A 51,061-nucleotide genomic window follows, 5' to 3' on the forward strand; every position below is an offset into this window, starting at 1 on the left:
AATATCAGAAATTAAAAGATACGCGGCTCCAAGTATTAGATGTGTCCGTTGAGCGGAATAATGAACGGAGATCTGTTTCCAATGGCAGTGGAATCGTTAAAATGGGAATTCACAGGTAAAAACCCAGCTATTGTAAGTCGGGGGCATCGGAGTAGCGTTGCATACTTATATGAGACGGTGCGTTCGAGACTTACTATCAGAACACAAACAAAAACACAACCAATAGTCAAGAGAGACTGGTCAACAAAAACTACAAGGACAAGTGCAGCTTGCTGGCAGCGCTTATGAAAACTACGTAAAATAAAAAAATGAAATGAAAAGGCTACTACAAATTGAATGCGATACACGCCGCTACAAGTTGGCACAAATTTTGGTGTTCGTTTGGCGTAACCCATCAGACAACAAAAATCGCGTGATCTGATGTATTGAACAAAAGCATTCCGTACGATGCACGTTTGGCTAGCACTTGATGTTATCCTAAGACAGCTTTTATCACTTTATCAGGAGAACAAATCCAAGTCTGCACCACTCAAACTCGTGGCGAAGTATTGTTATCTAGTGTCCGACAAGCTTCCTATCTTTTTATCCGGGGTGTACGTTTGGCCAACGAATACTGAACAAAACAAATTGCCTAAATTCTTTTTTGTCCCTTGACTTTCTTGATTTCGTGACGTTAGATCTTTCTTGCCTTAAAGGAGCACACGATAGCCTTTTCTGCTAAACACAAGCCGACACAAGCTGTCAACTTCATCTTTTTGTTGTAATAGGAAAAGAGAGAGCACCACAACACCCAGGGATTGTGTTTGCAAGTTTAATCTGATTGGGCTGAAAGTTTTTGCCCCATTTCGAAATTTAAAGCAGTAGGCAAACAGGTAGTAGGAGTCACTTTTCAAACAACTTTGGTTTTCCAGACATCCTCACTGTTTCAGACATTTCCTAAATAGGACGAAACAAGCCACAAATTCACAACACCGACCCACGAGCTCCTACCCAACAACACATGACTGGAAATTTTTGCAACACTGCAATCAGATACAACAGCAGTAACAACCAACATTCTACATTTCATAAACGTTTTCTCTGCAAACTTTTAACAACTGTATATCAACCATGTGCTTTTTGGATGAGTACTCTCTGCAGAGGCAACAACAGGCCTTCAATTGACAGCACTGACCCGTACATTGCTCCTCGACAAGAGACAGACACCACAACAGCAGTGGTGGGGGCGGAAAGGACAGTACGTAAAAACCTGCTTCCAGGCGTTTTTTTTTTTTTTTGCATTAGAGAACCTTTTCTTTCTGGCAATTCTCATGTGCGTGCAAGTTCTTGCGTACCTTGGTCACAGCAGTGTCATTAAAAGCTATGATCTATGAATTTATGCAATCGTACTCAACGTGGCTAATGTCATAACAACACCAAGAAGAGTGGCAATGCAGAGAACAAACGTTTCAGAACCCGAACGGGGGGTCTTAGACCGCATGGTTCCGTACAGTGAGCAACCCACATGCGCGAACATACATTGTAAAAGCCTACACAGTTACAAGCCTGGGCAAGTGAACCTAGACTGCAGTTCCTAGCTTGCATGGTTCCCCTAGACTATACAGTTCCATACAGTAAGGAACCTGCATGATTCTTAGCTTTTACAAGTAAACATGCACTGTACAGTTCCCTCCGATTAGGAACATGCACAGGTTCTTATAGATAAACCATCCTGTATAGATAAACTGAGACTGTGCAGTCTTACTGCACGCAAAGGCTCCTAGCCTTTGTGGATGGGTGAACTTACGACTGCACAATTACATATGTTTACAAATATCTAGGCATGTTCCCTATCAGTACGGGTAAGCTTAGACCATACAAGTTCCATACAGATAGGAACACATACAGGTTCCTAACCCTTGTGCTTGAACTTATACCACATGGCTCCGTAAATTTACAAACATTTAAAAGTATTTCCAATCTTTTGCAAATGAACTTTATCCGTACATGTTGGAGACACATACAGGTTCCTAGCCCTTGTACTTGAACTTAGACCGCATGGTTCCGTAAATTTACAAACATGTACAAGTATTGTGAACTTCGTGAATGAACTTCAACCGTACATGTTGGGAACACGTACACAGGTTTGCAGTCCTTACAAGTGAATTTGCGCTAAACAGTTCCATACGGTCAGAACCCAGCCCAGGTTCTGAAACTTCCTCCCCGTTTTGATCCAATCTGTGACAATGCTTTATTCTTTCACTGCCACCGATTCAAACCAACTATTTCATACGGGAGATACGGGGACAGTGGCGGCACCACACGCGACGACGTCTAATAGGTGAAGCACCGCTTGGGGCTGAGGAACTCGCACAAGTTCCCAGCTCTTGTGCTTGAACTTAGACCACATGGTTCCGAAAATTCAGAAACATGTACAAGTATTGTAAATTTCGTGAATGAACTTTAACCATACATGTCGGGAACACGTGCACAGGTTTCCAGCCCTTACATGTGAACTTACGCTATACAGTTCCATACGGTCAAAACCCAGCACGGGTTCTGAAACTTCCTCCACGTTTCGATCTGGTCTGCGATGATGCTTTATTCTTTTACTGCCACGATTCTAATCAACTCCTTCATACGGGATACGTCTAGTAGGTGAAGCACCGCTTGGGGCTGTACATCAGCTTCTCCAGGTTGGGCTTGCATGCGAAGTTGATCATGGGCGGAGGGCCGCACATGAGGATGATAGAAGAGGACGACGGCGGTGGGAGGTTCTGCTCAATCATGTCGGCGCTGACGAAGCCGACGCCCTGCGTCCAGCCGTCCTTTGGCCGGTCCACCGTGAGGAAGAGGCGGAAGCGGTCCGGATTCTGCTGCAGCACTTCCTCCAGCTCCGGACGGAGCAGGATGTCGTCTTCCGTCTGGTTGGCGAAGATGAGCGAGCAGCGCGTCTTGTCCGCAGGGTCGCTGAACACCTGGCGGATGATCTGCGGCGGCAAAAAAGAACAAGGATGAAGGCAAAACTTGAGCACGCACACACAACAGCAATGGTTAACGTTTGTAGAACTTCACACTTTTTTTGTATAACAGATATATTGACGTGCTGTGTTTCCAATACATTTCCTCGGTAATGTGCGAATTATGGAATACATGATGCAACACTTCACCAAATATGGCTTTATCCCCACCAAATTTTTCGGAGGGGGGGGGGGGGGGGGGGGTTAGGGGCAGGGAGCTCAGATTGATTCCAACTACCTAGGTATCTTTAACGTGCGGCGAAATCTCAACACTCAAGAGCAGCCATCACGGCTGTAATCGAACCCACGTAGTTGGGCTCAAGAAGCGCAACACCTTAGCCACTGTGGCAGGTTCATTTCCTTAGAAATGTGTGTGTGAACTTAGGAATACACGATGCAGCGCTTGACCAAATATGATTTCATTCCTACAGGCTTAGCCATGTGTACGTGTTTCAAAGAGGTGACCTCCTTGTCATTTACTCTTTATTTTCGGCTTTATGTGTCCCAACTTGGTTCATGAAGGTAGCCAGAAGTCTCGGAATTTGGCACTTCTCCTTCTTTCCTATGTTGTTGTAGAACCTAGGGCTGCTACCTGTTTACTTAAAATGAATTTTGCATTGTTGCAAAGCCAGTAAATTTCAACACTATGCAAGCGGTCTTCCTGGCCTTTAACTTAGTTCAATGCACTTTTCAGACAAGTTATGTGGACCAAACTGCATTTAAAATCAAGTATGCCCTCAAGAATGCTCAGCTGTGGCAGCTACTGTTCATACCTTGTGCTTTGCCATTTACTGCACGTAACTTCTTGAAGGCAACGATACACCTCTTAAAACTTACATTTAAACACACAGCTTTATCTAAAAGTGGCGAGCCTTCCCGACCTCAGGTTCACTGATGTCTGAGGTGATCGCCGTCCGTATTGCTAGGGCAGTGACCTGTCGATGTGGGAACACTAGTTCACTTGGAATCCAACCAAAAACTGGATAATACCATTTCCAGACTGGACGCGGGTTCGATTCCCAGCCGCAACGGCTGCTTTTCTGATGGAGGCGAAAAGCAAAAACGCCCGTGTGTGTGAGATTTCGGCGCACGTTAAAGATCCCCAGGTGGTCCGAATTAATCCGGAGCCCTCTACTACGGCACGCCTCATCACGTGCATTGCATCGGACGCATTAAACCGTACAATCAAATCAATGAAATCAACTATTTGCAGAATACTCTAATACACATGATAGCGTATCAAAGGCCGAAACAGCTAGCCAGAAGCTGTGACCTCTCAAATCCCTACAGTTTGCTTTGTATCAAGAATAAGGACAGAATTGTAACTGATATAAGCATTTTTGTTGCTCGTGAACTAACTTGCAGCTGATCTGACCATTTATGTTGTCAGCCACGTTTCAGTCCAATACTGTACTTCCACGATGTGTTTACTGGAATGTAGGTCAACCGGAGCACATGACAAACTGAGAACTTATAAAAAAACTCTGACACATTTCCTTTCAGACTCACTGATATCTTACAGCTATCCCATAGTATAGAGTAGCACTTTATCACACATAAGTATTTTACATGTATTCATCATCATCATCATCATCAGTCTGTCTACGCCCACTGCAGGGCAAAGGCCTCTCCCATGGATTTCCAATTACCCCGGTCCTGTGCTAACTGCGACCAATTCATCCCCGCAAACTTCTTGATCCCATCTGCCCATCTAACTTCCTGCCGTCCCCTGCAACGCTTGCCTTCTCTAGGGATTTGATTGATTGATTGGGGCGTTTAACGCGCCGACGCAACGCAGGCGATGAGGCGCGCCGTAGTGGAGGGCTCCGGATTAATTTTGACCACCTGGGGATCTTTATCGTGCGCCGAAATCTCGTACACACGGGCGTTTTTGCTTTTCGCCTCCATCAGAAAAGCGGCCGCCGCGGCCGGGAATCGAACCCGCGACCTCGTGCTCAGCAGCGCAACGCCTTAGCCTTGCCTTCTCTAGGAATCCACTCTGTTACCCTTAATGACCAACAGTTATCTTGCCTTCGCATTACATGCCCTGCCCACGCCCATTTCCTCTTCTTAATTTCTACTAGTATGTCCTTAACACGCGTTTGTTCCCTGATTACACATGTTCCATGTATTACGCAGCATTCCATGTATTACACAGTGCTAAAGAACTTTGCTACGGATAGTGTTTATGGCAGAAAAGAAAATGACGAAAATCAGTAGGATGTAATTTTGTACACCACACACGGATTTACGAACTCAGTGACCTTAGGGGGGTCGTTCATGCAGCATTCCATGTCCCCACATGGGAGTTTTTCTGAGTGGAAACGGTATCCATAAATACCGGAATGCACAGCTCAGCTTTCTCATAAATAGCCTGATAAAAAAGCTACGGTTTGACACAGCGAATCTGGCCAACGTGCACACAGCTGGCCTGATGTGCTTCCCAAGCACTGTCACAGCTGTTAGTAGTGCCGCGAAAAAGTATCATGATCATACAGGATTCAAAGCAAAAATCTATTGCCCCAACTGTAATGTAGGGCAGTTTATAGTGCGACGTGCAGGAAGGCACGTACGCAAGGTGAAAGCAATGACAAACATAAATGACGGATCAAGTGGTTTATTGTGTCAAAAGTTTAGTGAATGTTTATTTATTTCGGTGACCGAGTTTGCACGACTGCTTGAGCAGTGAACAAAGGCAATAACAGCCACCTTGATTAGAACCATAGTATAATACCCCTGCTACACTTGCCTCCGAAGGTCATTTGACTCAAATGAGGGGCTTCGAATGCCATTCAGAATCCGCCGTTCTCCACTACAATGGACCTTTTTCCAGTACCGGTCCTTCTAGCGGCCACCATGGCGAACTCAAAATGGCAATAAGGCACGGCCCCCAAAAAGTCGGGCTTCCGGAGAATTCGTGCACAAAATATCCTAGTCCTGCAGTCCCTCCCGCCCTCACCCGTCAATGTTACGGTAGCAGGCACACGTTCCCGTGACTAATCTGCAGTGGTCAAAGGGTACCTCCTTTACTTTTTTATATTTTTGTTACTCCCTCACTGGCAGCCACTAGTCGCAGCGTGGTCAGCCTCAAATGTCTTTGCCACTTTACTTAGAAAGCCTTTTTTGCGTGCCCGAAGGCACCCACCACGAGCCGTCAAAAGAGAAAAACGCGCTGCGGTAGAAAGCATAACCGGTACCCAAGCAGCAAGCTGAGGGGCGCGCCCTTTTTTTTATTTTGCTGGAGGTGCCTGCCAAGAATGGCGGAGCGGCAGCCCATGCATGAGCAGGTCGCTACTGGAAAAAAGTCCATTTCGATGGCGTTTGAAAGCTTTATCGCTCGACTTGCAGCATGGCGCTGCTGCTGTCGAGTTCGGTTTTTACACAATAATTCAACAATCAGACTTAGAAGCAGTCCTTGGTATTAAAATGATATCAAATTATAAATGATAAATTAAGCATGATAAGGTCTAGCGCAGTGGTCAGGCTCATAGAAGTACTGTATGGATCAAATAAACCACGACTGCTTCAAAGTTACGCGGATGAGCGCACATTACTAGCCTGTCATTTGTCTCTGACAAGCAATGTCAGCCAGTAAACGTGAGTGACAGCCAGATATGCGTTAAAAGAATATTGCATTTTATCCGACAATGGAGCACAGGCTGCAAGAACTGCAAAAGACGCAATACGAACTGGGACACTAAAGAAGAAGGGAGTTTACGAGCATGCTAATGATTGTTTTATTTTAATGAAATACTTGATAGAAGTTACATTAAGAGGCGCTTGGCACCACATTTGGATAGACTGTTTTGTTCCCAATTGTTTGTGGAATCAATTCTTCTGCAAGCACGTGACGGCGGCTCAAGAGAATTCAATTTTGACCGAAACCGAGAAAGTAATGGATCGAAGATGTATGTAATGCAACCAAAAATTGCGCCAGAAAAGTGCCAGACTTGCGAACGCTGCTTTGTCAGATTATACTAAGTACGGTTGTTCACACCCGATTTTTACACCCCGAACGTGTGTCAGGAGAATCGGATTAAACCTGATTTCTCCTCAAACAGACCTTTTTAAATTAGCGATCTGCACAATCATGCGTTTATGTTCCGCTGTTCTCAACCAGTACTTGCTGGAAGCAAGCTCCACAAACACATGCTTTCGAACTCACTGAGTATTGGCATGACTCTGCCGCTCACTACTCCAGGCTGCAAATGCTGCACTGACATTGTTGTGCCTAGGAAATAGAAGCTGTGATGTCGAGAAAACTTTCTCCCGGCTGAGACACCCGTTCAACGATTGAACTGGTCTCAAATGGAGACCCACATATTGTGCATGCAGATGATGATGTATGTAAACAAGGATGTGCAAAAAATTAATGACTAGTTTTTGGTGAATAAAATGTTCCCTGTCTTAGAAGTTATCAATGCTCTTTACTGTCATCATTTGGTGTTTCATTAAAAAAAAAAAACACCAAATTTTGGGGGAGTATTTGCTAGAAAACACTGATGTCCCGCAGATTACCAGCTTGAAACAAACACCGATTTTAACATGTTAGCGTTAATTAAGAAGCTTGCGATACCTTCTGGTAAAACAAATTGAGTGTGTGACATAGCACATCGATAGATTTACCCCGAAAAACCCCGAATTTCGGAATTGTTTTACAAAACAACCCAATTTCTCAACGATTATCAGGTTGAAAAAATAGCACCCGATTTTCTACCCCACGATTTTAAAAAACCATCAAACCCGAAAATGAACAACCCTAATTATAAGCCGTATTCTAATTGAAAACACTATGGGCTTGAGAATTGCTCTTCACTAAAGACCTATTTCCCCGTGCAGTGCACACCAAAGCTGAAGGAAAAGGCATTCATCCCGGTTTTCCTACCTGACAAACAAACAGAACATCCCACCCCAATGAAAGGTGTAACGTCATTAAAAACTGCTTTCATCTATGAGCTCTACTATTTCTCAAGCACAATTGTGCAAACCAAAAACTGATAATCTCACACTGTCCCAATGAACCTGGCATGGCATGAGTACTGTGCCTTGACCTGTACAGCCAAGGGACATCACAAACTCAGCCAGTGAGTTCCGATACAAACTTTTCTGGGAAAGCCGAGTTTCCAAGACTTCGTACGCAGAGCTGTCAGTACCGCACCATGAACATTTAATCCCATTAGTACAGTAAAAACACGCCAAACAAAACCCGACGAATACTGTTCCTTTTATTTGGAGTACTATTTTGTATCTGAAACACCTAACAACTCAAGCAGGCGTGGTTGAGTTCCAGTGTGAACATTTAAGTGGTTCTCATTTGATGTGGGTGCATATACCGTACACTACACAAACCACTCGAGAACCAAAAAGAAGCTGCTTTACCCATTATTTTCAACCTGACTCCCCCACACCAGACTTCATTCTTTTCAAAACGACCTTACTTCCCCGACAAAAGAGTTCATTCTTCTCAAAACTGAAGATTAGAGACTAGCTGACAACCCCACCCCAATCGCCGCCAAAAGTACAGCTCTTCAGGGTAAACGCAACACAGCTGGTAGAGTGCCCGTTGCAGTCTTTTAAAACTACCGTTTGCACTTAGCCGTTCTCTTTCCTGGTGCCAGCATTTCCTTCACGCCGCGGCCTCGGTTTTTACATCCGGGTCAGAGACCAAAGCGGCGCCCTTGTCGAGCTGCACGGGCGTTGCTGCTGTTATCTGGAGTGTCAGACACGACATGTAACGTAAGCCACATTCCAGAATCGATGCGGGCAACACCGAGCAGCCGTCTGCTCTGAACTGCAGGAAAGTCAGCTTTTACCCACGCCAGCTGGAATACGACATCCTCGACGCTAACTAAAAAGAGAGCAGCTTGTTAAAATAGCTGGGAAAGTCGAAATGCGTGTGCGGCGGCGCGAACGAGGTTGAGAATCGGGCGGGATCAACCTCGTATTGTTTGTAAACACAACGCTAAACGCAACAACAGACACGACGCCACTTTCGACGATACGCTCTTACCTGTAGCATAGGCGTTATGCCCGTGCCCCCAGCGATCATGCCGATCTCGGACGCGAGGTGAATCTGCGGCGGCGACTTCTTGTCCGGTTGGATAAGGAACTTGCCTCTTCCTTCGTAGCGGATCAAGCCCGACGGACCGCGGACCTGAATCGTGTCGCCGATGGACATGCCTTCAAGATGCTGCGACATCTTCCCACCCTCGGGAAACTTTGGGTGGACATTTCGGAAGTAAACCTTCACGACGAGGTCGAAGTAGCCGTGGTGGCGGTCGCTGGTGACGGGCGTGTACGGGCGAAGCACGATCTGGCCGTTGACGGTCGCGATGAGGTAAATGTGCTGGCCGGTGGGTAGTCCGAGCGTGTGCTCGGCAGTGGGCAGAGCGAAGCGAAAGCGACGGGTGTCGTGGCTGATCTCCTCGCGTTCGATCAGCTTGACGTTGTACTTGACGTCGGGGTCTTGCAGCAGCACGGGCGTCCGGTACCGGGAGGTTAGGTACCGGTACAGGAGGGCTGCGGCCACGGCCGCGCCGAGACCACTGAGCACGACGAGCAGCGACATGGATTTGACCTGGGAGCCGTATCGCCGCATGGATGGATGCGTCGAGTTATCGCTTTGCCTTATTTTTTGTTTCTTTCCTTCTCTCGCCCGGAGAGAGTGAAGGCGAGGAGTGGTAGCTTTTTTTCCTTTTCCTCCTTTGTGGGCACCTGTTTGAATGAGCGTGACGTCCGAGCAGAGCGAGCGGAGAGAGATTTACGATATTTTCTTTTTTGCTTTCCGGACACACTCGAGGTAGACGTACTGCTGATTCTACTCGCTACGCCATGCTTCAGTACACGCAAGAAATAAGAAATGGGCGGTTGCTTGACGACATAGAGCCTTGACCAGAATGAGGCAACGAGCACGGCGTTTAAAGGTTTAAATGCCTAGATATGTCCTCACGCCTGAAACACTGACGATTGCTGACGACTTTGCGCCTTTGCCTTGTGGATTTTCTTGTCTTCGGTTTTGTTCTCTGAGCTAGGCGACATAGGCGACCGAGGCGACTCGCGACTCCATCGATTCCGCGACAGCCTTGACCAACGCAATGCCTGGGCGCGAGAACGAAAGTCAGAAAGGGGCAGCGTTATTAGATAGACGGCCTTGGGCCACATTTTCGTTTCGGGTGTTTTTTTTTTTTTTTTTTTTTTTGTCAGCTCTGGTCTGCAGCCTTGGCGTTATCTTGCTTCACACATGCGGGCGTTCCAATGCGGCCTGCTGAAATTAAACTTTTAGCCAACTGTACGACAGTTTGTGATCATCAAAAATGAATGTGGTATCATAAAGTTTTGTAGTGTCCAGCCAAAAATTATTTTCAAATATAGCGAGTTCCCGCCAGTTTGTAGCAGTGGATACAGCATCTTGCTCTACATCAAATTTTCACTATTTTTGGCAATGGTGTTCGGCTGTTTCGGCTGCTCGCTTAGTACAGTGATCCCAATAAAACCGTAGCGACTTAATTAATAATCGAAGCAAACATAGCATGATCACTAGCAAAAAACGACCGTAGATCCAACATGTAAAAGTTTAGCCGCCGTGTTGAAACTCTAGAAAGAGTCTTGAAACTCTTCCATAATTTATAAAAAACTGGTTGCAAAGAAAACAGCAAACAATCGCAGTTTCCTGCAAAATGTACCGGCTGTCGGATCAAATTTATCGCGTCATCTGTGCGATGTTGCGCTTCATCACCGCAAGGGGGACTTTGTCGCCCTGCTGGACCCGCAATCATGGAGGTCGTGGGACTTCGCAAGTGTCCAAATCGGATCAGCCTAGACGACATGCCGAGCGAAATCCTGATAAACATATGCTCATATCTCGACTACCACGACCTAATCCGGTACGAACGTTCGCATAATCGCTTGGCCGCCCGAGTCTCAGTCACCGTTAACGAATGCCTACGAGGCGTCTGCTATCGTGTCCGTTTTGAAGCATCTTTTCGCATTCAAATGTATGGGCCCTGTGACTAGACGAGCGGTTTCGGCATTGATTTAAGCATCCCGTTACAACACTGGCTCTTCGCCAGTCTGCGCTGTGGTTAAATGGTCTTAATTTAAAACTTTTTTCTAGCTAGCTACCGCGAAATGCGTACACCGAGGCTGTGTTTTGTTGGTAAACATGGCACGAAAACGTTTGCCGTTGCTTGAGAACACGTCCGTCTAGGGGTAGTTAATGCGTTTCTTGGGAAATGTGACCTTAAGCTTACGGTGACTCTGTAATGCTTGTCTTTATGATTTATAGATTAGTACTTAAAGCACAAATTTGAGCATCGCCAGGCGATAGCGCGCCAGGCTCGGCGACTGATCGGGGAATTAATTTTTTGAGAACGTATTAAAAATGAATGCGTCGCACCTGCACGCTAGCTAAGAACTCTTGTTTGGTCGAAGTGTTACCTGCGTGAAACAAAAGCGCATTGTAAATTTTCTTTTTCAGCAAAAAATAGCGCTGTTTAGTTTAATGTTGTTACTTTCTCTGAAAGTTTGAATCTAAATTATATAAAATCCCGCTGCTTTTGAACGAAAAAAGAAAATTTGATACAGTCCAAAATCGGCTGACATGTTTGCTGACACAAGCATGTACTCTAATAATATGTGTTGAGGTTTATGGCAAATAATGAGTTCAAGCATTTTGTTAATTAAGGGCCAAGAGCAGATTGCCATCTACTTAGTAATGATGCTTGTTGCTAGACTTGCATCGGCAGAACTCCTGTAACGAATTCTATTGCATATCTATTGTTGAGGTTAAATTGTACAAGGAATGCAGCTTTCTTTTTTGTAATGTGCAGCAGTAATGTGTAATGTTATCAAAAAAAAAAGTTTAGGCTTTAATATCGCTGATTGGGTGCAGAAGCTTGGCATTGTCTAGTTGATTCGCAAACTATAACTTGATCAATTGTATACGAATAGCAAATTCTATCTTTTTGTTGAAGATATGCTATGTGTAGTTGTTAAGCCACTATCATGGAATGAAATCGCTGCTTTAGCAAAGACAACGAAAAGCTGTAGCCTTAAAACAATGTTGTTGTGACCGAGATTAGTGAAACTGCGCTACACTAAAGTGAGCTTTCTTGTAAATGAAAAAAAAAAACTGTTTTTAAGATACCTCTTGGCACATTTAAATACATTCTCAATATTTTCAACAAATTTTACTTTGTCAGTAAGCTTCTGTACATTTTTCATCTATTTTTTATACCGTAATACGTGCTTTAATGTAATTAATGCTTGATATAGTCTCAAAGAGCCGAGTTATGTCTGGCTGTACCTTTTCACGTATGAATCTCCTTAAGCCATTCACATTTATGCTTCGTTTAGTGTACCCCACTTTTAGCAACAAAGCTCTGAGAACACAAGAAAGGCCGTTTGAGAGAACATCATGAAAAAAACAAAACGTCACATTTCCTGGCAAAAAATAGGACAGAGTACTCTTGCCAACAATCACACTATCACAGGGCTTGTTGACAGACATGGCAGGTGCTGATAACGGATACGTAAGAAAGTAGTATTATCAGCACTTGTGGGTGGTAAAGCAAAATAAAACGTTATCTCTGCCGTTGTAGCTTAATTTCTGTAATAGCAATAACTACGTAGCATTTACTTCCGAGATTGACCTGTGAGAGGTCTTCCAACGGGCAGGTTAAAAACCTTGCACAGGAGGCACGCAGGGTTTTAATCACCGCAACTTGCAATTCTCAGTTCTGCCACTCAAGTTTGGTTATCGTGCAGCTTTTTGCGAGCACAGTAAAGCCATTGCATGTTGATGCGGTAAGATAGGCTGGCTTATCGGGGCAGTGAAGCCTTAGAGGCATCGCTTGTTAAAAGTGATCGCCAGGTGTTAGCTTCCTTCCGAACTGTATGTGCAGCACCAGATTCATTAAACACGGTTTAACAAGGGAGACATTTTTCAGTGTACTGGAAGATGCTTTCTTCATCTCTCAATGCAGACCTAAGTAAGTAACGCACAGAAGACAGTGCAGTCTAGGGAAGTGATCAGTACAATTTGAACGGCGGCAATGTCCTCTGCATTAGGCATTCCCCGAACAGTGTATTCTGTTTTATTATTTTTTTTTTATTGTGTTTATTTAGTATTTATTTATTTATTTATTTATTTATTTTAGTTTCATTTTTCCGTGAGAGCAGTTGTAAGGAGGCCTGCTAGAACCTGGGAAAAGTGTGAAACTGTGGTTCACTTGGGGTTATTATGCCTAAGTCGTAGTTCTTGCGCGCTTACATAAGCCTGTAAAAGGTTCGAGACCTCTCTGAACCGTCTGCGCTTGCAAAATACACAGCCTGTTCCTGTTTATAAGGGATCTGTAGATTAAAGAGATTATGATGACGGGTGATTGGTGCGTTAATAGGTGTTTAAACGCTCACTTGCCTCCTGAGTCCACTCTTTGCGGACGGTGCCATTGTCCCTTTCGGAGGGAGGGAGATAATCTTTCCATTTCGTTGTACAAGTTCGTAAGAGAAATGGGGCATGCTATTATTAGTCTACAGCCCGCTTGCCCGTTATTCGTTGTGACGTATTATTTGCAGGTGACATGTTTTTCCAGACGTTGCGCCTTACGGTAAAATGTTGGAACATTTTAGAAAGTAAGGAGCGAACTCTTCTGATACTGTCTGAGGACTGTTCGGAGGCATTTGTGGGCCAGTATGAAAGTTGCCTGTTTACAGGACGTACTTGTACTTGAAAAAAAAAGTCACGCTGCTGGCGAGGTTGAATGTAGGATACATGCAGGGTGGTGTGGAAACAGAGACAGGTACCCGCCGCGGTGGCTCAGTGGCTAAGGCGTTGCGCTACTGAGCACGAGGTCGCGGGTTCGATTCCCGGCTGCGGCGGCCGCTTTTCTGATGGAGGCAAAAAGGAAAAACGCCCGTGTGTTTGAGATTTCGGCGCACGTTAAAGATCCCCAGGTGGTCAAAATTGATCCGGAGCCCTCCACTACGGTGCGCCTCATTGCCTGCGTTGCGTTGTCGCGTTAAACCCTAAAATCAATCAATCAATCCTTCAAGTAAAGAAGAACGCAAGCCTGTTTTGCCGAATTAACTTTGTTCTGTTGTAATTTCATTATCTAATGTTCCAGTCTGTTTAGTTTGAAATGCCACAAGGAGATGGGTAATGATTAGCTCGCTTATAGTGGGTTTAAAGCCTAGAAAAATGCGTTTTTTATCTAGGATTGTTGCACGAGCCGATGTATTAGAGCCAATTTTTACCCCTACGGTTACATCAAATGTCGGATATAACGAACTAATCTATTGCCCCAATACTACTTTGTTATATTGAAGTTCGACTGCAATTGAATTGACGTTTGTGTCCTGAAAGTGTTGTTCCTTTGTATTCTTTTTGCCCATTCAGATGCAGCCGTGTGAGCCGACGGCTGCGGGACGTCTGTGCCCACGACCCCCACTGGCGCGGCCTCTGCTGGAAGTACTGGGTGGAGACCGAGTGAGAGCGCTCTTTTGTTGTGGATCTGTTTCTTTTTCTTTTGTTTTGTTCTAGAGGCTGCCATTATAGACCTACTCAACTCAAGAAGAGAACAGCCTGTTTAGTGTCAGAAGCAAGCACAGTGTGTTGTCTTCAGTGAAGCTACACAAAGCACTCCAGACACTTGTTATTGATGCTTGACACTACATATTTCATTTTGCTTCACGACAGAAAAGTGTTTTCTTTTTCATGTTTTCTTTTCTGCCAAATGTGCGTAATTATGCAGTGTGTGTTCAGCGAGTCTGTACCAGTGTGGAGTTCTTCTTTTGACCATTTGTTCGTATGTTTGATCCAGTGGTTTAATTGCATGTCTATGTGTGCCTTTTCTGACGGCTGGTGACACTAACAACATTGTTGTGATGACAAAAACACGGGAAAAGGGTGCCACCAGTACACGAGAAGATACAGTATGCCACGTGCCCGCTGTGCAGGCTTCCGGAGGGAGCGACGTGGCGCAGCCACTTCCAGGCGCTGTACCGCGACCTGCAACGCTACGTGCACTGCTACGCAGCCATGAAGCTGGCCTGGCAGAAGATACGTGCCTTCATGCAGCAGCACTGCCCCGTCATCGCACAGTCCATCAAGCGTACGTGGCTCGTTTATGGCGTAGTTTAGGATTACGGGTAAAATGTTCTGTTGGATCAATTCTATGCATTCTTTTCACAAATGAGGGCGGTTTCGTATCTTTTAGGTTAGTTTCATTAACGTTCCTTATTGCATCGCAAGTGCCCGCCCTGTGCCTGTCTCGGAATGGAATATCGCACTTTGACTCACCTGTTCAAATTTGTAAAATGTTCTAAGCATGCCTTGACCTCCTGGCAGAATGGATGGTGGCTGCTGTGTGCTGATCCGGCCATCATTTTCAGAGCTTTTCTGTGTTTTCGGAAAAAAATTGTGGACCGGTGTACAAACCAGATTGACAACTGCACTTCTCATTATTCTTTGGTGCTGGTTTGTATTATTGCTTCTATGCCTGTTGCCAATACTCCCCCCTCCCCCGTGATCTCGCTGTCAACATGAAAAAAATCATCATTGCAACCTTCATCAATGCATAGAATTTGAAAGAAGTTAAGATGTAAACTATCATTATTGCTGCCATTTTCTTCGTTGACACACAGCTGGCATCATTGCATAGCTTTCACTGCCCATATCACGTATACAATTTCATCGTTTTTTTTGTGTGTGTTACTGGAACTGTGCAGGGTGTAGAATTTTCCTTGTCAGTTGTGCCCACATAGCAGTATGTGATAATGAAAAGACCGGATTGGTAATGTCGTCTTACCGTTGAGGTGTGGGTATATACATGTTCACGCACGCATACATTCCCGTAATGTATAAACAACTCTCTTCCTTACTTTCCTCGAAATGCAAGGAAACCAAACCCTAATTCAAGGTCGATTGCACATTAGTATGAAACTTTATGTCCTAAGATCTCCAGGCGGTCTAAATTAATTCCCCGCCCTTCTGCACAACACGCACCAGCTCAGTCCATGTACGAAATATTAACCTCATTGTTTTAAGTGCAGAGCACTTTAGGGGCTCGCCTTGTCGTCTTAGCTCGCTCACTGGACCCAAATAGAGCCACACGGCGTTCCGTCGTAGCGGCTGTCATCGCGGCGTAACCCAGAGGCTTCGAAAGCATAGCGTTCGAAACTCATGAACCGCTGGCGCTTGTCATGCATCTCCCCGTTGTTTAGCGGAAAGAAAACGGTAGGTACATTTGAGGCAAGCTATACGTAATTAACCAGCAGTGCCCGCATTCATTTAGTTAGGAATGCTTGTTGGGTTGTTTTTTACGAGAGGAAACGAAAAAATGGCCATGCGGACCTACCAGCTCATTTCCCGCAACAGGACCTATGATGTCATTCGAGCCAGCTCTGCGATTGGCGGAGGCCGGCACAAGCAGACGCAAATTAGGTAGAGCTTAGAAGCTAGCCGAACGAGCGATTTGCGCTTAAATTTAGGGCACATTCTTTACAATGCAATAAGAATGGTGGGACAAACTGTGGAAGTTACGAAAGCACATGTAAACATAGAAGTACTGATGCGTACTGCTGTTGGTACTGCGCGCACTGTGCTTGGTTTAGCTGCACAGCACTGCGGGGCTTGGGGTTGTCTCAGGCGACACTGGCCGAATGACGCAAGCAACGGTGTCTTACGTGACCATATTTGTCGAGCAAGCACTGTTTGAGGGAACGATTATTTTCTCACAGAACAAAAACAAGCCAGGTTTAAATACGGTCAAAAACAAACCAGAGGCTTGCCACACTATGGTGACGCCATCTAGGTTCAGGTAACGTAAAGAAACGCGGGAACGCCACCGTAGGGTACCTGGAGGCCAGCACCGCCGTACAGGGTGGAGACACCCTTTGAACGGTCCCGTGCCGCCGCAATTGGGCCAACGTGCTCAACGCGTTGTTCTTTTTGTTTCCCACGAGACCTAGCAACGCGAAACAGATAAGATGATTGAAACTTCGCCAGTAGACCACGTTGCGGCGATAATTTTAGCGTGGTTTTGACACAATGACTTGCTTCGGCGGCGAGCGTGCGACCCAAAATGGCAGCGCTGGCGTATACATGTCTCTACCCTGTACGACGGACGCGTTTATTAAGGTATTCTAGGCTGCAGAGCGGTCGGTTCCTGTGATGTCATTGCAGACCCCGAAAACAAACGATATAGCGAGAAAATCAAAATTTTAACTTAAATTGATTAATTTCTCAGTGAATAAAGCATCGTTTGTATCCGGACAAGCGCTGGGGGCACTATAAAACACGAAATCTTTCGAATAAAAACTTATAGTAGCGTAAGTGCAGATTACAAAGGGGCGACCAACGCGGTAGAATTTGAAGCGCCTTCTCTGACAACCGCAGCCAGTGCACGAACGAAGAAGCGAGCGGCGGCGAAAGATGCGGCGAACTCGAAACTAAAGCGTGGCAAACTGTTCGCATGGCGACGCAGTGAAACATCCCCCTCGCGAGGGGCACGATCAAATGCAGAGCATTTCCGGGGGCGCACGACGTTAAGTAGTTTGCGTTACGTTAATGTTGTTGCACTTGTGGCAACTGCTGACGAGAGAGCGCTTGTCAGCAGTAAAATTGGCAGCCTCGGCGCACGTTGAGTCCGAGAGAGGGGAGAGAGTGTCCTTGAAATGTGCCTGGGCGCGCTATCGAATGTTGATCGCGCCGATAGCGAAACGTCTGAGCCGGGCATGTCGAGGCGAGCGATGCGGACTACTACGGACGCCTAGAACGGGTGACATCGTGAGTTAAAGAAATGCTCTTCATTTAAAAAGTGGCAGTGCAACGGCGCCATGTGCAGGAGGAATAGTGAGCACAAAAAGAACAGAACTCCCGCTGGCGCAGTTTCAGGCAGGGGGTGCGCGAGCACTGCGAAGGCGGGAAATTTGAATTGCATTGGGTGGTAGCAGTGAGCAGATAACAGCGCTACAGCCTATTATGGTGAATCGCTGCTCTGCACTTCCAACAGCTTTCACATTGAGTGGAACGGCTTTAATTTTCTTTTCCGTCAGAAGAAGGGGGTGTAAGCATTCACGGGATGTGAAACAATATGCCCTGATTCTGGACTGCACAGCCGGGACCACGGAAGAGCAGCTGGATGCAGCGGAGCGAAAACTGGGTGTACGCTTTCCTGAGGACCTGCGTTGCTGTTACCGGATCCACAACGGCCAGCGACTAGCCTCGCCGGGGTAAGGAGGAGCAGGTGGTTGCCATCTCACTTGCTTGTCCGCTTATTTTGCCTTATTCTGTTCAATGTTGGTGAGTTCTCCGAAACGTGCTGACCAGAGAAAGTTGCTCTAAAGTATGTTGAGTACTGAGAGTACTTTTTCCCATAAGCTCTGATCGAGAACATTGTACCTCGAAATATCACGTTACGTTAGGCTTGACACCTTATGTTTAGGCTTATTTTTCATTATTCCGTTCGATGTTGGTAAGTTGTTTGAAACGTGCTGACGAGGGAAAGGTGCTCTGAAGTATATTGAGTTAGTACTGCGATCACTTTTTCCAGTAAGCTCCAATCGAGAACATTACACCTGAAAACATCACGTTAGGTTCGACATCTTATGTTTAGGCCTAATGTTGTGTCACCTTGTCGCTATTTACACGGGACTAACAATTCGCAGCCAATAAAGAAGCACTAGCATCTGTAATACTCGCATCACACGTCAAAACAATGTTTTTTAAACTGAATGTGGTTAGCTGTTAATGACATTTGGTTTGGCCACGCTGGTCAACTCAGTGAAATGAATGTCATTTGATAGTGGACAATTAGCAAACTTAGAATTGCACGATGATAATGTAAACACTTTCATAATGTTTTTACACCCTTTAATGGTCTGAAAAGAAAACAAATAAACTTTTTTCTTGTTCTCATTGACATCGGTAAGTAGGCATTACAAGCCGAGGCAAATAAGCAACAAATCCCTATTTGGGTAATGGCAACGTGGCGGAGCTTTGCAAAGGTGTTTTCCTTCTTTTCTATGCAAAGCAGCATTTGGGGTGTACATATGGACCTACAGGTTTTAGACACAGAGCTCTTGGTGTGCTAATAAACTTCCTTGTTTAGCGACATTCGGCTCAAAAGCTAATGCAAATGTGTTCCTCAAACTCATTTGATCCCCAAATGCCATCTGCATCAAATGTTCGGCATTCACGTGTACCGCCAAAGTGGATGTCACAAACATTTAATGTCATTCACTCTAAATGTTATTAGATTTGCCGTGTGATGGGGACATAAGTTGTTGCTGCTTTTAAGCATGTTAACGTGAATGTGCTACACCTGCTCACCTGCGGGCAAGTCTTGACAAAAATCTCGATTCGCTCAATTCCCCACTGTGGCAGGTTGATGGGCAGTATGAGCATCCCCACCCACTACCGGTCAGAGTCGCTGTTAGACCTGGAGACAGCCATTGCGGGCTTGCAGGTGAGTGAGACAATGAGTCACTTGTTGCAGCATTTGGCTGTGTAGTCTCGTTCAGCTGCCCTGCTGAACCTGTCAAGGATGTACTTGTTCGTGCAGAAATGTCCAGTGATATTCTATCCCAGAAGTGTTCGTTGCTGCTGCTGCTGTTCGGCTTGCAGGGATACCACAGTCCCTCAACACTATAGTCGCATGTGGTTACTTGTTCTTGATTGATTGATTGTGGGGTTTAACGCGCCGACGCAACGCAGGCGATGAGGCACACCGTAGTGGAGGGCTCCGGATTAATTTTGACCACCTGGGGATCTTTAACGTGCGCCGAAATCTCGTACACACGGGCGTTTTTGCTTTTCGCCTCCATCAGAAAAGCAGCCGCCGCGGCCGGGAATCGAACCCGCGACCTGGTTACTTGTTCTTCCTGTTTGTATAATTGTTATCACTGGTTGTCCATGTTCTGAATGGTGTGAAGACAGGTTTAGTTCAATGTGCTATAACTTTCTATAGGAAACTCTTGATGGGGTAAATGGATGGGGTAATTCCTCACTTTTCAAGCACAGTTTTAGTTCACTGTGCTATAATTTTTATCGGGAACTCTTGACGGGGTAAACAGATGGGGTGATTCCTCACTTTTCAAGCACAGTTTTAGTTCAATGTGCTATAAATTTTTATCGGGAACTCTTGACGGGGTAAACAGATGGGGTAATTCCTCACTTTTCAAGCACAGGTTGAGTTCACGTGCTGTAATTTTTTTAGGAAACTCTTGACGGGGTGAACGGATGGGGTAAATCCTCACTTTTCAATTTTAGGTTTAGTTCACTGTGCTATAAATTTTTATCGAAAACTTTTGACAGGGTAAACGGATGGGGTAATTCCTCACTTTTCGAGCACTTGTGACATGGCGATGTCAGTAGTGATGTGGAATGCAGGAGGTGTTGATTCCTGACAATATCACTTGGATCACTCTTTACATCCCAATGCTGAAAATATTCTCATCGTCCACATTTGCTCACTGGTAATCATAAACACGCGTTTCTTTCGTATGCCCTTTTAGCTAACTTGTGTAACATTCAAGTGAAACAATTTTGAAGACTTCATGTGGACTTTTCTGTGACCACATAAGCAAAGCAAGAACGTTCACTTGATCTCAGCTTGAGTAACTTGCACGTGCCGGTAATTTTGTATGGCATCTTTCTTTCACTTATAGTGGCCCTTGAGTTTGGCATCGGAGCAAGTTCAACTATGAAATGCGATGCCCATCCAGCCAGTGTTACAATACAATCTACATCAAAAGCAGTAGTCATTATAGTGATGCATTTTTATTTCCATTAGTGTAATTCCATCTTGGCGCTGTTCAAGTGCAATGCACCAGGGCAAGGTCGCACAAACAAAGTGTCTGACTACCCACCGCGATGGCTCAGTGGCTAAAGCGTTCTGCTACTGAGCACAAGGACGCGGGTTCGGTTCTCGGCAGTGGCGGCCGCTTTTCTGGTGGAGGTGAAAAGCAAAAACGCCCACATGTGCGAGATTTCGGCGCACGTTAAAGATCCCCGGGTGGTCAAAATTAATCCAGAGCCCTCCACTACGGCGTGCCTCATCACCTGTGAAGCATCGGCTCGTTAAACCCCACAATCAATCAATCGAAGTGTCTGACTGATTAACAACCTACGGCCAAGCAAAACGTCCATAAGGTTCAGGTTTGGGCTAGTTAGTTGAACACAACCAGGACTAGAAGTAAAAGAAAACCTAAAAAAAGATAGAATGTGAATGCTGCATCCATCTATACTACTATATTCTGTCCGTGTCTGATTTTGTGCTACAGTTATAACCAAACTTCCAGTTGGCAGGCTAGATCCAGTGCCAAGAGCAGGACCATGCTGATTTTGTTGTTTGCACCTTGGTGTCTCACTGAAAGCCTTACCAGCACATTTTGAACTGCGTTGTGCTCTAGGCGTTCCCTAAGGCAGCGTTCTACACCCCCTCTTTTCTTTTTTCCCCCCCCACTGTGCTTTTCCCTCCCCCTCGTCGCTGTGGCTGCCCAGAGCCGGGAGGGCCTTCAGGGCTGCATGCCGCTGACCTTCTGCCTACACTCGGGCCTGACCCAGTTCATAGCGCTGAGAGACTCGGACGGCCACGCCCCCGGCTGCGTCTTCTACCCGTCTCAGGACCTCACCTCGGGGGCCAGGGGCCACCCGCTGGACGCCTTCATCACCGGTGAGGAGGATGGTGTGATCCTTGGGAATGAAAAGGACGAGGAAGGGAAGGGGGATGCGCTCTCCCGGGTGGCAACTCGATTCCTCCACTCTTCCCGTTAAAGAGATGTGATGACAGGCAGTGTTGAGCCAAGTGAGGCCATTGACGGAGTAGAACAGAAGCGGAAAAAGAAGGAGCGAAGTAGCATGCGCTCGCACAAGGAAGCACACTTCTTGCTGTTCATATTAACCTAATAGGCAGGTTTGGGAAAAATACCTCACAGTTGTACCTGGAGAGAGATATGGTCTACACCTGTTACAACGAACCCTCAAAGTCCGAAAAAAAATGTCCAGTGTATCCGAAGTATGCAGTATTCGAACCGTGGGGGTTTTTCGGGGGATGTAGTATATGAGCGTAAAGTGACAACTGTGACTGGTATTGCATATAAATACTAGAGACAATTTGTTCTTTCTAAACACCTACAGCACCTCTGCACTGCGTTCATGCGGGGGGAAAGAATCACCTAACGCTGTTTTCAAAGCTTAGCACTGGCACTTGGAAAAGGCCTAGCGCATGCAGTCGAGTGCGTAGAGATGCACGCTAAGCTGAGCAAATAAAGCAAGAATATAACTAAAAATCATTACTAACCAGCTATAAAAATCACTCATGGCCAGCAAAACCTTTCGTGACAAGGCAGGAGCTAGGTTTACCTGAAACCGTTCATCAAACAATTAGGATCACTGCCTGACGTTCTTCAAGGCAGCTTGCGCACTTTTTAATGATTGCATTCTGGTCAGTAAAACAGCTGATACGAAATAATCGGATGGATGGCTGTGAAACAAAAACCAGACCAGTTGGACTCCTCTGCACAGTCAGCGGCAGATTGTGCACAATGAACGAGACACAATGTTCAACAGTGTTAATTATGCCTAGTTTATCCAACAACGAAGTCAGCTACCCTGGCGCTGGTTGCACAAAAAAAAAAGGCCACCGGCACTGGCTTGGCTTGTTTGTGCGAACGGTGCCAGCAACCAATTCTATGTTGACAATGTTGCCAGACACAGTAGTTTCCTCGCCAAAATAAACAAAGAAAAGGCATATCGGGTGCTGGCACCGTAGAAGTCTGCTATTGGTAGGAGTCAGAACAATTTTCGCCCAAAATTTAGTCTGTTATAGCCAATAGTCTGCTATAGCCTGGTCAGTTATGAGTGGAGTGAATTCCACTTAAAAATGCGACCAAACAAACCACAGAAATGGTCAGTTGTAACCGAAAGTTCGTTGTTGCCGAATCCGGTGTAACGAGCGTAGACTGTACATGACATTTCATGAAAAATGTGCCTATGTTGCATGTAAAAAGTATTGGTGCAAAAATGTATTTCAGATACACATACTTCTCAGCTGTATCTCTTAAAAACATTCACCATAATTTCACCGTGACTACACCGCATATGCAAGTGGAGGAAGAAATGTTTTCTAGTCATTGACTAGCAGTTGTATTGCCTGCATTGTCTTACTTGAATTTCGTTATTTCATTTTATGTGCATTATTCTTTTACGTATAAATGAAAACAGGAGCTTTGGGAGCTTATTGTACAGGCCTTTGCTTTATGTGTGCCCTTGAGGCTGGCAAAAAGCTGAAGGTTAACTTTTTTTTTTTTTCGGAATGCCCGACTTTTGTCACCCCAGTTATTTACAGCGAAGCTGTTTAGCAAATCGTAATTTTTCGTGTCCGCAGTTCAAAACTCCAAGAAATTGCCGAGCGTGCGCACGTGAGCACGGGCCTCGCAGCGACCATTTGGCAGTTAGCAAAACCAAGAAAATGCCTAGTGCTTGTGTATGCGTGCCTCGCGATGACCGCCCAGCGTCCCTTGCGCACATTTGTCTAGCAACCGAGTAAGGGATATTGGCCAAGACAAGTCCAGCGTTCGCCGTAATCATGGCAACACTTGCTCGGAACGAGAAAGACACGTCATAGCGTACGCACCTCCAAGGTGATGTCCAGTGATTATCACTTCCAAAAAAAAAAACAAAATGAAGGAAGCTCACTATTATAGCAACAGTGATGGAGTAAAGGTCGTTGCGGCAGCGAAGCAGCAGCAAATCGGCTGCAATCGTTGACTTCAACCGTCGTGATTGTCGTGAAGGGTGCATTCAGCTTTGCAGCCTTCAAGTCTTACACGTTAGTGTGAGTTTCCTTCATTTTCTTTTGTTTCTAAATTTTCAAGGGAGTGTTGAAAAAGCAAGGAACGGTCGTTGTGGGCCTTTGGCACGCTCCTTTGCAGTGACATTGTCTCAGTGTGGCTTTTTTTCTGTTGCAGCCCGGTCTTTCCTTGAGTGGTTCAAAGGCTACGCTGACATGCTGGAGAATGACGAATTCGTCGTGCTGGACAACCAGCCGTACAGGTACGCAAGTGTCCTGATGTATACAGAAGCAAAAAAACCAGCCGTTGCGGGCACACATTCATTAATTTTTATCAACGAGTATGCGTACTCATTTAAGAGTTCTTCAATACACAGTAGAATTTCGATGATACGATTCTGGGTAATACGAATTTCTGAAAAGACCTGGCAAAATTGCATTCTTTCTAATGGGCAAAATTTTAGCTGTTACAAACGGACGTGCGTGGCCCGGCGGATGATACAAAGGAGCCGGCGAGGCGCCTGACTGCCGAGTGAGCAAGCGACAGCGACCTACGGGCTCTCTCTCCCCACTTTGTCACCCTTTCTCCAGGAACGGCCAGGCTGTTGTTTTCTGCTTGCAAAAACGTGCCACGTACGCCACAGGCATGCTGACCCCGCCACAGAACCACCCGCACGTTGCGCGCGACACGGCCGGCGGCGCCAACGTGGTGGCGGCTTCGGCCGCGAAGTGGTGCGTGGCGCTCGAGCGACTGTTTAAAACAACTGTTTTAACAACTGTTTAAAATGCGGCGCAAGGCACACACGAAGTTGCTTGCGAGTAAAGGAGCTGATAATGTGGGCGAAAACGGCACTATAAAACATCATCCACGCCGCTAGTGAAAGTGCCCATGAAATATCTGCCAGGGTGGTAAGCCTAACATCTCCAGCGGAGCTAGCCAGCTGTCTCCAGCGCTTCGAAACTGCCACCATGAGGTGTGCGCCTCCCCATTGGCGCAAGTGGTCAGGCTCCTCCCACTGCCACGCGGGTCCTGCATCATCTTCTGACCGACGCAGAAGCTCCCGCTGGTGCAGAACCGTCGACGCGGGCGTGAAAAATCACACGTGCAATGCCGATGCGCACAAATCGCGTGCAAAAGCGTTGCATGTGGTTCACGCCTTAACTGTTGCGGCATGTAGTGAGCTTGGGCACTGCGAGTGAGGAGACGAGTGTGAATTTTTACACGCTCTAGAGAGGAGTGTTAGGCGGCATGGAGGTTAAAGAAAGCAGAAAAACATTACAGATTTCTTCACGCAAAAGTAAGAAAAGAAATAAACGCAAACTCTTTTTTTAGTGCTCAATTTTTTTTCGTCTGTGTTGGTTCATACAAATTTCAGATGATACGAATATTTTTCGCTGGGAACGAGTTGGCAGACGAGAGGGCCACTGCTGCTGCACTCAGCAACACTGTAGACATTACAACGATACCCTATACAGACGTCAAGCCACACATAAGACAACACTTGCGCAGAACATGGCAAACACACTGGAATGAACAGACAGACAACAAGCTACATGTAATAAAGCCACACTTGGGGTGGTACACATCTGACTCACACAACAGACACATGGAAGTCGCCTTGGGTAGGCTGCGGATAGGGCACACCCATGCGACGCACTCGTATCTGCTGACGGGATCTTCTAGACCCCAGTGCAGCAGGTGCGGAGAGGCCCTATCCGTAGTGCACATACTAATCACATGCAAGGCACTTCACACAACACGACACAAACACTTCAGAGAACTCTACAGACAACATATCCCCCTACATCCATCGTTGTTTCTAGGTGACGATGCCATGGTTTCCGTGAAACGTGTGTTTGAGTATTTGTCAGACATCAAGTTTTTAAACCTCATTTCCTATCACACACAATCAAATCTGGCCCTATACACCAGCCATCGCCATTATCTTTAATTGATTTTGCTATGTTCGGTTTAAACGTTTTTATACCTACCCTTGTGTGGTAATCACTTCTCTTCATTAAATAACCTCTTCTCTGGCGCTCTTTGCCCTTGTTGGCCTTGCGCCATTGAACACTAACCATCATCATCATCATCATCATGAATATTTTTCGCAGTCCCGCGAGATTCGTATCATCGAGATTCTACTCTACACCAGTTGTGAAACTCCGCTTCCAAATCCAAACCAAGCGAGCACCCCTGCTTCATTCTTGCTGAAAAGGAAGTGTATTGGCTCAGCACCTAGGGGGTGGAAACTGAGCTCTGCTGAACATTTACTTTTGTCACAAAACTTACTAAATAAAACCTGCTGTTAAAGTTAGGGAACAGTAAACTAGGACATGTTTTCTCATGTTTCCGCCATTTTTCTTTTACGACTTACGGCGGCAGCTCGCAAGCGCTTGGGCACTATACTTCAACTTTCCATCGACAGATGGCAGGCGAGTCAACTTGCCTCTGTTTGCCCCCAGTGCAGGGGGCTGATGTGGACCAGTTTTTGATGCATGGGGCCTATGAGGAGTTCGGCAACTGGTGTTATTGAGTGACTCTGTCCTGGTTTTGCTCATTCATGTCTCTGTCTTCTTTTTGCAAGGTTCTACCATGAGCCAGGGTGCGAGATGACAACAGGCCACATCACCGTTTCCGTGGCAACCTGCTTCATGCCCGAGCTGAGCAGTGTGAACCCCCCACACTTTTTCCACACGTACCGTATCACGTGAGTGCGTTCACTGGCAGCACATGTCACTGGGGCGAGTGGATATGTTAAGGGCACAGGGTAAGCCCTATACTCCCAATGCATTTTTGGCCATTTTGAGGTACATTTTTCTCGGCATCTACTGAAGGTATCTGCATAATGCGTACACCAATTTCTTTCAAACTTTGGGCTCTTTTTTAACTTTACCAGAATTATTGAAATCAGACTAAAATTAAAATTTTTAATAATTTTTTTTGCGCCAGTGGCTAAGTTATGGCTTAGTTTACATATTCAAAATTCTGTAACGAAAAAAGTGTTACGTACATTTTTTCAATTCTGGCCAGGGTTCAATCCGAATTATTTGGAAATGCTGGCTCCTGCGATGCTACCATCATTGAATGAAAGAACAGCATCCAATGTTGCAATCTTGAGAGTGTGAAGCCCAAAAAAGACGTTTTTTGGTGCGCAGCTCCGAAGCACCATGCCTTGACTGAAAAATCAGCTATGCAGTAGTTGCCAAATGATTTATTAATACAGCTGGTTCCAGACTGGCATTTTGATCTGGAGCTGGGAGTTTTTTTTTATGGAAGAAATAACAATAAACACGGAACACATTCTAAAATGGGACGTGGTCACTTAATACTTGCTTACAGAAACACTGTTTTTGAGCCAGAAATAAAACATTCTATGTGTGATTGTGGAAAATGTGCTAAGGAGGTGAACTTCCCTATTTGCGAAAAAAAGGAGAGTCACCTTTTTTAAAATTTCGCCTTACCCTGTGCCCTTAAATGCAAGCACCATCCTTCTGTGAGTTTGTAACCCATTGGAAATTCCATGGTTCGTGGGGGCTTGGGTTGTAATGTTGCGGAAAATTTAAAACACACAACCAATCTCAGCATGCTTTGCCATCTTGCGAAACCTGAAGTGCTGTCACAATAAGTTATACACAATAAAACAGGTTGAGACCGAGGCCGGATAAGTCGCTTCTTTACAGTCAAACCCGTTTATAGCGATCTTCAATATGCACTGCGATTAGTATTTCGATATATCCAATAGTTCGATATAGCCGAACCCGCCTATAACGAGCTTATTGCTACGAGTTCGCAATCCGCTGGAGCCCCCCGCCGCCTCCCCAACTCCGCCATCCGCGTAGGCAGAAATGAACACAGTACAGTAGCCATTATCATACCAAAATCATCAATTTATTGCAAGTATCAAAGCTACTTTCCGCCTTAACTGCCCACGTTGCAAAAAAAAAACGTTGATTTTTGTTTTCACTTTTGTTTTGGCCGCTTCAACTAGCGTAGCATTCTCTACACGAAACATTGTTTGCACCAGTTCAAGTCTGCGTCCTCAAAAATCTAAGAAGCATTGGCGGAGCACATCGACTGCCGAAAGCGCTTCACTATAAGCGTCGGACGGATTTCACTCGCGACATCGTCCGTAACGTTGGCAAGCGTTGGCCCACAGTTCTCACCGATGCTGCTATCTTGGTCCGGACTCGCTGACTGCGCGGGTTCCATCGTAAGTCCCACGCGTCGGAAACAGTTACGGAAGGTATTAGGCGTCACGTCGCTCCATGCGAGGCGCAATGTCTCAGTCGCCGCTCTTGCTCCGTGGTCGCGGCCAATCCACATCTCAATCGCCGCTCCGAGATCATGCATTTCGGCGGCCATTCTAGGCACCCACAGTTCGATATATCGGATGTGAACTTCGTTATAAGGAATATGTTTCCCATGTATTTCCGTAACTGAATTATTTTTGTTCGATATATAGCATAATTCGCTCTATCCGGGTTCGTTATAGCCGGGTTTGACTGTATTAGTACAGTGGAAATTAAAATGACAGTCGCGAGATTTTATTTTTTGCCTAAAGCGTGCAGGTCAGTTTCGGTATGAGTTATACGGGCAGGAATGTATGCAGCAAGCTTCGACGGTCTTAGGAACACTTCATCGGCACTATTTTTCACAACTCATTCAAAGCAGTGGTCTGCAGAGGTCAGCTGTAAAGCGGAAATCGGTTTCATAAGATTTCGAAACAAACGACTGAGTGCAGTCAGCAACCCCGGAGTCAAGCAGAATATGCCATAAAATTTAAGCTTTGTGTCGGGCACAGTTTGAGCTAGAACAGGATTGTTAAACTGTTCCCGAAAGTGTTGCAACACCTCTTAAACCGCATGTATAGACCATATGTATAGACCTTAGACCGTATGCAACACCGTATGTATAAATGTACTTGTACTGCCTCTCAGGATGTCCATGTCGGAGGAGGCGTCGGAGCGAGAGAGCTGCCAATTGGAGACGCGACACTGGATCATCACGGACGAGAACGGACTCGAAGAGCGGGTCGACGGCCGTGGCGTAGTCGGTGGGTGCTGCTGCTCTTTTGTTATCGAGCACGGTGGGGAGATGTGACACTGTGATTTGCCGTTTGCATTGCCGAGATTCTGCGATTTCATCTCGTGCGTTTGCTCATCTTGTTGAGTGACCGCTTGTCGTTTTTGTGCTTATGCCATCAGGGCCGGGGCTTGTAGTCAATGAAAGTCTTTATCGTATTTCTATCGTATCATATCGTAAAAATTTCGTATTTCTGCTCTTCCCCTCGGGGGTTGCAGGGGAGTACCCGGTGATGTGTCCGGGTGCCTACTTCTCCTGGGTGAGCTGCACCAGCCTGAGCACCACCTACGGCAACATGAAGGGACACTTCATCATGCGGAACCTCCACACGGGTGGGTTTGTGTAGTGGCTCCACTTGCTTTTATTCAGCCATAGTTCGAAGAGGAAGTGCTGGTTGCCGGGTTAGGCCTAGTCTCACGATTCAGTCGACCTTAACTGTCCCTGGCGTCCAACCTATCGTGTAGTACTGTATTTTCACGATTCTAACGTGCCCCCGATTGTAATGTGCAGGTAAGTTTACGTAGAAAAATTTGAAACAAATTACTTTACGCTGATTCTTTCTTGAAGATTTTCGATTGGATTCTGGGTGGAGTCCGTGTCAGTGGCAATGCTGCTGGCTGCTTTGAAGCTGATTTAAACCTTGCGGCTGATGGTAACGCGCATGCAAACTTGAAGGCTAATGTTAGCAAAAAAACGATGCGCGTCAGAATCGTGCAAATACGGTAAACAAAAGAGCGTGCTGTGTAACACCTCCACGCTTCAAAGACCTGTGGAGCCTCTGGACGCGTCCAGCAAGTTGAAGCAAAATATGGGGGCAATGACATGGGCAACTAAGCCAACCAATTAAAGGGACACTGAAGTGATATGTAAACATTGTGGGATTACTAGCGCAAATTGTAGTCCGGAGTCCCCAGGCCATGTTTCGACCACTCTAGACGCGTTTACGCGATTTTATTTAGTAGAAAAACTCATTCGAAAATGCTGTCCTCCTCTCTTTACGCTCACCCATTTTCTGTGGCGTTTTCGTGTGACGTCACGAGGGGATGAGCTGGCAATTGGCTGCGGCGCTACTGCACGGCTCCCCGGCTCCCCGGCCAACAGAGTCAGTCAGCCCAGCGTTTCGTCCGCCGGCCGCCGGCGGTTCGTCGCAGTCCAGGAGGTTAAAAAAAATTGCTTGGTCGCAATTCGTTCACTTAGTTGAAACGAAGCCAGGACACGTTTGTGAATGGAAGAATGTGGCTTTCTTTACTTGGTTTGTTTGTACACTGTATCTAGCTCCAAGTCAAGGTCGCTTCACACAAGCGCTGCACAAGCGCACATGCGACGCTTCGCTGACTGGTACGCCAGTAGGAAAATATAAGGCCTCTTGAAGGCGGGAGAAGAGTCAGCGAAGTCAATATAGGTACTAAGGAAATAAAATCAACTGATATTTTTACCGTACAGCGTAAAACTAGGGCGCGGGAAGCACTTTTTTGGGCTGCGCGAACAAGCACAGCGGTCAGCAGCACGACTACGCATCTGCGAACGCTTTTCCGTCTACGAAATGCAATTGCTAGACGTGAGCTACTGTGGAAACTCGGGCGACGCTTACTGCACGAGCGCAGTACAACAAATAGTCACCTAAGCTGCTTGAAATGCCAAAACTAAATAAAAGTGTACACCGGTTGTACAATATTTACCTTATATTAGCCAGGCCTTCGCATCCCGCTCCGTGGCTCAGTTGTCTGAGGTGCTAGGTATGTCACCGCAAGTGTTTTGCAAGTCACGAGTTCAAATCCCCGCGGGTACGTGCTTTTTTTTTTTTTTTTGTACGTTAACTTTAATGTTTTCCGCCGATGTTTTCTATATTGAGTTCACCTTTTTTTGGGCCGCAACGTTCATGGCTACACGAACTAGTTCACAAAACGCGCGCAGGCTGGCACTGGCGCGCTAGCGAGTTCTCGTTGGCGTGCTGTTGCCATAAGCACCGACTGCTTGCAGGCAGTGGGCACATGCCAGAATGAACAGGCCCTTGGCCTGGTGCGAACACGCTTTTTACGATACAGGCATGAGGGAGGCAAGCTCCAAATATGGGGGAAAAGCGCACGACATTTGGGCGTCTGCGGGTACGCGGAGGGCGTTCATGCACTGTGTAGGTCTCGGCTAGTGAATGCTACGACTACAAGCCGTCCTGGGAGGCTTATCTTGTGCATTTTACAGCCGACAACATGGCAGAAGCGCGGTACGATGATTACTGAGATATTGAGAATGCCCATCCAACAACGCCATTGGTTGTGTTTTACAGAACCGAAACCGAAACTTGTTTGATTGCTAACCTTGGGCATCGTCCAATCACGGTGCGGCTCCTCCCAACGTCACAGCTTTAGTTGGTGCGGCCGCCGCAAACCGCGCATGGTAGTTTTTCTTCTTTCGCGCTTTGTAAAATAATTACCGATTTGTCAACCGGATAAACGATGAAAAGTGTGCTAATTTGAGCCAGTCTACGCAGTGCAAGCAAAAACGGGAGCTTGACAAATTCACTTCAGTGTCCCTTTAAGGTTATAAATAGGTAATAACATGGTTAATTAGACTGGGTTGTGATGTGGGAAAATGTGGATGACAAAGCAAATTTGTGTGGGTTTCAATATAAGGGTTGCTGGTAAAATAGTCGCACCAGAAGGGGGAGAAGGATATATCGACAATGGACGTGAAAACAGCAGCGGTGCGAAACTACAAATGTGCCAACCTGTCGAGCCAACATGCTCAAACAGGTGACACCTCGTTGAGAGTCATCGCACAATGTGAAACATAGGAAACCCGCAACAAAGTAAATCTTGTCTCTGTCGTTAATGCATAACCAGGCGGTCAGCTTCAAGTCGTTTTAAAGAGACCATGTGAGTGCCATAGGAATTTTTGCAGTTTTAAGTGGAAGCCTTTTGGAACTACTACCATCATCTTTCACATGTTTTAAACCTATTATACAGCTCTAGTGCATTATGGTACCACTGGACTGGTAGAATTAAACGAAGATGTGCAAGAAAGAAGGTTTTTGTATGGGCATAAGCTTGAAGGTTGTGTGTTTCTCAAAGCCAGTGTATTTGAAGTGTGTTTCAGTTTGTAAGTGTGCTTTCCGAGCAAGTAACGACAGTTAAAATGTGGCACATTACTGGTGGCGGGCATACTGTTTGAATTCATGTACTGATGTTCTTGAGCATACAGGTGTCTATAGAGTAAACAATAAAAAATTCGGGCTATTGCATCTTTTCTGCAGGCCCTGTTCCAATACTAGGAGAACAGACTATGCCACGTCTATGTCAGGCAAGCACACGCCCTACTCAAACAAACAGTTTTCCGGTTCCAAGTGCTGACTGCACCATTCACTTTCAGGCTGGTTAATAGGCAGTTCCGCCGAGTGTTTGGCAAACTTTTATTTCCTGCCATATTATTGTATTGCTGGTGCTTTAAATATGGCGTGAATATGTACGTACGGGAGAATCGGCATTCCCAATAATCAGCAGATACCTATACCTTGTCGATGCTGTGTTGAACTTCTCCCTGACATTCTCTCGTGAAGTCAAAATGCAGCTTTGTTCAGTTTGAAAAAACTAGCCTTCAGTAACTCACTCAGCTGCATTCCTGTTAAGAAAGATGTTTCTTTGAGCGAAAAAATACAAGAAATATTTTTAAAAATGAAGGAAGCTCACACTAATGCTTACTTCACGACCATCATGAAAGCCTAACTCCACAATTGCAGCCGATTTCCTTCCTCTTCGCTGCTGCCGGAAAGATGCTTACTCCATCAATCTTACTGTGAGCCCCCCCCCCCCCCCTTTTTTTTTCCCTCCTCCCAAAGTGGTAATCATTGGACATCACCTTGGAGGGGCCTACGCTATTACGTGTCTTTCTCGTTCCGAGCAAATGTTGCCATCTATACGGCGAACGCTGGAGTTTTTTTGGGCCAATCTCCCTAAGTGGGTATGCTTGGCTTGAGAAACGTGCACAGGGGACGCTGGGTGGTTGTGGCGGCGTATAACCGTTTCCTAGTCAGCACAGCCAAGCGACGTGTGGCGCCATCTAGGGGCATGTTTGAAGCATGTCCACGTGCATGTGACCCTCAATTTAATCGCGCAGAACCGCTTGGTCTCGTGACGTAGTGGTTCCGCTCCTGCGGAACAAACATCCTGACCCAGGTTCAAATCCCGTTACTGCTTTTTTTTTTTTTTTCCATTTTCAAGGGTTTGTCATATTTGAATATTGACATTTGTTATCATGTCTATAATCTACTTATGACGTCTCTATGCATTATAAATGGGATTTGGGGTATTTTCGTTGCCTTTTGGTCAGCTTCAGCTACTGCTTCTTGTACTTCTTTGCGGGTTTGCCCCTTTTAGTTCGCTTTCGGCTATTTCTGTTGAATATTTTTCTACACCGTGGCTTTCAACCATTGCAGGTTCGTTTTGGCTGTTATTTCAGTTCGGGTGGTTTTGTATGTTTTAGGTACGTTTATGCTGTAATACAGTTAAACCTCGATATAACGAAGTCGTACTTGCGGGCGAGAATTTCGTTAAATCGAGAATTTCGTAAAATCGAGGTTTCGATTTTACAGTTAATTTAAACCAGTTATTCAGGTTTAAAAACCTTGCCCAACGCTCAGAAACAACTGATATGTAGTCACCTCTCCACTTAAAGCGGAATTTGTACTAAAACTGGCCGCGAAAATTGCATGAATTAAGAGCTTCAACACTTAGGCAATGGAATTCGGATAGCCGACAGTAGTTCGTGTTGTCGTAAAACCGGTGCTTTTTCCGCAACGCCTCATTAAATATGATAGCAGACTACGTTTCCACTTTTTCTTTTTTTTTTTTTTCATTTCGGTCACTACTAAACGCCGCTGTTAGTCAACTGAACCCGCGTCCATGCCCCGTGAACTTCACCCCGGCGAGGTGCTGGTTCGAAGTTACACCTCTTTTCGTCCATTCAGTGGTAGGCTTAGGCCCGGCGTTGAGGGGTGCGGCGGGCCAACAGCGGAAGGGTGCTATAAAGCTTTCGAAAGACTTTTTTCATGCACAAAGGCTCTGCAGTATGGGCGCGTGATGCAACCACAACACTCGAGATAAAGCCATGATTGAGAGTTGAGCGGAGTAAACACGGACCGCTTCACTTTGTGGAGCAGCGCTTACGTGCTCCCGCTAAAGCGGAAAGCTTACATTAAATATCTTCTAGCCAACTTTGATTAAGCAATTACTTTTATGTCCGCTGAGCCCTAACGAAACCGATTTCTCGGCATCGCAGCTGTCTAATGAACGCATTTTGACCACGTTCGGAGAGCAATTTATTGCCACCAGCACTCTATGTTCAAGCCGTAGTGAAGAAGTCCGTAAGCAGTGCTTGGCGTTTCTTGACCAGGGTGGGCTTTATGTGACGCTCGTATGCTGACAGATCTAACAAAGCTTGCTCTTAAGCATTCACGTGCGCCTGCCTGCCTCCGCAGAACGTCGATGGCATCTATCACTTCGGTGGCCGTCGGTTTCACCGAAACTTCCTCAGGCTCTTGTTCGGAACACTTTTCTTTCTCTTGGTGTGCGCATGCGGCTTACAAGACTCACCTAATGATGCACAAACAAAATATTTATGTGGTTATCAGCAAGCACAACCTCGAGCAGTAGCGCCGTGAGCAGCAAGGACGCGTAGAACAAAACACTTGAAGTAGGCTTCGGCAGCCTAAGCGTAGAGAGCACTGGCGTAGGCAACGATGGAGACGTCAAAATTGTGGCCGCACTATTTAACCGTCCATGACCGCTAGCGGTTTTTGAACAGCTTTCATCGCTTTTAATTGTTGTCAACCACATAATTCACCGCTTTTCTTCCATTTTAGCATTTTAAGAGTGAGTGTGAGTGCTGAATGTTTTCAATGTAGGCTCTGAGAGGCAAAATAAAACATGCCTTGACCGGAATTTCGTTCTTCCTTTCTCGCCATGACTTCGTTAAATCGAAAGCGCCGCACGAAATTACTTCGTAAAATCGAGATAAAAATACATGGATTTAGCAAAATTTTGATAGAAAACTTGAAAAAATTCGTTATATCGCAAATTTCGTTAAATCGAGGTTCGTTATATCGAGGTTCAACTGTACAACCCCCATGAGCAAGCTCAGGTGACAGCTGGCTGTACTAACTAGGAAACGCATATACATGTCGTAGCGAGGCACGCACGCACGAGTGCTCGGCATTTTCTTGGTTTTGTTAACTGCCGGGTGGTCGCCGCGAGGCCCACTCTCACATGCGCGTGCTCAGCAATTTGTTGGTATTTTTAACTGCGGACACAAAAAATTTCAAATTTCGCATTGCAGTGATGGAATATGGGTAGGAGAAATGTAAGAGAGGCCAGCACTAATTAGCAGCGTGTTTACGGCTTGTTCGCATCCACGTGATGTGATCAAATGAAATTGGAGGCCTGACTGCAGTTACCCAGACATGTTTATTGGCGGTGGCCTAGGTCTCCAGCCACCAATCGCTTATTAAACAAGATTCTGTGACGCTGGAGAGAAATGGTCAGAGAGTGGCCAGGAAGGTACCACTATTTTATCTGTTTGCGATGAAACTGGCGCCAACTATTATTGGGACAAAGCATTCTACTTAATCAACCAAACTTGTATTCTGTCATCACGGCCCCCTTTAATGCCACGGGACCATTCATTCAGTAGCATTCAAGGCTGGTTTTATGTACATTAAGCGCTCGTAAATGTGACCCTGTTCGAACCACTGAGATACGGCCAAATTACGCAACCGATCAAGTAAACAAAGTTGGAATGCATAGCTGTATACCCGGATGGTGTTAGCAGTTAATAACTTCGGAGAATGGACGCAACAGTGAGCAATCGCATGCGATTCACGGATGTTGTTACTGGAGTGACGACACCTTTGCGAGTCTTTGGTATCTCACCTTATCTTATTTACCCAAATAGGTACATATTCAATTGCACAAAAGATTCAGTAACGAGCTTCAATTGACTCGTGTTTTCGTCGTGTCTCTGTCACGTTTGCAGGCGACATGACGGAAGTCCACTGCCCCGTGTTCCACATGAAGTGTCTACCGTACGTCACGGCGGCCGAACGCGAAGCCATCAAGCGTGACCGAGACGCTGTGAAGAAAACGCAGTGAACGGTCACCGCTTTGCCTCCTCTGCCGCCACTTCTCTGCACCTTACCTACGTCGACGCCACACTAGAACCTTTTGCTGCAGTTCAAGCCAGTCGCCAAGCAATGCACAACGGCTCTGAAGAACTGTGTCCCCGTCTGAGTTTTGTGAAGCCCTTCGTTTGAAGTGACTGCAGTGGACAGACTGCAAGGCTCTAACGACAGCTGTGAAAGTGATGCTAACCTTATAACGCAGAACTGCTCTCGGTTTGTGAGGTACACGCACGTATTGGTGCGGTTTGCACGAAGCAGAGGGTTTCAGAAGACAGAAGAAAACGTTTTATTGTCGTCTACTTTTTGTTCTGGTGAGGCGATTCAGACAAAGGGGCTTTCGCATCATCTGCGTTCTGCGTAGCCAGCTGAAAATTGTAGTGTGCGAGGTCGTGCACTGATTTGGACGTAGATGAGGTTGTTTCTTCGCCCGAAGTTTTGGTTTTTGGCGAGTGAGACGTTTGGTGAAAAACGACAGTGGGCGCAAACTTCAGGCAGGGTTAGATTCAGCGAAGTTGAGTCTGTCTCGATGAAATCTTTGGCTGGTGTTGGTCTGACTTCACTACTAGCATTGCGAATGGCACATGAAGCCATAACCCAAGTGGCTTGCGATAGACGGTAAGCCTACGATAGGGCATACGTTACAACAGCATCGATTTTGGTTCCATAAGGTTCGAGTAGAGTTTTCTTACTTTTAATTTCTTTGGTTCTTTTTTCGAACGATCTTCCAAAAAAAAAAAGTCGAAGCCAGGAAGCAAGTTGTCCTGTCAGCTGCTGTAAGAGAGATACTCTCGTGTGGAAGCATGTTTAAAATTTATGCACACCATGTAAAACTAGGCTAAAGGATGTGCAATATACTAAACTATGAACCTGAGTTCTAGTCGCAGTATTTGTTTATTTATTGGTTGTTTGATGGTAGAAGGTAACGACATCAGTACGCGTGTCTAGGAGGGCTTGCTAGACAGGTGACCAGACAGTCGCTTTTGACAAAAAAACAAAATGGTGGCTGCAATTAAGGTTTGAGGTCTTGTAAAGTGTAATGTAGTTTGAAGGCAAGACATTATTCCCGCCAAAAATACGCGGTTAAAGGTAATGACGCTTAAGTTAAACCCTTCCTCTTTTGCTTGCATTTTCGGTGCTGTTGTGCTGAAGTTAAGCAAGACGAAAGCAAGGAAGTTTGAGTTTGAGCATCGCTAAATCATGAATTGCTGAAGCCATGCACTAAAGTTTACAGTAGTCAGAATTGATAGAGTGCAACACAACAAATGCGCCCCAAGCATTTTACGATAAATGTCCAGCCAACGTGTTTCAGTGAGGTCACAAAGTATTTCAATAGTGCTTTGTTAATGCGAACCAAGTTTTTGTAAAAACCACAATAGCCACCAAGTTTTGCCGTTTTAAGTTTTTTTCGCTTCGATAACACTTGAATTTCAAACAATCTTAGAGGCGCACTTATTTTGGTGTACAACTTCAACGTATCTTGACTGGAGCTGCTTTGACTCAAGCATTGTTGAATTTGTAACAATACATTTATGTTTCCGTAGCAGGCAAGGTTTTTGCAACGAAGTCGTACAACACATTGCCTCGAGAATTGCAGTCCAAGTTGGTTTTCTTGTAATTGTGTTGTGTGTAGGCAGAAGAATGGCGTTAGAAATTACATTTATGGTTTTGAAGGTTTTCTTGTTAAGCCGTAGAAGCTTGCAGAGTGAAATGTTTGATAATGTATACTTACACACTTGTACCTGTCTCGGCACTTACACTGCTCGACAATGTAACATGCATCGACAGTGTTCACAAAAATCCAGTCGTTCTCCACAAAGCAGCTGAATTCTGTACACACCAGAACATTTCTGAGGGTTTGGAGAAATCTTACGGAGGTTTTGGTCGATAGAACATTTTGCATCTCTGTACGTTGTATTTTTCATAGAAAGAGCAGCGACGCTTTCAGACTTGGTCTGCCGAAAAACTTGCACCGCAGCTTGTTTTTGGTGCTTTGAAAAAACATGCGCCAAGTTTTTATTGAGAACGAAGTCAAAAGAGTGAAGCAAGAACTTTGCACAGCAATGCACAGCATTGAAGTTATTATGTCTGATAGATGTGCTTGCCGTAATCTGATGTGTGCTCTTGAATTGTCGTACGAACGATGCGAGAAAAAAAGCTGGCTTGGTGTTTTGTATCGAGTCGTGTGGAACGACCGAAAAGCTGTGATGTAAAAAGGAGAACTTTTATCGCCAGCTTTTGTTTGCAGTGAGCTGCGCTTGTATCTTGCAAGTGAATTAAAAAGCGTGGCCTTGTAATAAAGGCCGTATTTCTTTTGTTACTTGATCGGTTGCTGTGACGCGGCTGAATTTTTACGGCGAGTTTTCTTGGGAGTTGAAATGGCGGAAAGAAGAGCTACGTGTATGAAAATGTACATAAGGTGGCAGGAAACGAGTGAATGCTTTTTGCTTGATAAAACATTTCAAGAAACACTGCAGAGCCTTGTGTGTTTATTCAAAGCTGTATGCAGTTTATAAAATGACGAGGCAAGATACACCCAAACATGTGCGGCTTGTCGAATAACTTCTATCACGACAATTAGCGCGCTAAAATATAGCAGCAAGCACCAAAGTTGCATTTGCGTATGACGTCTCGAACTTTATTCGCTAGGGAACTTGATGAGACCCGCTGCGGTGGCTCAGTAGCTAAGGCGCATTGCTGCTGAGCACAAGGACGCGGGTTCGATTCCCGGCCGCAGCGGCCACTTTTCTGATGGAGGCGAAAAGCAAAAATGCCGGTGTGTGCGAGATTTCGGCGCATGTTAGATATCCCCAGGTGGTCAAAATTAATCCGGAGCCCTCCACTACAGCGCGCCTCATCGCCTGCGCTGCGTCGGCGCATTAAACCCTACAATCAATCAATCAGGGAACGTGATGATTCTTGTCAAGCCTAATTTGAGTCATTCCTGAACTGTGAGCAGAGTACGGGTTGCTCCAACAGTATTATGAACAGTTCATACTCCAAAATAAAATTAAGGCAGTTTTTGTTTATGTGGTACCCTTAGAAGGCATTGGCTTGAGCGATGAATTGTGAACTGGTAGTAGCTTCCGATGGTGGGAAGGCGAAACATGAAAGCGGCGCACACAAGTTGTTTTTGAGCCGATATAGCTGAGTAGTAAAACAATGTCGTACCGTTCTGCTGCTTCATGGCTTTTGAAAACAATTTAAACAATTTTCTTAGGGTAGGCAAGCATGAAAATTTTTGTCAGTGTGAAAAATGAATTAGCCTGAAATGTTACTTGTGGTTCTGTCCACGAGTTGATTACCAACTGGCAATAATAGGCAGGTGGCTAATATTCCTAACAGTAACATTTTTAAGTGTTCACTGAGCAACAATCCAATAAAAAACACAGTAACTGCATTCCAAACAATGTAGCACCCCTCATTTTATAAACTGCTTGCTGCCACTTAATTAGTTAAAAATAAGCCTTGGGCAAGTACAGTAGTATGAAGCTGTACTAGGGCGGCATTAATGTAGCATCTGGTACACCCTAGAACACCCAATTAAATTACATATACAGCACTCAAGTCTCTGCAATGCCTGTAGGCACATTGGTTCCAGTAATAAGTGTTTACATGCCAAACCTGTAACCACAAGGCCTGGATGGCCTCCATCAGAACAGTTGACCTGATAGGCAACATTAAATGCCAACAGAACTTTATTTCTTTACCACACTTTTCCGCTTAGTGTAGCTACCCCCGTAAGTATATCCCTCTCTCTTAAATGACCCACACATTACCAGTTGTATCTCAAGAGCACAAAAATTTGAATAAGTCGGCCAGCATAAAAACTCGTCTGCGCTGACCATGCCAAATGCATGTAGTGAAAAAGGCTTGGTTTTGTAAGAATTTATTACCAGGTTGGCTTTCGGTGCTTATGCAGGAGCTCGCGTCACTGGTGTAAGCAAAGTTCTTGTCGGTGATGGACAAGTCTGGAAAATCGGACACGAAATTTTTCAGAATAAAACCTCTACGGACAAGACTACATTCGCACTGACAAATTGATCCAATGCCACTTGTTTCGCCGGTTAAAACGTCAAGAAACAGAAGCACATTTCGAAGTGAAGTACGGTAGACTCCCGTTAAGACGATTCGAAGGGACCGTGAAAATTTGTCCGTGTTATCAGAAATTCGTTTTTTTTTTCATTGTGGGCGTTACGAGAGAGCAAAAGTGTTGTTCGTCTTAACCGGAGTCTACAGTTTACAAGATGAAACGTGCCACCGGAACACTCCGATATGGAAATCTATCACGAGGCAACAAACTCTCGGCAACCATCTACGCAACAGCGACTAATTTCGACAAGTTTATTTCAGAAAATTCGCTTTGTACACATTACGATAACTCTGCCGCCGCAGGCCTCTCAGTTCTCATACTCGATGGCGTGGATGGATTTTCTGCATTTAAGAGGCCCAATGTCTTACAATAAAGCGCCTCATTTTAAAGTCCATGAGAAACACTTCAACGACGTAACAAATTGAGTCAGTGCTTTCACTGCGCGTATCAGTTCGCAACGCAGGCTCCCGTCCACACGCTGAATTCCACTTAAACACTTCCTACCAGCGGCTTAGCAGTAAGGCATCGCAGAAGGTGTTTGAGAGGTACAGAAAGCCTCTCTGCGACAGAGGGGGAAAAAAAAACCTTTGGGATTGTTTGTGTGTGTCGTGACAATGGGCACTTGGGAAATGTTCACAGAAAGCCCGCATCCTTTAATGCTACCTCTCGTGGCGAATGACCATCCCAGGCAAAATCATGATTGTGGTAGTCTCTGCCGTGACAACCCGCGGCCTGTCCTCGACGCGGGCGCTAACGGCCGCAACAGCAGTCTCCTCCTCTTCTTCTACTTCTTCCACCTGCTTCACGGAGTCGACGTGGTAGTAGTAGTACGGTTCCTTGTTCCGTCGTCGCCTTTTGCGCTCGGGCTGCGGCAAGTGTGTCCCAGGTTCGGGAAAGATTGACGGCACGGCGGTCGGCTTGAGAACGCGCCGCTTCATGCCCACCTTAAAGTCGGTCGTCTTGAAGTGCAGCGAACACACGACCGACCGCGCGTTGCTCAATAGTCGCACGCGCTCCTCGAGGTCGTCTCCGGCGATGGCATCGACCCAGGCGTCGCGAGCTCGGTCGTCCGACGGCACTTCGTGGAACGAGATGAAACTGCCGGACTTGCGCTCCGTCGACGCGCACGACGGCACACAACATCCCTTGGGCATGTCTCTGGGAAAGTGGAGAATTTGCAGAGACGCGACGTGCAAGGCGTTGGTGAGGTCAAAGGCGAGCAGTAGCGGCAGTCAACACGGCGAGGAATCGAGCGAGTAGAACAGCCGCCATGTCAGATGCCCGCCATTTTTTTCTGGGACTTTAGAAAGTACTTCATAAATGCGACAAGAGAGGTCGTCACATGAAGCATTACGGTCGGCACATCCGTTGCGTTAATAGTTACTTAAGACGCCAGCCTTGCATAAAATAAAAATTGGAAGTTGTGGTTACTTATTTCTAAATTTGTTGAAATAACAAAAGTAAAAAGAATAGCAGGGATAATTGAAAGCGCCCGGCTTTATATATGACCATAAAAACTGCAGCCGCTATCTGTCAGGATGGCCGAGCGGTCCAAGGCGCTGCGTTCAGGTCGCAGTCCGGTCTTCCGGGCGTGGGTTCGAATCCCACTTCTGACATCACTTTTTTTTTCTTTTTCGTTTTTTTTTTTTTTGTCTTAGCGTTAAATGGAGCTACCAAATAAGCCATCAGACACCAACAAGGCCAGCGGTTCCGTGGAATATTTTGACGGCTGTACCCAGCACCCTTTATCCTGTGCATAAGCGCGTAAAAAAAGTAAAGAAAGGTTCACAAGATGGCCGACACGGCTACCCACCCAGACAAGTCCCTAGTGCTTTTCGTGCGTCCTCCTAGCAAACCATAATGTGCGAAACCGCGCAACGCCCAACGCACTTATCACTGCGCGCAGGCTGCGGTCAGCTTCCTGGGATCAGAATGACAATCTGACGTCGCTGACGTTATCGATGAGAGCGCGCTCTATTTTTCCGGCTGCGCCAACGCGCGACGGCGGCAACGGCGAAGCGCACAAAGAAGTCACGTGATTATGACGTGGCGATCGATACGTGCGGCCGCGGTTGCCCAGGTAACGGCGGAGCGGCCTCGGACGAGAGGCTAGGCACGTCCCAGACGTCGAGCCTTGCGCGAGGCTACATCCGGGCACTTCGTCGTCTGCTACGTTCAAAATGGCCGTTTGCCACGTGAAATCAACGTTTTTGCCTCGAACAGAGGTTTTCAAGGCATAAAAATTACATTTCGTAGGTTTTTCACGTGTAATCTTGCCGTATTAGTCGTTCCAGGTAACAAAAACACGCCACGTGACATTTTTGATGCAAGGAAACATACAAAAAACAACAATGCCGGCTTCGTGGACGAAGGCGGAACGCCATATTGTAATGGCTGCCGGCGGGGCTGGTCAAGGCGGCGCAGTTGTAAAGTCGGCGCGCCAGGAAGCGTCAAATCGGTCGCGAAACAAACTTAATTTAATTCGGAAACGCCCCTAGCGACATCGCAGACTAACCCGCTCGCAGGAGGAGCCGCTGGATAAACGGCCATTGGTTCAGCGCAGCCGCGGTGAAGTTTATTGCACGTTTCTCTTTGAATATTTATTTGTAGATAACAAGTTCACAATCAATGTCTGCAGACGATTCGTTTGGCGGAGCTAATAAATAGGCCCCAGATTTAAGTTGTATGCCTTCACTAACTAGTTCGCTGAGATATGGAAGGAAAAAAATGCATGCTTGGCCGTGACGTCCTTGGAAGTTAGTTATCGTGCGGGAACAAAAAAAAAAAGTAGCCGAATGCTCAGCGGAGCACGTTAAATGGAGTCCTCGTTCGATTATTCTTACTGAAAAAATTTCATATTTCGCATTTTTTTTTATTTTTTTAAGCTACGAAGGTCGCATCTGCAAACCAACTGCGAACATGCTTATGACGGATGTACAGACTAACCTAATAAAAGTTCATGAGTGCTTTTGTGTGGATAGGTGTGTTGAGGAGATCGTTTCGGAAACATTTCAGAGCAAGCAAGAATCGTGGACAATTTATAAAAATAAGTGCTGCAGGTTGTAGTGAGTATACCTTATACAAATGGCAGCACGTTTACGATCTGTGTAGTTCCTTAGCAAGCTCACACGATTTCCTGAAGTGCATCGATGTTACAAGCCTGCTCAGTACGGTTATGCACTATAAGCTTGCATGCAGCATCAAAGTAATCGCAAAGTTTAAATTTAAGCTTTAGTGCATGCCAGGTGCATTTGCATGCACTCAATATACGCTAAGCAATTAGTTCCAATACAAAAGAGGTCACTTCGTGAGCAAAAGGCAGAGTGAAGCACCATCCCACTATATAATTTTCAATGACGCTGCGTGAAGTCACTCTTTCTATATAACTCGATTTTATTATGTGAGCGCATCGGTAAAAAATTACGCCGCGATTGCCGTACTTTGCCAATTCATGTGCCCTTTTTTTTCAGGTCTTCACTGCAGAAGTGGAAGAACGATGGACGAAAGCTCTGTCTGCGAAAGGAAATTTTGCTTCTGGCAAACACCAGAATTTTTTTTATTTCTTGACAGTGAGCGAGTGTAACTGTATCTTGCTGCTTAAGTTGGAGCTTTTGATGTCACTTTATCGCGCCAGTTTCCCGGGTGAAAATAACATTTTTTTTCTAGCTGGATTATTGAACCTGAAATTTCTTCTTGCTAGAAATAGGAAAAGTTTCTTGCTAGAAATTAAGTTTCTAGCTCATTTCTAGCTGGATTCAGATTTTGTTCCGGCTGGCAGCTATTACTTCCAGCCAGGGCCGTACCCAGAAATCTTTTTCGGAGGGGGTTATGGGTTTCGGGGAGGGGGTAGTTTTGCCGAAAGCAACAGTAAGTATTGCTTACGCGCTGCCTGGAAAAGATTTCGGGAGGGGTTCGAACCCCCAAACCCCCCTCTGGGTACGGCCCTGCTTCCAGCTATTATCATTCCAGCTATTAGTCCATCTGGAAGAAAAAAAAAACCCTGCAAGTTGGAAATAATCGTCTCTAGCTAGACTGAGAATTCTTCTAGTTAGAAGCTGTCGATTCCAGCTAGAATTTATAAATCTAGTCAGAAAGGAAGCTGGAAATTATGACTTCTTGCCAGAAATGCTCTTTCCATTTTCACGGGAGTTCCGCTTATTCGAATTGTGGCTTTTGCTTCAAGCTGAGATAATTACCCTAACTTTAACGCGGGCTTATGCAAGAAAGGGATGCTGAAACACGTGACAGGGCAGCTTTTACCACTTTTACTACACTTGCAGAGAAAAGAGAAACGTATTTGCATCGTGGGGCACTGTAATTGGGGTAGACAGAAAAAAGGCGATGCTAACCTTGCAAAGCCAGATGTTGGTAATAAAGTAACAAGTACAAGCCAAGCATAATAATAAGCACAGCGAAGCGTAAGCCAAATAAAGTAACAATAAGCATTGTGTCCGTGTTTTCTTCTCGACGGTCCTTCGTATGACACGTTCAAGCTGAAATTTCCTGGGTAATAAAATCAGTACGGTAAGTGTTCGTTAGTGAAGGTGGCTGTATTTTTGTTTGGCGTGGCGCGAGTGTCCCTTGGAGGTCGTTTTAATTAATGCGGCCCTTAATTGCGATTGCGAGATAAAACCAAGTGTTCATTGCAAGCATTGTCCATCGGCGTTCATCGTGGTACACTTCCGTAGTTAACCCTAGATGCTGTAAAAATAGCACAGCTTCAAGTTTTTCCCGCACAAATGCTGAGAATGATTAATAGTGTACCTTGCACGTGCGATTTTTCATACAGAGCTATCCACCATTAGGCCAAGCGCGCGTGAAGTTAAGCTTTTTGTTGTGGAAGGGATGAGGGGGAGCATGTCGTTAGGTGCCCGTAATGGCGCTGCGGGTACGCTGATAGCGAGCGATAAAGATAGCTGTAGTGCTACCAAGTGTGGCTGCGGTGTGCCTAAGGAAATTCGAGCACACAATCCTGCCACGAAATACCGCACATAAATTGGTACTCCCGACGTGTGCGTTACTTCATTGATATTCGATTCACCTGCACTGTGTCCACTATCCACACCTAAGCTGCACTGCTTTGCTCTGCTTGCCCACTCCATTCACGCTATTTCCAAGATAAGACAGAGCTGCCCACTGCTTCGCGCACTTTCACCCTCCACATTCACTTCACCTACACCCTGCTTCAGCACCGTATGCCAGCATCTATATCAATGAGGCGTAACCGGGAGATGGTATTTCAACCGGCACTGTACCTGATCCAGTCCGCAGTAGTTCTGCCAGGCGCGTCCAAGACGTGCCGAACGCGAACCCGACACTTTTATTTGGCTCTGCGGGCTTTGTCTCGTGAAGGAGCGCGAAACAGGCGTAGGGCAATATGGTCCCGGACAATATCTTGATATATAAGATTATGTAAAAAAGAATAAATTTATTTAAAATATAAAAGGAACAAATTCAAGGAAACGTGCCATCATTTGCCAACTAATGTGGGCGAACTAATTAACCGCGATAGTTTGCACCAAAATGCCTTGCACGCTTCAAGCTGACCTGGGACCATTTTGTCCGGGTTCCTACTTGGGACCATATTGGCCGGATACCGCTGAAGCAAGCGAACAGCCGTTCCCTGTGCACGCGCAATTGGTGCAGCGGGCACTGAACAGCTGCCGAATCCAGTGTCGCGGGTTTTCGACGTCCCAACATTCGCACATGCGTATACGCAGCTGGCGCCGTATACAGCCTTGTACGAGGGGAGATATGAATAGAGGAAGGGTGGTGATTCGCCGATTTGACCTTGAAAAAATGACGGAACACAGGAGTGCTACCCAGGAATAAAAAATGCGTGACCATTACTCATCGCACAGGAATGATTTTCCTTTGCGATGAACCGAGTTGAGGAGGTGGTCCGATAACAAGAAGGCACTGTTGCGGTCTCAGTCTACACGAGCACAAAATTCCGCCAGTACCTTCAGGTTTAAATCGAAGATGTTAAGGGAGAGTACTTTAGCCTGCGGTACGCCGGTTATGCTTAAGCGGGTTGCATGGCGTAATGTTTTTTTTTTTTTTTTTCAGGTGTTTTTCAGCACGGCATGTTCTGTCGTCCATTATATGCATGCATTGGCCACGGAACGTGTACTGCGAACAAACATACTAATGTCGCCGCGAATTAACGGGTACCGGTGTCGCAAATTCAATCGTAGCTGTAAAAATATTAACGGGCGATGTCAAAATCCAACGTCCAAAATAAAAGTAACATCATTTCCGGTGTTCGGACAAACATCGGTCGTGATAAGAACTGCAGAGGCATATGACCTCCGGGTTAAAATATGTTGCACGTGTCACCGGCCCAGGACGCCGACACATTGTACTGCTGTAAAATGCCACGAAAAAGAGTATGTATAATGGCTGACACGGCTGATGCGGAAGAAGCGCAGTGAACCCGGTTTCTGCAGCGTTTAACGTCCCGTAAACTGCAGGATTCGCTGCGAAGGCGCAGCGAAGTCAATGGGCTAGCAAGCCGACGCCATTTCTTACCGCTGCTATACGCTGCTGTCGCTCCTATGCAGTTCGTTTCACACCAAGCTCCGCAAGTCAATGCCAAACGAGTGTCGCCGATAGTAAGGCGGCCGTAGTAACTTCAAAATTGACGTGGACGTGCACTGTGAAGATGCAAAATCCTTCGAAGCACTCGCATCCACAGGCCTGTCATTGAAGTAAAAGTTCAAGAAGCAAGGTTGAGATTGTTTGGTCACGGAATCAGCGGCGATGACAACTCAGTACTTGAGGTACTGAAACTGTTAGCGGACCGGGAAACGCCGGTAACTTGCCAGCCGAAAAATAATGGTCGAACGCATGCATGCTTAGAATCTTCTTTTCAGAACCTGGCATCAAGCATTAATTCGGCTACGGTTCAATGCCGAGAAGGTGCAAGTGCTGGTTTTCAATGGAAGTTTTATGCAGCATTACAATGACAAGCAAATGGTAGGCACAGAAGCTCGTCACCAGGAAACGGAAAGGCAAAATCCGTTGCTGCTTGATTGTCAAAAAATGGCGCAACCTTGCTAGACGTACCTGGAGGATCCTCTGTTACGCACGTACGGCCGCGCACGTGCATGACTGGCTAGGGGCGAAATTTTGAGTTGGTCTTTGGTCATGATAAGAAAAGCGCAAAGGACGAGACAATTCCAAAAGACACCACACTGCGCTGTATGGTGTCTCTCTGTTCATCCCGTACTTTTTCGTGCAGTTTAGCCCACCATGTCGGTTCAGAAATGTCCATTTCCCACCCATTTCAATCGTGACGCAGTTGCACCAGCGAGGCCTCTGACCTATGGCATGCTCAGGAACCGACGCCCTCCTTGCTTGTTCAGCGTACAGGTCGTCTGCTTTCAGCCAATCGGTGCTCGCTTCAAATGGACACTGGAAAATTAACGGACCTAAAATAAACAAAACTGAGAAATTCTGACCCAAAACTGCACTGAGACTCGGAGACCCTGCACCACGTGGCTAGCGGCAAGATGGCCTGCTGTTAACGGTGACGTACACCCCTTGTCAGAATTTTCTAGGCCAATCATAGGCCTTCTCGACAACAAAAAATTCAAAGAATAAGCTTCACCTTTAAATGTGACAAAATTATTTTATGACAGTAAGAAACAAAGATGTTTTCTCTAGCTTTCCGGCATAAAAAGTTTCAGCTTCGCTCGGGACGTAAGCTTGTACATTGGTTTTTTTTTTTTTTTTTTTTTGCGGCCAGCGCATTTTTGGCTTGGCCTAGAAAATTTTGACGAAGACTGAACGTGTTTTTGTATTGGGTCGCAGTGTTCGTTTTCATGAGCCGGACAGAGTTCTCCGTGAAATCTCAACTGGCACTTCTGTTTCCTGCGAGTTGAGAGTCACGTGGCTTTTTATTTATATGTTACTCGCCAATTAGGATGCCACAAGAAGGGGCAATAAAGGAAAGACTCGAGCATCACAAGTAGATGCGGAAGGTTGCAGAGTGCATTAAATACCGCAGCAAACGACAGCGAAACGCTCACAAGGCCGGGAGAAAGCCTAAACAACAAGAGGCTCTCTCATCTTGCAATAAAATGTTCAGCTTGAAAAACGCTTGACCGTAGCAAGTTCCTCTGTGGCATTGTGCGCGTAAAATAGCCGTTTCTTAAGGCAGTAGTACAGTTGAACCGCGTAATAACGAACACTGATATAGCGATTTATCGGCTATAGCGAACTAAATACGATCTTTGGTTGGTCACGCTTTATTTCAATGGCACTTATTCTTTCATAATAAAACTGAAACTGTGAGCCGCGCGCGATATCGGATATAACGAAGAAATATTTGACCAGGAGGCTGAGAAGCTACTTGGAAAAACTGCAGTAGTATAAAGGCCCTTTTGTTCGTGGACACTGTGGAAAACTCCATCCTGCTCAGTGCTGTGAGTAGCCACCAGATGAAGATCACATCCTTTATCAAATAAATAAAGACGCGGGCCTGCTTTGTCAAGTGAACCTTGTTTTGTTGTAATTTCGCGTACTCACGTTCCGGCTAATTCAGCTTGAAATGCAACAAGGAGAAAGGTAAGGGTTACCTTGGTTATAGTGGGTTGGAAGCCTAAATATTGCATTTTTGTATCAAGTATTTTTGCGCGAGCCAGATTGTCCATTTGTTATAGCCGATTTTTACCTCTGCTGTTATAACGAATATCGGATATAACGATAACGAACTAATTTGCTGTCCCCATACTACTTCGTTATAACGATGTTCGACTGTACGAGCAAAAACGGGAGTTGCGGTGCACTTACGACTGTGTCTACTGGTCCTGGTAGTCAAGGGGTTCACGTGCTGTGGGGGAGCTGTTATCAACTTACTACCTAGTTATGCCATAAAGTACCAGTGAAAGTCTACTAAAATTTCTGCGTGCTTTCCACGTGAGCACATTATTTAGCTTCATCACTAACGTCGGAGGATATCGCCTCTTGTATTTTGAAAAAAAAAAAAAAAAAGGAAATCTTGCCGCCTTTCTTTGAATATTTTCTAGCTGGTATATGCCTTTTTTTTATTTTCAGAGAAGTCCGCACAGTTACTGCATAATTAAGTTTTGAACTAGCAGATGCATTATATGCGAAGAGCTTTGTGATGATCAGAATGTTTTTAATCTTTTTTTTTTTAGGAACCAAAGCTTTGACCTTATAGGCACGGACCAGCTGAGTGCATTCATGGTTCACTCAAACGTTATCCAAAGCCCGCGCTTCCTCTTTCGTGGGTTTCCATCCAATCGCCCTGTTGCCTCGGCAATTCCAATCATCATCATCATCATCCTGCCTACGCCCACTGCGGGGCAAAGGCCTCTCCCATAGATCTCCACTTATCCCGGTCCTGTGCTAACTGCGTCCAATTTATCCCCGCAGCAATACCAATAAACGAGTACTGTTTAGAAAAACTATATTGATAAAGAGGTAAGCGAATTATTCAGACGGCGTCCCGACGCCTTTCGACGAAGGAGGCGACTATGCTGTTGACCCATTTTACATTTTGTTTACACCTAAGGCGCGTTGCTATTTTCTCAGTGCGTCATTGTGGAAGTTTACTCTTATACGGCTCCAATAACGCTGACTTGGTACAGTACTGCTTTATACGTTTTTTAATTTCCGGCAACACAATGCACCACAGAAAGGTGATATGCCCGGTTGTCTTCTATCGTGTCCTCTTTCTGCTTATGTTGCTAAAAAAAAAAAAAATATGTTGAACTTAGCTTTGTGTCTGTGAGCGCCCTTTTCATGTGTAGTGATGAAAATAATTCAGCGGTAAAATTGGTACTACAGCCACTAAGCCTTTACTTAGTGATCCTAATTAGTGCTAAACAACGCGTTCGCAGGGTCTGTCGAGTCATGTCGGTGATGGTCGAGAACCAACTTTTTTTTTTTTTTGCATTGCACTGCAGCGCACGAACACATTTTCAACCAGCGTGTTACATCTAGAACGGCAGCACACACCAACGTGATGCTAATTTTACGCAAGTTTTCTCATTGATAGTCCTTTGTCATATTTGTAAGTCTGTAAAATCAAAAAAAAGAAAAGCAGTGGAAGATGCGAGACGAAAGTCACTTCAACGGGACTTTTTTTTTTTTTTCGTACGTTGGCTTCATGACCATTTATTCCAGGGCCACTATTTCCGCCTTTCGGGTACCAATTTCTTCTGCCTCCCGTTTGAGCCTTAATTTTGGCTTGCGGTAACTAACGTATGTCACGCGGGTTCCACCCATACATAAACCGGTGATGAAAAAAAAAAAAAAAAACAGTATGTGACAAAGGACCTCGCACTACCGTGAAGAGCTTGCAGACAGTGTCGCGTATAATGATGTCCTAAGCGGATACTACGTATCCCGGCCACGTGGCTGACAGCTCCCCGGGCGTCCTCTGTACAACAATGCACATAGCAGAAATAACAATGGTGGCTGCTCAGGGCAGCTCGTACCTCGTTAGGCTGTCTGACAAGCGTCTGCTGCATAGGTGCCTCTTCAAAGAAAATCAGCTGAATGAGGAATCCGTAGCGCATGTTGTTCCATGCCAACTCGACGGCCAAAAAAAGAAAAAAAATCATGTCAGAAGTGGGATTCGAACCCACGCCTGGAAGACCAGACTGCGACCTGAACGCAGCGCCTTGGACCGCTCGGCCATCCTGACATGTCTTCCCAGCCGAAAAATTTTCGAAGTGTTCCCTTCGTTCATTTTCACGTAGGTAACACAAACGCGTGTGCAGAGCACGGAGGAAAGAAAAATTTCTTCCTCCATGGTGCAGAGACCTTCCGTCAAATGATGAAACTGATGAAACATCCAAATAACCCAGCCTCGCGACACAGTTGAGTTTTCTGGAACAAGCTCAGCGTCGCGTGACGTTTAAACTTGTCACACAAGTTTGTCACATCAACAAA

The 51,061-nt window shown here is 45.7% G+C and overlaps 2 protein-coding genes, 2 long non-coding RNA genes and 2 other non-coding genes across 8 annotated transcripts; 3 read left to right on the plus strand and 3 right to left on the minus strand.

Moving 5' to 3' along the window:
• Positions 1-797: 797 nt before the first annotated feature.
• LOC144144235 (NADH-cytochrome b5 reductase 3-like) lies at positions 798-9,971 on the minus strand. Its single transcript, XM_077675599.1, has 2 exons — positions 9,010-9,971; positions 798-2,969 (listed from the first exon to the last, which is right to left on the minus strand). The coding sequence occupies exons 1-2, from the start codon at positions 9,595-9,597 to the stop codon at positions 2,631-2,633; spliced, it is 927 nt and encodes a 308-aa protein (XP_077531725.1). The 5' UTR covers positions 9,598-9,971; the 3' UTR covers positions 798-2,630.
• Positions 9,972-10,722: 751 nt separating this feature from the next.
• Positions 10,723-38,513, plus strand: LOC144144234 (F-box only protein 3-like). Of its 2 annotated transcripts, XM_077675598.1 has the most exons (12): positions 10,723-10,882; positions 14,395-14,484; positions 14,955-15,109; positions 18,116-18,230; positions 19,384-19,465; positions 21,502-21,673; positions 23,970-24,054; positions 26,380-26,502; positions 28,733-28,848; positions 29,096-29,209; positions 32,128-32,174; positions 35,901-38,513. In XM_077675598.1, the coding sequence occupies exons 1-12, from the start codon at positions 10,773-10,775 to the stop codon at positions 35,907-35,909; spliced, it is 1,218 nt and encodes a 405-aa protein (XP_077531724.1). In that variant the 5' UTR covers positions 10,723-10,772; the 3' UTR covers positions 35,910-38,513. The 2 variants fall into 2 exon arrangements, with proteins under 2 accessions (XP_077531724.1, XP_077531723.1); XM_077675597.1 differs by lacking the exon at positions 32,128-32,174.
• A 1,406-nt stretch (positions 38,514-39,919) lies between these two features.
• Positions 39,920-49,007, minus strand: LOC144144236 (uncharacterized). Of its 2 annotated transcripts, XR_013317206.1 has the most exons (3): positions 47,204-49,007; positions 46,667-46,834; positions 39,920-40,013 (listed from the first exon to the last, which is right to left on the minus strand). It is a non-coding gene; the product is annotated as an uncharacterized LOC144144236 (long non-coding RNA). The 2 variants fall into 2 exon arrangements; XR_013317205.1 differs by lacking the exon at positions 47,204-49,007 and having other exon boundaries at positions 46,667-47,168.
• Trnal-cag (transfer RNA leucine (anticodon CAG)) lies at positions 41,668-41,751 on the plus strand. The gene has a single exon. It is a non-coding gene; the product is annotated as a tRNA-Leu (tRNA).
• LOC144144224 (uncharacterized) lies at positions 42,507-44,583 on the plus strand. Its single transcript, XR_013317200.1, has 2 exons — positions 42,507-42,703; positions 43,606-44,583. It is a non-coding gene; the product is annotated as an uncharacterized LOC144144224 (long non-coding RNA).
• Positions 49,008-50,729: 1,722 nt separating the features above from the next.
• On the minus strand, positions 50,730-50,813 carry Trnal-cag (transfer RNA leucine (anticodon CAG)). Its single transcript has one exon. It is a non-coding gene; the product is annotated as a tRNA-Leu (tRNA).
• Between the last annotated feature and the right edge of the window lie 248 nt (positions 50,814-51,061).

The sequence above is a fragment of the Haemaphysalis longicornis genome, unplaced genomic scaffold (assembly GCF_048455015.1).
Source record: "Haemaphysalis longicornis isolate Haplotype H1 unplaced genomic scaffold, Haemaphysalis longicornis Haplotype H1 scaffold_67, whole genome shotgun sequence".
Lineage (NCBI taxonomy): Eukaryota > Metazoa > Arthropoda > Arachnida > Ixodida > Ixodidae > Haemaphysalis > Haemaphysalis longicornis.

Coding starts and splice junctions, on each gene's coding strand:
- LOC144144235 (XM_077675599.1), bottom strand. CDS start 9,597: ATGCGGCGATACGGCTCCCAGGTCAAATCCATGTCGCTGCTCGTCGTG. Junction 2,970..9,009: donor GCATAACGCCTATGCTACAG/GTAAGAGCGTAT, acceptor TTGCCGCCGCAG/ATCATCCGCCAGGTGTTCAG.
- LOC144144234 (XM_077675597.1), top strand. CDS start 10,773: ATGGAGGTCGTGGGACTTCGCAAGTGTCCAAATCGGATCAGCCTAGAC. Junction 18,231..19,383: donor CAGCGACTAGCCTCGCCGGG/GTAAGGAGGAGC, acceptor CCACTGTGGCAG/GTTGATGGGCAGTATGAGCA. Junction 29,210..35,900: donor CATGCGGAACCTCCACACGG/GTGGGTTTGTGT, acceptor TCACGTTTGCAG/GCGACATGACGGAAGTCCAC.